Source organism: Lolium perenne, chromosome 1 (assembly GCF_019359855.2).
Source record: "Lolium perenne isolate Kyuss_39 chromosome 1, Kyuss_2.0, whole genome shotgun sequence".
In the NCBI taxonomy this organism is placed as follows: Eukaryota; Viridiplantae; Streptophyta; class Magnoliopsida; order Poales; family Poaceae; genus Lolium; species Lolium perenne.
In genome coordinates this window covers 37,478,087-37,550,175 of record NC_067244.2, presented here as the reverse complement: position 1 = coordinate 37,550,175, position 72,089 = coordinate 37,478,087, and the positions used below count along the sequence as shown (strand labels likewise).

The 72,089-nt window shown below is 45.9% G+C and overlaps 2 protein-coding genes across 2 annotated transcripts; both read left to right on the top strand.

Moving 5' to 3' along the window:
• The first annotated feature begins 19,319 nt into the window (after positions 1–19,319).
• LOC127346990 (glucose and ribitol dehydrogenase homolog) lies at positions 19,320–20,779 on the top strand. Its single transcript, XM_051373228.2, has 3 exons — positions 19,320–19,599; positions 19,685–20,441; positions 20,548–20,779. The coding sequence occupies exons 1-3, from the start codon at positions 19,342–19,344 to the stop codon at positions 20,568–20,570; spliced, it is 1,038 nt and encodes a 345-aa protein (XP_051229188.1). The 5' UTR covers positions 19,320–19,341; the 3' UTR covers positions 20,571–20,779.
• A 12,548-nt stretch (positions 20,780–33,327) lies between these two features.
• Positions 33,328–55,293, top strand: LOC139831958 (uncharacterized). The gene is made up of 3 exons (XM_071821362.1): positions 33,328–33,367; positions 54,436–54,699; positions 54,781–55,293. Exons 1-3 carry the CDS (start codon positions 33,328–33,330, stop codon positions 55,224–55,226), a joined length of 750 nt encoding a protein of 249 aa, XP_071677463.1. The 3' UTR covers positions 55,227–55,293.
• The last annotated feature ends 16,796 nt before the right edge of the window (positions 55,294–72,089 follow it).

The following is a 72,089-nucleotide window of genomic DNA, read 5'->3' as shown; positions in this document are numbered from 1 at the left end:
GGTGTTAATGTTGTTGACTGCAGATGGATATACAAGATCAAGCAGAAGGCTGATGGTTCTGTTGATAGGTATAAAGCTCGACTCGTTGCCAAAGGGTTCAAGCAAAGGTTTGGTATTGACTATGAGGACACTTTCAGTCCAGTTGTTAAAATTGCAACTGTCAGGTTAGTTCTCGCTGTTTCTGTTTCACGGGGATGGAGTTTGTGACAGTTGGATGTGAAGAACGTGTTTCTTCATGGTGTTCTCGAAGAAGAGGTCTACATGAGACAACCTCCTGGTTATGAAGATAGGGGAAAATAGAACTACATTTGCAAACTTGAAAAGGCGCTATATGGGCTTAAACAGGCGCCTAGGGCTTGGTATGCTCGGTTGAGTTCTCAGCTTGTTAAACTCGGTTTTGTTGCTTCCAAATCTGATACCTCATTGTTTATATATCGCAAGCGTCATATCACCATCTATATGCTCATATATGTTGATGACATCATTGTGGCTAGTTCTTCAGAGCAAGCAACTCAGACATTGTTGAAGGATCTCAGCAAAGAATTTGCATTGAAGGATCTTGGTAGTCTTCATTATTTCTTGGGCATAGAAGTTCATCAAGTTGCTGATGGGTTGCTCCTTAACCAGTCAAAGTATGCTCAAGATGTGCTGAAATGTGAAGGTATGAAACAATGTACAGGTGTGCCTACACCATTGTCATCTTCTGAAAAAATCACTGCATATGAGGGAGATTTGCTAGGCCCTGAGGATGCTACTAGTTATAGGAGTATGGTTGGTGCTCTCCAATACCTTACTCTTACTCGGCCTGATATAGCATATGCAGTAAATAAGATTTGTCAATACCTGCATGCACCCACTACAGTTCATTAGACGGCTGCAAAAAGGATACTGAGATATATCAGTGATACAGTGGATATAGGACTGACATTCATGCGGTCTGGCTCTACATTGTTGAGTGCCTTTTCTGATGCAGACTGGGCTGGTTGTGTTGATGATCGCCGCTCAACTGGTGGTTTTGCGGTGTTTTATGGACCAAACTTGATTTCTTGGAGAGTGCTAAGAAGCAAGCGACTATTTCTAGGTCCAGTACTGAAGCCGAATATAAAGCTGTGGCTGATACCACAACAGAGATGATGTGGATGCAATCTTTACTTGCAGAACTTGGTATTAAGCTGACTCAAGCACCTTGTCTTTGGTGTGATAATTTGGGAGCAACATATCTTTGTGCTAATCCAGTGTTTCATGCACGAGCCAAGCATATTGAGATAGATTTTCATTTTGTCAGAGAGAAGGTTAGAAGAAAGCAATTGGAGATTCGGTTCATTCCTTCCAAAGATCAAGTAGCAGATGGTTTCACTAAACCACTTCCTGTAAAAACCTTTCTAGAATTTAGACATAATCTCAACTTAGCTAATTTGTGATTAAGGGAGGGTATTAGAGATACAGATAGATTCGGTTTATATGCTATGTAGTAGCTGATACAAACTCCTCATGTAACCTTATATATATACCGGATATGAGGGGCTCGGATAATCAACTGAGTAGACCCGTTGCAATCTACCTGTACTCTACATTTACAGGATGGCGCAAACGCGCGGGCGCGGCAATTTTTTTACCGCGCGTGCCCTTTTCCCGCGTCTGCTGGAGCTTCGCGCGGCCGCCCGCGCGCGCCAAACATACGGTTTTTTTGCCGCGCGCCTTTTACAGCGTCTGTTGGAGATGCTCTTAGCGCGCGGCAAAAAAAACCGCCAGTTTGGCGATGTGGAGGAAAGAGAATGAGGAGAGAGAGGGAGGCTGTCTGCAAAGTTACAGACAGTCTGTAGGCTTCTTACAAACGGCTTACAGACAGCATTTTTGTTGTTGTAGGAAGGGTGTCTATAACTTAGGGCATGTACAATGGTCTAGACGGGTGGTGTCTGTAATAGCACTCCGTATCATATATAGACAGTAGTATAGACAGTGTCTGCAGTGGTCTGTCTGTAAGCTATCTATTTTTAGTCATAATCATGTGTGAGTATAAGTTATAGACATCCTTCATACAGTAATAAAAATATTGTCTGTAAGCCGTCTGTAAGAAGCCTACAGACTGTTTGTAACTTTACAGACAGCCTCACTCTCTCTCCTTAGGGCATGTACATTAGTACAGACACCATGTGTCTGTAGCAGATCTCCACGTTGGCTAGAGACGTCTTACAGACGATATGTACAATGGTTAATCTATTTAGCTGTCTGCAGTGCACCAACGACTTGCTAGTTTCGCGGGAAGGAAAAAGTTTGTTTCGTGAGATCCGATCACCCACGATTAGCGACACTCTCCGTACAACGGTCATAGTGCAGGCGGTAAGCAGCGATTTGTGCGCGATTAGACCGTCTGTATTTTAACAGACAGACTCTTCCGTTTTGCACTCTCTCTCTCTCTCCCACGTCAGAATTTTTCATACGTGGTTCTTGTTACCAACTGCTGACTAGATATCATTGTACATGCCCTAATTCTCTTTCCTCCACATCACCAAAATCACCTCTAATTGCCCCTTACAGATAGCTGAGTCATCACCATTGTACATGCCCTTATACTCATACATGGTTATGGCTAAAAATAGATAGCTTACAGACAGACCACTGTAGACACTGTCTATACTACTGTCTATATATGATATGGAGTGCTAGTACAGACACCACCTGTCTAGACCATTGTACATGCTCTTGCGGGCTGACATGGCTGTAGGGGATTTGTTGAAAATCAGTTTGTTGTGGTGACCCTGCATACCACTGCATGTTGTAGTATGCCAGTCGTTGATATAACATTCACGAAGTACCATTCCGCAAATATTACATCACTCAGAGTAGTACAACAGAACATAGTAGGTCCATAACTCATTCATTTATTATTACAAGCATAATATACATATCGTCTCGGAGCTCCTCTTGGGTCCTAAGAGGGATACTCCTGGGTTCGAGGCGAACCCATCTTAACTTACAATATAGAAGTTTCACTAGGTTATACATTTATTTCAACGAGCAGTTAAGTACTAGAAGTTCGTACTGCTCGGTTACTACTACTCTCGATCGGTCTAAGCTTGTTCTCCACCGGAACCCTCCCCGGTTCCGTAGACTATAAGGTAGTCTACACCTTTGACACCTCCAGAGAGGTCTGGTTCTTCATAGCCGATGATCTCGGCTCCTTCAGGGTTGTCGTTGTCCTCCTCCAGACGGTTCAGACAATCTAAGCAGGGGATTTAAGATTGGGATGAGTACGAGCGTACTCAACAAGTTCATTATAGATAAGAGTTGTTTAATGCACTAGCTACGATATTAGACCAGAAAGTCTAATACCAATGCAGGTTTTGATAAACATTTCTTCAAGAGGTTGCTTTTATTTCAAAGAGCTATGTCCGTCAGCCTTCACCGGTTTACTAGAACTTCATGGAGCTCCTTTCCGGCCGCGTTCGCAGTTCCATATCCCGGAACAGGGAGTGGCAGGTCACGGTTCTTTACACTCTGCAGAGGTGTGTTGCTTTACCCATAAGAGATCTTAACCTTGGTGCCAACCGGGCAGCTTTCCCGTCCACACTTCCTTCGGTGTGAGGCCCGGTATAAGGTCATAGCCAATCATATTCCTCCGCTACCTCGCACACCCACCCTTTGTTGCATGCCCCGACCCTGGGTCCTCGCCGGTCCCATTCTTCCCGTAATTTCAGGGTGGACCCTGACCACGATGACAGTCTGGGACTCGTTAACCAAACTCCTTCGCCGGTAGCTGCAACCCATCATAGACCACATTACCGTGGGGAATTAGAAGGGGATCCCCACCCACCAATTGTTCTGCAAGCAGCAACCGCTACGGTAAGCAACAGCTATACCGTGGGGAATTAGAAGGGGCTCCCCACCCACCAATTGCTCCGCAAGATACAACCGCTACGGTAAGCGCATCCGTTGATGTACAAGAGGTGGAAATACGATTGACTATTCCGTCCCACTCCAGATCTTATGGTTAACACGGGTATTACGGCACAAGAATCACTGGCGACATTTGTTGTTTAATCCTAGATGGATATAAACCCTTGCAATGGAACCTCCACCATATCAACACAATCCATGGTTCCATTGCCCACCACATAGTCATATTCATAGTTATGAAAATAGTGGTTTTGGTTTTTATGCAATAGTGATAAACATAGTACTTTACAAGTAATTTGATAAAAATACTCAAATGGTATGAGCAAGTGATGAACTTGCCTGAACACTGCAAAGTTTTGCAGTTGGATGGTGTGGACTGACCCTTGTCCTCTATTTCTGAAAAATAGCATCATTGTCCGATAAGGGCAATGGTTAAAGAAGCATTGATGCATGATTCCATTTTTAGGGTTTGTTCCCCCCTTCCGATGTCGTTATTATTTCATGTGAGAGGTGTAATACTAAGAATAATTTGAGGATACTCTGTTTAGGGAAAAATACAACCTTGAAATGTTGTCAAGGTGTTTTTAAAGTCCAAAGGCATTAATGGACTTATTTTCATTATTGAAAATAATATGTGTGATTTAAATGATTATTTAAATCATCTAATTAAGACTTATTCTTAGTTGTCTTCAAAAATTCCTTTTGATATTTTATTCAGGTAGAGAATTTTATGCTGATCAATTTTCATATTTTTAATTATTTTTTAGAGCTATTAAACATTTTCTATTTAATTTCAAAGTTTTTGTATTTAAAAGTATTTGTGAAATGACCTATTTACCCCTGGGCCCACCTGTCAGGGTGGCCCAGCGGTTAATCCTAACCCGAGCCACACTTGGGCTCGGTCGGTCGCACCGACCCCTTTCTCTTCTTCCTCGCGAAACCCTATCTGTCCTTTCTCTCTCGCGACGCTGTGGTCGCCTCGCCATCGCCGAATTAATCCGGCCGTCTCCGGCCAGCTCCGGCGGCGCGGTTGGTCGCAAAAGAACCGCCGCTCGACGGTGAACCGTCTGGTCCGCGTCGATCTAGCTTTCGCAGCCGCTCCTGCTCGCCCCCAACCCTGTTGCGACATGGCTGTGGTGATCCACTGCGATCTCGTCGCTGCCGTTGTTCCTGGTGACGTGGTGCGGCCGTGTGCCTCGCCATGGTGATGCTGGAGCTCATGCGCCTGGCGATGCCAGGCCTGGCTGCAGCCTGGCGCTCTGCTCCAGGTATGCTCGCCTCCTTCTCTCCTGTCTTCTCTACCTCCTCCCCTTACTCTGGATGCCTGGGCATCCAGCTTGTAGTGCTGCTGCTGCTACGCCTCTGTTCCTTGCGCCATGCTTTCTCTGGTGCTGTGCTAGCTGCTGCTGCCTACATGCGCCATGACTCATAGCTGTTGTGCTTACTCTCTTTGCTATGCGTATCTTGCTTCTTTGTCTTGCTACTGCCATGCTTGCCCTAGTCTATGCGCGTGTGCAAATCTTACTGTGGCGTGTGCCTCCTTTGTTTCCTGTCTCTGCTCACCCTTGTGGCTATACATGCTATTATCTGTCTAGATGCTCATCTGAGCATCATTAGCTATTGCTGTTGCTTGCTTGCTTGTGCTGTGCTATGCTCTGGCTCCCCTGGTTCATTACTGTGAGTGATTCTTGCTGTTTAGCAAGAGACAGTGTTGTTTGTGTGATGATTATTGAGTTCTGGCTCATGGTAGGCTTGGACTTGCTTGTGTAACATAATCCAGTGGTTCATCAATCATTTGACGTGCTACTGGATACAATCATAAATATGGTTTATGTAATTGTCTGTGATTCAATTGTTGCTTAACTGTGGCTGTTTAATTTATATGATTCTTGTGTGATGCCAGTGATGCCCTAGCATGCCCTGGCATGCTCTAGCAAGCTTCTGATGATCCTGTGATCATCAGTTGCTTGTAAAAGCTGGGGTGCTCCATCTTGTGCCTTACCAGTGCTCAATTTGAGCTGTGTGTGGTTACAGATTAGTGCTAGTGTGTGCTGTGGTTGGCTCAAGCAATTGCTGTTGCTTGCAGTGATCCATTGGATCCACTGCAAGGCTCTGGTGTATTGATTACTTATATACATCATTTATCTGTGTAGCTTGGCAAGATTTATTTGATAAATGAGATGAACTGTTTCTACAGTTATGATTCTTTAACTTGATTGACTTGAGCTAGAGGGATGCAACACTTGTTGGGGACCCTAGCTCCTTTTTGAACCCATCTGGGTGATGATATCTGTGCATGGCTTCTTTGTTGGGTTTGGTGAAGTGGTTGAGGTGGCCTTGACAGCAATTCTTTGCTGTTAGGGTAGCTCCCACCTTTGTTGGCTTGCTGTGATTTGGTGAATGCAATACTGGTTAATCCCTTTGTGGATTCCCAGTGGTCTTTGATGTTGACAAACATGGATAGACACATATTGTCTATCAGTCTAATGGTGTACTAGGTTTTAGGTGCTAGGTGACTTTGGTTGACTAAGTAGGTTCATTTCATTGCTGGATTGACTTGGTTATGCCACTGACTTGGTCTAACCAGTGTTCCCTTGGTGATTTCCTATTGGCTCACCCATGTTTGCTTGCACCACTGACTTGGTAGCCAGATGATGACACAAACAGGGTACTCACACCCTATGGCTTGTGTGTGTTTGATGCACATGCTTATTTATGAGCAAGACAGATGCTTGCTCATGATTCTTTGTGTATACCTCACTCTAGCTCCTAGAAATGGGTGTTGGTGTAGAGGATTTCTTCAGTGTTGAGCTTATGCTTGCCCTGCTCCTCCTTGCAATCCTATGGTGCTTGATTCGGTACTGTGGTGGTTTTAGACAAGTTGAACAGCAGTGCTGTTCTTCTTGTTCTTGAGTTCTTGGTTTCTGGTGGACTTACCCAGTGAATTCTGTCGATGAACTGTTGGTTCTGGCGGTGGAAAAGGTTTTATCTTTGCTTTGCTCTCTTGGTCGACAGCTGAGCCTGGCACACATGGGTGACTCACTAGTTGTGTGTGTGTGCTGCATGCACACAGCCTTGTGAGCAGGCTGTGTGTGTGTATACCAGATACTTTGCACTTGGGCTTTGGGACTTGGTTGTGAGCTGATCAGCTCGGCAGCTTTGGTCATATCCTCTCCCATCTCATTTGATTTCTAACCTGCCAAGTGGCATTGCCACTTGGCATAATGCTATGTTTGTTTTGCTTGTGTGCAGGGATCAAGAAATTGATCAAGATGGACATGAAGATCATCAGGTCCAAGATCAATGAAGTTTACCTTGTAGTTTTTAGGATAGAATCTTACCTTGTACTTTTCCTTTTCTTATTTCATTTATTCATTTCATGTAATATGTTGTAAAGTCATAATTATATTCTGAATATTGTAATTGACAATGTATGATGTGTGATTGTCAATAAAGCTCCCATTTTCCTTAATGAGCTTTATATAATTGTTGTACTATTTATATTCTTGATTACTTATAATTTTTTATTGAATTATCTCAAGTTTGAATTGTGAGATATCCATTTAATGTTTGAATTTGAAATTCAAATTCAACTTTGGTTTGAATTCAATCATACAACTTAAATTTGAATTCAATCATGCAACTTAAGATTGTGATGCAAGATCTCTTCTCTCTTCTCAAAACCCTAATGTAGTTGAGTAGGAACAAGTTTGTCGCACTCTCGAAACCTTAACCCTGTAAGATGTCGAGAGAGAAACTTGTCCCCCTTCGATGCAGTTTTGTTTTAAAAGCGCGAAATTTCCCCAGAATTTACGATGCAATGCACATCCCTTTCTAAAATCTACCCCTCGATTGTCTCTAAACCTGGGACATTACAGCCTTTCCCCCTTAAAGAAAACTTCGTCCCAAAGTTGTGGTTGTAATACCTGAAGAGTTCGGGGTATGTTTTCTTCAGGTCTTCCTCTTTTTCCCAGGTGGCTTCCCTCTCGGGATGATTCTTCCACTCTATCTTGCAGTACTTAATAGCTCGATTCCTGAGTTGTTTCCAGTTCTCCTCGAGAATCTTCGCTGGCTTCTCGATGTAGGTCAAATCTGGTTGTAACTCGAGCTCATCATGTGATACTGGCTCATCTGGGGTCTTCAAACACTTTTCTGAGTTGCGACACACGGAATACGTTGTGAACTTGGGATAACCTTCTCGGTAGTTCCAATTCAAAGGCTAACCCTCGGTTTTGACTCAGAATCTTGAAAGGTCCGATGTATCTAGGGCTTAACTTTCCCTTTACTCCAAATCTCTGAAGTCCTTTCATCGGGCTCACCTTGAGATATACCATGTCTCCAACTTGTGGCTCCCATGTCCTTCTTTTCTGATCGTCATAACTCTTCTGTCGGCTTTGGGCTATCTTGAGCCTATCTCTTATAATGTCAATTATTTGTTGCTTTTCCTTGACATAATCAGGATTGAATTCTTTGCTTGCTCCAGCTTCATACCAGCATATGGGTGATCTACACTTCCTTCCATACAGAGCTTCAAACGGTGCCATCTTGATGCTGCTTTGATAGCTATTATTGTATGAAAATTCTGCAAGTGGCAAATGCTCCTCCCATGATCCTCCAAAGTCTAGGGCACAAGACCTAAGCATATCCTCTAGGATCTGATTAGTTCTCTCGGTTTGTCCACCTGTCTGAGGATGATAGGCGGTACTATAGTCCAACTTGGATCCTAAAGCTTCGTGTAGTTGCTTCCAAAATGCTGACGTGAAAACGGATCCTCGATCCGACACGATCTTCTTGGGCACTCCATGTTTACTCACGATCTCTTTGATGTAAAGATCGATGAGTTTCTCTCCTTTATCCTGCTGATTTACCGCTAAGAAGTGTGCACTTTTCGTCAACCGGTCCACGATTACCCATATCATGTCCTTCTTTTTATTGGTCATGGGTAGTCCGGTGATGAAATCCATTCCTATCTCCTCCCATTTCCATTCTGGGATTGGTAGAGGTTGTAACTTTCCTGCCGGACTCTGATGTTCAGCCTTCACTCTTTGGCAGGTATGGCATTCCGCCACGTATTGTGCTATTTCTCTCTTCATATTATTCCACCAGAATAACTCCTTGAGATCCATGTACATCTTGGTACTTCCCGGATGTATGGAGTATGGTGTTTGATGGGCTTCCCGGAGTATTACTTCCTTGATCTCAGCAATATCCGGAACGCAAATCCTCTTCTGAAACCATAGTGATCCTGATTCTCCTCGGTGAAATTCTGATGGTCTACCTTCATCTATCCTTCTCATCTCCTCTATGATGAATGGATCGTCCAATTGACCCATCATTATCTCATTCTTTAAGTTAACATTTAGCTCATCGGCTACTTGTAAAGCCGATAGTCCTTCATGAGCTTCTTTCTCCCAGAGTTGTATTTGGGCTTGGCTTATTTCCTTCCTCAGTTCCGGTGATAACTCTTGTTCCACTCCTCCAGTGCTCTTCCTACTCAAAACATCTGCTACGACATTAGCCTTTCCTGGAGTATAATTGATGGTCAAATCATAATCCTTGATTAGTTCAAGCCATCTTTTCTGCCTCATATTGAGTTCCTTCTGAGTGAAGAAGTACTTGAGACTCTTATGATCCGTATAGAGCTCACACTTGGCTCCATAGAGAAAATGTCTCCATGTTTTGAGTGCAAATACAACTGCTGCTAATTCTAAGTCATGTGTTGGATAATTCACTTCATGAGGTCTGAGTTGCCTCGATCCATAAGATATTACCTTCCGATCTTGCATGAGTACGCAACCCAATCCATGTTTGGATGCGTCACAGTACACGGTGTAATCCTTGCCAACTTCAGGAACTGCTAACACCGGTGCTGTGGTGAGTTTCTCTTTCAGAGTTTGAAAACTCTTCTCACACTCCTCCGACCACACGAATGGTGTGTTCTTTCTTAACAGCTTCGTCATTGGTCCTGCTATTTTGGAGAATCCTTCAATGAATCTCCGATAGTATCCTGCCATTCCTAGGAATCCTCGGATTTCCTTGACAGTCTTGGGTGCTTCCCATTCTAAAACTGCTGCTACCTTGCTCGGGTTAACAGCTATTCCATCTTTGCTAATGACATGACCAAGAAATTCCACTTGATCTAGCCAAAATTCACACTTGCTGAACTTGGCATAGAGTTGATGTTCTCTTAGTGTTTGCCACACTAACCTCAGATGTTCAGCATGTTCTGTTTTATCTTTGGAGTATATCAAGATATCATCGATGAATACGATGACAAACTTGTCTAAATATGGCATGAAGATCTTATTCATAAGATTCATGAAGATTGCTGGGGCATTGGTTAATCCAAATGGTACTACGAGGTATTCATGATGTCCATACCTTGAGACAAAGGCGGTTTTCGGAACGTCTTCCTTCTTGATCTTAATTTGATGATAACCGGACCTTAGATCAATTTTGGAAAAGACTCCCGCACCTCTAACTTGATCAAATAGATCTTGTATTCTAGGAAGTGGGTACTTGTTTTTTATTGTGACATTGTTCAAATTCCTGTAATCTCCGCACATCCTTCTACCTCCATCTCTTTTATCTACGAAGATCACAGGTGATCCCCATGGTGAAACACTCTCTTGTATGAATCATTCCTGTTCCAAGTCATCCAATTGCTCCTTAAGTTCTTTCAACTCCTTAGGCCCCATCTTATATGGTGCTTTAGCAAACGGAGCTGTTCCTGGAATTAGGTCGATAGTGAATTCTATCTCCCTATCTGGTGGCATTCCAGGTAATTCCTTAGGAAACACATCCTGGAATTCATTTACTACAGGTATATCTTCCAACTTCACCTCTTTCATGTTGTTAAGCTGTAGCTCTACTTCGATCTGTGTATGCTTGTCTCCTTGGTAGATCATTCTACTTCCATCGGGGCTTTTCAAAGACACAGTCTTATTCACACAGTCGATCAATGCTCCGTTAGCTTCTAACCAGTTCATACCAAGAATGACATCAATGTCCTTCATCGGTAAAATGAACAGGTCTGCGTCAAACGCGCATTTAGTGATCATGATGACTTGTTTTTGTTTGGTATGGGTTACTACTATCGTTCCCCCCGCGGAAAGTATGGTTATGGGTGTATCTAACTTAGTGCAACGAATCCCATGTTTGGTGATGAATTGCTGAGAAATGAATGATGTAGTTGCACCAGTATCAAAAAGTACTTTGCCAGGATGAGTGAGTATCTGGAGCGTACCTATCACTGCCTGATCGGAGTTAACCACCTCCTCCAAGCTGGTCCAGTTCAATTTGCCGAAGGGTTTCTTGTTCTTCCAGTTCCCTCCGGTGTTTCCTCCTCGGCTTCCTCCTCCTCCTGACTGTCCTCCTCCATTCTTTTTGTTGGGGCAATCTTTCATCATGTGCCCCTCCTGACGACACCCAAAACATATTATTTTGGGTTTCTTGCAATCCTGTGAGAGATGCCCTCTAAATCCACAAATGCGGCAAACAATCTGGTTTGCGGCTTGGTTTCCTTGATTCCTCCTATTATTGTTGTTGTTGTTGTTGCTGTACCTTGGTTTAAAACTCAAGCCTGTATTAGGCTTGTTGCTGACATATCTCTTAGGCTCGAATTTAGCCTTCTTCCTTTTCTCCTCTTGCAACTGCTTGAAGTCATCTTCAAGAGTGATGGCTGCATCCACCAAGTCTTGGAATTCAGTTGCTCTCATCATCCGGAGCTGTACCTTGAACTGGGGACTTAACCCCCGCAAGAACCTCTTCTTCTTCTTGTCCTCGGTGTTGATCTCCTCAACAGCGTACCGGGAAAGCTTTGAAAACTCCCTGACATAAGTCAGGATGGTCTTGTCCTTCTGCTCGAGACTCTCAAATTCTCGACGCTTCAGCTCCACAATGCTTTCAGGGACATTGGATTCCCTGAACTTCCGCTTAAACTCCTCCCAGGTGAATACCTTTCCAGCCGGATACACGGCTACTATATTGTCCCACCATGATGCGGCAGGTCCACACAACAAGTGTGTTGCATAACGAACCTTCTCCAGGTCGTTACATCCAAAGGTGTTGAGCTTTCGCTCGGTGTCCATCAGCCAATCCTCCGCGTCCATAGGCTCGGGCGCGCATGCGAAGGATATAGGCTTTGTGTTCTGGAAGTCTGACAAGGTGACTCCCTGATTCTTGGGTCTCTCCACCCTGTTCTGTTGCAACAGCTCTTGGAAGAACTTATTCTGCTGCTCCAACGTTATACGTTACCTCTCTTCCATCATCTGCATGTACTGGACAAAGTTCTGCTGCGTCATGGGTGGTGGTGGTGGTGGAAACTGATTTCTGGCTGCTTCATCAGCCTCTTCCTTTTGCTTCGCCTCGCGCTCCATGCGCTACGCTTCACTCTCCTCACCTACCGGTCCCGACATATCCCCATAGTTCTGCAACACAAGGTGATACTCATAATTACTCCATGCGCAAGTTTTCTGAGCTCAACTTTGTGCACAGAACTAGTCATGCAATGGAAATCAAGAAGCAAATCCAAATCATACAAAACATATACCATGTATATACATACTTAAGTGGTCTTATTACAATACTCAGGTCGATGTGAGTATGCAAACTCACTTATTGAAGTATATGTACAAATTTCTACAAATATTACACACTACAATACACATGGTACTAGTGTATTGTAGTCTCGCCTCCCTTGGTGGTCTCTAGTCGATCTTCACTCCCGGTACATCCCAGGCTTCCATCCGGTCGAACGTGTCGTCCTCCTGACAAAACCTGGAACGTAGGGTCTTCCCGTTGGCTGGTAGTCGGAATCAGAGGATGATCCGAGGGAGAAATCTGTGTTCATGAATTGATTATTCAAAACATCATAATCCACCCATCGGGTATATTCCCCTGTGACTCCGCCATAGGTATTACCTCCATCAGTATCTGACTCAATCAGTATAGGGTACTCCTCATAGTCACCCCTATTATACTGATTACCCTGGAACTTGTTTGTGGCGTCCTCATTCATCTCCGCATTATTTCTGACAGAATTGCCATAGTTTCCTGTGTCTGACCCCCAACGCCAACCTGTTGAGTTCTCTATAGGAGTCTCGGAACGCTGATTGTTTCCGGATTCCTCTCCACCCTCATATCCTCTATAGGAACTACTAAGATAGTTCCCTTGTGTAATAGGTGTAGTTTCTAGTTCAGGGTGGTCAATACTAATGTAGTCACCAGCTGAGTAAACTGGTGTGTGCACCTCATTCTCCATGGGTTCCTTCCCCTTTGTCTCCTCCTTGGGTTCAGTAAACTCCTCTAGCATTGTATCAATTGCTCCCGACAAGTGTCGGTTCAACTGAAAGAACAATGACAGCAAGTTGCGGCTATTGTCCATGTACTTTGCGGCTTCTGCTGGTTTGCGTTTAGCAAATTTGAAGTGGTTAAGCATGGGATCATCTCCCTCCTCCATATGAGGAATGTGTGAGAATTCGGAACCCATAAGCTCTTTCGTCTTATGTTCCCGGATATCAGTGATGGCTCTCATAATGGCGATATGGTAGGCTGTTTGGATAGTTCTGGCCTCACCTGCAGGCATCACTATGCTCATTCCTAGGGATTCTGGGAGTCTTAGTCCTACCCTACACTTTGCTAATACAGTACTGTCGTAGTACATGTATTTCTTTACTTGGATCTGGGGATCACACCCAAATTCAAGTAACATGGCACGAAGAATATCTGCGAGTCCTCCATCATATTCACTCAGTGTTGAATCCATCACTTTCACGTTTCGTCCCGGACGTGAACTTGCCATAGTTGGCTGTAGAAATAGAAAGAATATAAGATTAGTAATAATGCATCATAATAGAGATAATAAAGAATTATCGCACTAAAAGATATGATTGTTGTATTATCAATTGAATATACACCATATTTTTAGAGAATTCTTTACTAGTCCTATTTGACTCCTAACGTTCGGTCCCATTTACTAGGTTCCAACCTAAGGTCAAAGCTTTTGCTCTGATACCAACTGTGGTGACCCTGCATACCACTGCATGTTGTAGTATGCCAGTCGTTGATATAACATTCACGAAGTACCATTCCGCAAATATTGCATCCCTCAGAGTAGTACAACAGAACATAGCAGGTCCATAACTCATTCATTTATTATTACAAGCATAATATACATATCGTCTCGGAACTCCTCTTGGGTCCTAAGAGGGATACTTCTGGGTTCGAGGCGAACCCATCTTAACTTACAATATAGAAGTTTCACTAGGTTATACATTTATTTCAACGAGCAGTTAAGTACTAGAAGTTCGTACTGCTCGGTTACTACTACTCTCGATCGGTCTAAGCTTGTTCTCCACCGGAACCCTCCCCGGTTCCGTAGACTATAAGGTAGTCTACACCTTCGACACCTCCAGAGAGGTCTGGTTCTTCATAGCCGATGATCTCGGCTCCTTCAGGGTTGTCGTTGTCCTCCTCCAGACGGTTCAGACAATCTAAGCAGGGGATTTAAGATTGGGATGAGTACGAGCGTACTCAACAAGTTCATTATAGATAAGAGGTGTTTAATGCACTAGCTACGATATTAGACCAGAAAGTCTAATCCCAATGCAGGTTTTGATAAACATTTCTTCAAGAGGTTGCTTTTATTTCAAAGAGCTATGTCCGTCAGCCTTCACCGGTTTACTAGAACTTCATGGAGCTCCTTTCCGGCCGCGTTCACAGTTCCATATCCCGAAACAGGGAGTGACAGGTCACAGTTCTTTACACTCTGCAGAGGTGTGCTGCTTTACCCATAAGAGATCTTAACCTTGGTGCCAACCGGGCAGCTTTCCCGTCCACACTTCCTTCGGTGTGAGGCCCGGTATAAGGTCATAGCCAATCATATTCCTCCGCTACCTCGCACACCCACCCTTTGTTGCATGCCCCGACCCTGGGTCCTCGCTGGTCCCATTATTCCCGTAATTTCAGGGTGGACCCCGACCACGACGACAGTCTGGGACTCGTTAACCAAACTCCTTCGCCGGTAGCTGCAACCCATCATAGACCACATTACCGTGGGGAATTAGAAGGGGATCCCCACCCACCAATTGTTCCGCAAGCAGCAACCGCTACGGTAAGCAACAACTATACCGTGGGGAATTAGAAGGGGCTCCCCACCAACCAATTGCTCCGCAAGATACAACCGCTACGGTAAGCGCATCCGTTGATGTACAAGAGGTGGAAATACGATTGACTATTCCGTCCCACTCAAGATCTTATGGTTAACACGGGTATTACGGCACAAGAATCACTGGCGAAATTTGTTGTTTAATCCTAGATGGATATAAACCCTTGCAATGGAACCTCCACCATATCAACACAATCCATGGTTCCATTGCCCACCACATAGTCATATTCATAGTTATGAAAATAGTGGTTTTGGTTTTTATGCAATAGTGATAAACATAGTACTTTACAAGTAATTTGATAAAAATACTCAAATGGTATGAGCAAGTGATGAACTTGCCTGAACACTGCAAAGTTTTGCAGTTGGATGGTGTGGACTGACCCTTGTCCTCTGTTTCTGAAAAATAGCATCATTGTCCGATAAGGGCAATGGTTAAAGAAGCATTGATGCATGATTCCATTTTTAGGGTTTGTTCCCCCCTTCCGATGTCGTTATTATTTCATGTGAGAGGTGTAATACTAAGAATAATTTGAGGATACTCTGTTTAGGGCAAAATACAACCTTGAAATGTTGTCAAGGTGTTTTTAAAGTCCAAAGGCATTAATGGACTTATTTTCATTATTGAAAATAATATGTGTGATTTAAATGATTATTTAAATCATCTAATTAAGACTTATTCTTAGTTGTCTTCAAAAATTCCTTTTGATATTTTATTCAGGTAGAGAATTTTATACTGATCAATTTTCACATTTTTAATTATTTTTTTAGAGCTATTAAACATTTTCTATTTAATTTCAAAGTTTTTGTATTTAAAAGTATTTGTGAAATGACCTATTTACCCCTGGGCCCACCTGTCAGGGTGGCCCAGCGGTTAATCCTAACCCGAGCCACACTTGGGCTCGGTCGGTCGCACCGACCCCTTTCTCTTCTTCCTCGTGAAACCCTATCTCTCCTTTCTCTCTCGCGACGCCGTGGTCGCCTCGCCGTCGCCGAATTAATCCGGCCGTCTCCGGCCAGCTCCGGCGGCACGATTGGTCACAAAAGAACCACCGCTCGACGGTGAACCGTCTGGTCCGCGTCGATCTGGCTTTCGCCACCGCTCCTGCTCGCCCCCAACCCTGCTGCGACATGGCCGTGGTGATCCACGGCGATCTCGTCGCCGCCGTTGTTCCTGGTGACGTGGCGCGGCCGTGTGCCTCGCCGTGGTGATGCTGGGGCTCATGCGCCTGGCGACGCCTGGCCTGGCTGCGGCCTGGCGCTGCCGTGGTCGGCTCGTGCCGCCGTGCCGCCATGGGCACGTCGCGGTGCTCTGCTCCAGGTATGCTCGCCTCCTTCTCTCCTGTCTTCTCTACCTCCTCCCCTTACTCTGGATGCCTGGGCATCCAGCTTGTAGTGTTGCTGCTGCTACGCCTCTGTTCCTTGCGCCATGCTTGCTCTGGTGCTGTGCTAGCTGCTGCTGCCTACATGCGCCATGACTCATAGCTGTTGTGCTTACTCTACTGCTATGCGTATGCTGCTTCTTTGTCTTTGCCTACTGCCATGCTTGCCCTAGTCTATGCGCGTGTGCAAATCTTACTGTGGCGTGTGCCTCCTTTGTTTCCTGTCTCTGCTCACCCTTGTGGTTATACATGCTATTATCTGTCTAGATGCTCATCTGAGCATCATTAGCTATTGCTGTTGCTTGCTTGCTTGTGATGTGCTATGCTCTGGCTCCCATGGTTCATTACTGTGAGTGATTCTTGCTGTTTAGCAAGAGACAGTGTTGTTTGTGTGATGATTATTGAGTTCTGGCTCATGGTAGGCTTGGCCTTGCTTGTGTAACATAATCCAGTGGTTCATCAATCATTTGATGTGCTACTGGATACAATCATAAATATGGTTTATGTAATTGTCTGTGATTCAATTGTTGCTTAACTGTGGCTTTTTAATTTATATGATTCCTGTGTGATGCCAGTGATGCCCTAGCATGCCCTGGCATGCTCTAGCAAGCTTCTGATGATCCTGTGATCATCAATTGCTTGTAAAAGCTGGGGTGCTCCATCTTGTGCCTTACCAGTGCTCAATTTGAGCTGTGTGTGGTTACAGATTAGTGCTGGTGTGTGCTGTGGTTGGCTCAAGCAATTGCTGTTGCTTGCAGTGATCCATTGGATCCACTGCAAGGCTCTGGTGTATTGATTACTTGTATACATCATTTATCTGTGTAGCTTGGCAAGATTTATTTGATAAATGAGATGAACTGTTTCTGTAGTTATGATTCTTTAACTTGATTGACTTGAGATAGAGGGATGCCAACACTTGTTGGGGACCCTAGCTCCTTTTTGAACCCATCTGGGTGATGATATTTGTGCGTGGCTTCTCTGTTGGGTTTGGTGAAGTGGTTGAGGTGGCCTTGACAGCAATTCTTTGTTGTTAGGGTAGCTCCCACCTTTGCTGGCTTGCTGTGATTTGGTGAATGCAATACTGGTTAATCCCTTTGTGGATACCCAGTGGTCTTTGATGTTGACAAACATGGATAGTCACATATTGTCTATCAGTCTGATGGTGTACTAGGTTTTAGGTGCTAGGTGACTTTGGTTGACTAAGTAGGTTCATTTTCTTTGCTGGATTGCCTTGGTTATGCCACTGACTTGGTCTAACCAGTGTTCCCTTGGTGATTTCCTATTGGCTCACCCATGTTTGCTTGCACCACTGACTTGGTAGCCAGATGATGACACAAATAGGGTACTCACACCCTATGGCTTGTGTGTGTTTGATGAACATGCTTATTTATGAGCAAGACAGATGCTTGCTCATGATTCTTTGTGTATACCTCACTCCAGCTCCTAGAAATGGGTGTTGGTGTAGATGATTTCTTCAGTGTTGAGCTTATGCTTGCCCTGCTCCTCCTTGCAATCCTATGGTGCTTGATTCAGTACTGTGGTGGTTTTGGACAAGTTGAACAGCAGTGTTGTTCTTCCTGTTCTTGAGTTCTTGGTTTCTGGTGGACTTACCCAGTGAATTCTGTCGATGAACTGTTGGTTCTGGCGGTGGAAAAGGTTTTATACCATCTTTGCTTTGCTCTCTTCGTCGATAGCTGAGCCTGTCACACTTGGGTGACTCACTAGCTGTGTGTGTGCTGCATGCACACAGCCTTTTGAGCAGGCTGCGTGTGTGTGTATACCAGATACTTTGCACTTGGGCTTTGGGACTTGGCTGTGAGTTGATCAGCTCGGCAGCTTTGGTCATATCCTCTCCCATCTCATTTGATTTCTAACCTGCCAAGTGGCATTGCCACTTGGCATAATGCTATGTTTGATTTGCTTGTGTGCAGGGATCAAGAAATTGATCAAGATGGACATGAAGATCATCAGGTCCAAGATCAATGAAGTTTACCTTGTACTTTTTAGGATAGAATCTTACCTTGTACTTTTCCTTTTTCTTATTTCATTTATTCATTTCATGTAATATGTTGTAAAGTCATAATTCAATTCTGAATATTGTAATTAACAATGTATGATGTGTGATTGTCAATAAAGCTCCCATTTTTCTTAATGAGCTTTATATAATTGTTGTACTATTTATTTTTTTATTACTTATAATTGTTTATTGAATTATCTCAAGTTTGAATTGTGAGATATCCATTTAATGTTTGAATTTGAAATTCAAATTCAACTTTGGTTTGAATTCAATCATACAACTTAAATTTGAATTCAATCATGCAACTTAAGATTGTGATGCAAGATATTTTCTCTCTTCTCAAAACCCTAATGTAGTTGAGTAGGAACAAGTTTGTCGCACTCTCGAAACCTTAACCCTGTAAGATGTCGAGAGAGAAACTTGTCCCTCTTCGATGCAGTTTTGTTTTAAAAGCGCGAAATTTTCCTAGAATTTACGATGCAATGCACATCCCTTTCTAAAATCTACCCTTCGATTGTCTCTAAACCTGGGACATTACATTTGTCCCCGTGAGTTTAGGGCGGTGATGGCTCCGCATGCTCTCCAACTCATCCCGTAACAAATTTGCGTAGTAAGTTTGCTTGTAAGTGTAGCTTATTGTTTTTTTTGGATTTCTACAGAAGCTTTACGCCGACGAGAAACACGTAGCAGCTTGGTCCAACTCTAAGCGGCGTGCGGTGCAGCTGACAGTTCACTGGGTGACTCGAGACACGGCCAGTTCGGCCGCGTGGCGGCCACAGCTGCGAGACCCCCGCCACGTCCGCCGCCACGCGCCACACGCGTCCACCTCCGGCGCTCCTTTATATCTGCCTCTCGCCACCTCTGGCCTCCTCCACCGTGCCATGCGCGCACTCCGCCTCTTCCAGCAGTTTCATCTACTCCCACGTCAAGGCTACGCGCGCGCTCTCCCGGCCTGCAGGGCGCTAGCTTCCTTCGCCGCACCGTCGCCAAGACCGAAACAGAGTCCCAGCGGTAGCAGAGCAATGGCGTCGCAGCAGTTCCCGCCGCAGAAGCAGGACTCGCAGCCCGGCAAGGAGCACCTCATGGAACCCCGTCCAGAGGCCATCATCAAGAACTACAAAGCGGCCAACAAGCTCCAGGTGAGTAAAGTGTTCGACAGTACATGCAGGCGGGCGCCGGCGACATCTGTTTTTGTGATTCGGCTGATTTGTGTGCGCGTGGCAGGGCAAGGTGGCGCTGGTGACCGGCGGCGATTCGGGCATCGGGCGCGCGGTGTGCCTGTGCTTCGCGATGGAGGGCGCCACGGTGGCCTTCACGTACCTCAAGGGGCACGAGGACAAGGACTCGGAGGAGACCCTGCACGCGCTCCGCGACATCAAGTCCCGCGTCGGCGGCGGCGGCGGCGACCCCATGGCGCTCCCCGCCGACCTGGGCTACGAGGAGAACTGCCGCAAGGTGGTCGAGGAGGTCGCCAACGCGCACGGCGGCCGCATCGACATCCTGGTGAACAACGCGGCGGAGCAGTACGTGCGGCCGTGCATCACGGACATCACGGAGCAGGACCTGGACCGGGTGTTCCGCACCAACATCTACTCCTTCTTCTTCATGGCCAAGTACGCCGTGAAGCGCATGAAGGAGCGCGGCGGCGGCGGGAGCATCATCAACACCACCTCCGTCAACGCGTACAAGGGCAACACCACGCTGCTGGACTACACGGCCACCAAGGGCGCCATCGTGGCCTTCACGCGCGCGCTGTCGATGCAGCTGGCAGAGCAGGGCATCCGGGTCAACGGCGTGGCGCCGGGGCCGATCTGGACGCCGCTGATCCCGGCGTCGTTCCCGGAGGAGAAGGTGAAGCAGTTCGGGTCGGAGGTGCCGATGAAGCGCGCGGGCCAGCCCAGCGAGGTCGCGCCATGCTTCGTCTTCCTCGCCAGCGAGCAGGACTCCTCCAACATGTCCGGACAGGTCCTCCACCCCAACGGTAAGTTACCAACAAGTGTCGTTCGTTAACCTGCTGTATTATCTTCGCTTTGAAGTTGGTAATACGGATGCTAATTGATCGCGCGTGCTGTGTGCTTGGATTGCAGGTGGCGTCGTCGTCAATGGCTAACGGTGGTCGGAGAAGCACACCAGGAGAAGGGCCAAGTGTGGCGTCTTAAGAGTTAAGATGGGTAGCAAGTGTGCTGTGTGACTGTCTAGGCTGTGTAGCGAAGTGTCGGTAGTATGTGTCAGTTGTCAGTGTTGTGTACTGTTTAAGTTGAGGCTCCTGAACCGTGATGGGAGCGTGAATAAATAATGTGCAGGGAACTAGTATGATCCTGACTACCTCTTCCACCCGAGCACGATCATCTTTTTCCTTCTCTTTCGATGATGACAGAGTGGATATGAAGTGGAGATGTGTAATGTCCCAGGTTTCGAGGCGATCGAGGGGTAGATTTTGGAAAGGGATGTGCATTGTATTGTAAATTACGGGAAAATTTCGCGCTTTTAAAACAAAACTGCATCAAAGGGGGACAGGTTTCTCTCTCGATACCTTACAGGATTAGGGTTTCGAGAGTACGATGAACTTGTTCCTACTTATCTAAATTAGGGTTTTGAGAAGAGAGAAGTGATATTGCATTGAAATCTTAAGTTGCATGATTGAATCACAAGTTAAGTTGTATGATTGAATTCAAACCAAATTTGAATTTGAATTTCAAATTCAAACATCAAATGATTATCACATAATTCAAACTTGAGATGATTTATTAAACAATTATGAATAATAAAACACTTAGACAAAACTCATTAGAGAGAAACTTGAGCTTTATTGATAATCACACACATAATACATTGTCTTTACAATATTCAGAATTAAATTATGGAATTACAACACATTACAAGAATTGAATAAATAGAAACAGAAAAAGGAAAATTACAAGTCATTTAAATATCCTAAACTACATTGTTGATTATCAAGTAATACTTGCTCAAGAAGATCTTGATCTTCATAATGATCAGCACATTATTCCCTGCACACAAACACAAAGAAAAGAAAACAAGTGTTATGCCAAGTGGCATAGAAAGAAAGGAAATTGAGCAGATATGATCAACACTGCCGAAGCTGATCTGTCCACAGCACAAGTCCCAAGCTGAAGTTGCATACACACACAAGCAGGCAGCACACAATATTGGTGTGCATGCTCAACAGCACACCAGAGTTGCTGCATGCTCTCTGCACACACAGTGACCAGGGGAGTAGTACAGCAAGGCTGTCGACCATGAAGGAAAGGGAGAGGGCAAGTATAAAGGGTTTCCTGAAGCAAACCCTAACCATTGCATCGACAGCAGCCTCACAGGGCAAGTCACAAAAACACAAGAACACAAGAACAGCTTGAACAGCCACTGCTGTTCAACACATCTTCACCACCACAGCAAATAACCAAGAAGCATCAAGCCACAGGGAGGAGCAGGGCAAGCCAAACAAACCACCAGAAGCAAAACCTCTACACCAACATCAAATTCTAGGAGCTGGAGTGAGGTATACAAATCATCATGAACAAACCAGATGGTTTTGTTCATATATAAGCATAACAATAACCAGAGCCATTAAGCAAGTAATTGATTTAATTGTAGCATGACCAGTAGCAACTAAGCAAGCCATGAGCATTACAAGATGCTCATGTGCAAGCATATATGAACACACTTGAGCATCTGTCGAGCTTAGTAACTAAAACAGAGCCACAGAGAGGAATTAAGCAAGAAAGGAAAGCCTAGCAACCAATTAGATCAGAAATTCTTGCACAGAGATACAGCTGGGCTTCACAGCAGCATCACAGGCATAGCACAGCAGTTTAGCACAGCAGGAGCAGGCACCATGGCGCTGCAGAAGAGCACAAGAGCTCTTGTGCAGGCAAGCAAGGCACAGCAGTAGAGCTAGCAGAGGAAGAAGAACAGGCACGGAAGAGGAGCAGAAGAGGTGGCGAACGTACCGGGGTCGAGCAGGCAGACAACCATGGCGGCCACGGCGGCACACGCCAGGGCGCGGCGGCGCCAGGCCAAGCCAAGCCATGGCGGCGCCACAGCACCACCCCACCATGGCAGCACAGCCACGGCGGCGCCATCACGCCAGGAACCCTGGGAACCGCGGGATCACGCGGATCCCGTAACCCTAGCCATGGCGAAGAGGGTCGAGGACGAGCGGGAGCGGCGTCTGCTCCAGATCGACGCGGATGGAATGGATCGCCGTCACACGGCGGTTCGATTGCGCCCCATGGCGAGGGCCATGGCGGCCGGAGACCGCCGGAATCGGTCGATGACGGTGAGGGCGACGCAGGTCGCCAGAGAGAAAGGGGATTAGGGTTAGGTCGAGGCGGCGCGGGGTGGTGAGCGAATGAGCGACTGCTCGGGTCGGTTGGTCCCGAGCTGGTCTAACCAAACCCGCTGGGCTCCACTGACAGGTGGGCCCAGGGGCAATTGTGACTTTTCACAATTCAAATAAAAACCAGAAACTTTGAAATTCAATAGAAAATTGATAAGAGCTCTAAAAAAATAATTAAAAATATAAAAATCAATCAGCATAAAATTCTCTATCCAAATAAAATACCAAAGGGAATTTTTGAAGATAATTAAGAAAAAGGCTTAATTTGATGATTTAAATAATGATTTAAATCACACATATTATTTTCAATAAAGAAAATAAGTCCATTAATGTAATTGGACTACAAAAACACCTTGACAATATTTCAAGGTTGTATTTACCCTAAATAGAGAACCTCCAAATTGTTCTTAGTATTAACCTCTCACATAAAATAACAACGACTTCGGAAGGGGGGAACAAACCCTAAAATTGGAATCATGCATAATTGCTTCTTTAACCATTGCCCTTATCGGACAATGATGCTATTTTTCAGAGACAGAGGACAAGGGTCAGTCCAGACCTTCCAACTGCAAAACTTTGCAGTGTTCAGGCAAGTTCATCACTTGCTCATGTCATTTGAGTATTTCTATCAAATTACTTGCAAAGTACTATGGTTATCACTATTGCATAAAAACCAAAACCACTACTTTCATAACTATGAATATGACTATGTGGTGGGCAATGGAACCATGGATTGAGTTGATATGGTGGAGGTTCCATTGCAAGGGTTTATATCCATCTAGGGTTAAACAACAAATGTCGCCAGTGATTCTTGTGCCGTAATACCCGTGTTAACCATAAGATCCGGAGTGGGACGGAGTAGTCAAAAGTGTTTCCACCTCTCGTTCATCAACGGATGCGCTTTACCGTAGTACACTTGTAATCCAAGGGGGCAAGCTGGTGAGGCTGGGGAGTCCTAAGTCCCCACGGCATTGTCCGTAGTACACTTGTCGCCCGAAGGAGCAAGATGGTGAGGCTGGGGAGTCCTAAGTCCCCACGGTATTGCGGTCTATGATGGGTTGCAGCTACCGGCGAAGGAGTTTGGTTCGATCCCAGACTGTCGTCGTGGTCGGGGTCCACCCTGAAATATATGGGAATAATGGGACCGGCGAGGACCCAGGGTCAGGGCATGCAACAAAGGGTGGGTGTTCGAGGTAGCGGAGGAACATGATTGGCTAGACCTTATACCGGGCCTCACACCGAAGGAAGTGTGGACGGGAAAGCTGCCCGGTTGGCACCAAGGTTAAGATCTCTTATGGGTAAAGCAACACACCTCTGCAGAGTGTAAAGAACTGTGACCTGTCACTCCCTGTTCCAGGATAAGGAACTGCGAACGCGGCCGAAAAGGAGCTCCATGAAGTTCTAGTAAACCGGTGAAGGCTGACGGACATAGCTCTTGAAAATAAAAGCAATCCCTTGAAGAAATGTTTATCAAAACTTGCATTGGTATTAGACTTTCTGGTCTAATATCGTAGCTAGTGCATTAAACACCTCTTCTCTATAATGAACTTGTTGAGTACGCTCGTACTCATCCCAATCTTAAATCCCTTGCTTAGATTGTCTGAATCGTCTGGAGGAGGACTACGACCACACTGAAGGAGCCGAGATCATCGGCTATGAAGAACCAGACCTCTCTGGAGGTGTTGAAGGCGTAGACTATCTCATAGTCTACGGAACCGGGGAGGCTTCCGGAGGAGATTAGGCCTAGAACATCAAGAAGTAGTAGTAGCCGAGCAGCCCGAACTCTTAGTATTTAGCTGCTCGAGAGTATAAATGTACAACTTAATGAGACATCTATATTGTAAGCTAAGTTGGGTTCGCCTCGAACCCAGGAGTATTCCTCTTAGGACCCAAGAGGAGCTCCGAGACGATATGTGTATGATATTTGTAATAATAAATGAATGAGTTATGGACCTGCTATGTTCTGTTGTACTACTCTGAGGGATGTAATATTTGCGGAATGGTACTTCGTAAATGTTATATCAACGACTGGCATACTACAACATGCAGTGGTATGCAGGGTCACCACAGTTGGTATCAGAGCAAAAGCTTTGACCTTAGGTTGGAACCTAGTAAATGGGACCAAACGTTAGGAGTCAAATAGGACTAGTAAAGAATTCTCTAAAAATATGATGTATATTCAATTGAGAATACAACAATCATATCTTTTAGTGCGATAATTCTTTATTATCTCTATTATGATGCATTATTACTAATCTTATAATCTTTCAATTTCTACAGCCAGCATGGCAAGTTCACGTCCGGGACGAAACGTGAAAGTGATGGATTCCACACTGAGTGAATATGAAGGAGGACTTGCAGATATTCTACGTGCCATGTTACTTGAATTTGGGTGTGATCCCCAGATCCAAGTAAAGAAATACATGTACTACGATGGTACTGTATTGGTAAAGTGTAGGGTAGGACTGTGACTTCCCGAATCTTTGGGAATGAGCGTAGTAATGCCAGCAGGTGAAGCCAGAACTATCAACACAGCCTACCATATAGCCGTTATGAGAGCTATCACCGATATTCGGGAGCATAAGACGAAAGAGCTTATGGGTTCCGAATTCACCCACATTCCTCATATGCAGGAGGAAGAGGATCCCATGCTTAACCACTTCAAATATGCAAAACGCAAACCAATAGCAGCTGCAAAATATATGGATAATAGCCGCAACTTAATATCATTGCTCTTTCAGTTGAACCATCATCTGACGGGAGCAATTGATACGATGCTAGAGGAGTTTACTGAACCCAAGGAGGAGACTAGGGGGAAAGAACCTATGGAGAATGTGGTGCACACACCAGTTTACTCAGCTGGTGACTACATTAGTATTGATCCTCTTGAGCGTGAAACTACACCTGTTACACCTGGGAACTATCTGGGTAGTTCCTATGGGGGATATGAGGGTGGAGAGGAATCCAGAAACAATCAGCGTTCCGAGACTCCTATAGAAAACTCCACGGGTTGGCGTTGGGGATCTGATACTGGAACTCATAGTACTTCAGTATATTATGACGGGGAGATGAATGAAGACGCCACGACCCAGAACCAGAATTATCCTAGTAATGGAGGAGTTGATGGAGGGTATCCGACACAGGTTGAGTCGGATACAAATGTTGGAAATACTTATGGTGGAGCTACAGGGGAGTACACCCGATGGGTGGACTATGATGCACTTAACGACCAGTTTGTGAACACTGATTTCTCCCTAGGATCATCGTCCGATTCTGATTACCAGCCGACGGGGAGACCTTATGTTCCAGGGTCTATCAGGAGGACGACACGTTCGACCGGATGGAAGCCTGGGATGTACCGGGAGTGAAGATCGACTAGAGTCCACCAAGGAAGGCGGGACTACAATACACAAGTACCACATGTATTGTAGTGTGTAATATTTGTAGAAATTTGTACATACACTTTAATAAGTGAGTTTGCATACTCACATCGACTTGAGTATTGTAATAAGACCACTTAAGTATGTATATACATGGTATATGTTTTGTATGATTTGGATTTGCTTCTTGATTTCCATTGCGTGACTAGTTCTGTGCACAAAGTTGAGCTCAGAAAACTTGCGCATGGAGTAATTATGAGTATCATCTTGTGTTGCAGAACTAGGGGGTTATGTCGGGAGCGTTAGGAGAGGAGACCGAAGCGCAGCGCATGGAGCGCGAAGCGAAGCAAAAGGAAGAGGCTGATGAAGCAGCCAGAAATCAGTTTCCACCACCACCACCACCCATGACGCAGCAGAATTTCGTCCAGTACATGCAGCTGGTAGAGGAGAGACAACGTGTAACGTTGGAGCAGCAGAATAAATTCTTCCAGGAGCTGCTGCAACAGAATCGGGTAGAAAGACCCGAGAATCAGGGAGTCACCCTAGCAGACTTCCAGAATACCAAGCCTATATCTTTCGCATAGCGCCCGAGCCAATGGACGCGGAAGATTGGCTTACGGACACCGAGCGAAAGCTCAATACCGTTGGTTGTAACGACCAGGAGAAGGTCCGTTATGCTACACACCTGCTGTGTGGACCCGCCGCATCATGGTGGGACAATATCGTAGCCGTTTATCCGGCTGGAAAAGTGTTTACCTGGGAGGAGTTTGCAAGGAAGTTCAGGGAATCCAATGTCCCTGAAAGTATTGTGGAATTGAAGCGTCGAGAATTCGAAAGTCTCGAGCAGAAGGACAAGGCCATCCTGACTTATGTCAGGGAATTCTCAAAGCTGTCCCGGTATGCTGTTGAAGAAGTCAACACCGAGGACAAGAAAAAGAAGAGGTTTTTGAGGGGGTTAAGTCCCCAGTTCAAGGTACAGCTCCGGATGATGAGAGCGACGGAGTTTCAAGAGTTGGTGGATGCCGCCATCACTCTGGAAGATGATTTCAAACAACTGCAGGAGGAAAAGAGGAAGAAGGCCAAGTTTGAGCCTAAGAGGTTTTCCAATAACAAGCCTAATACCAGCTTGAATTTCAAGCCAAGATACAACAACAACAACAGCAACTACTACGGTAGTAGGGAGAATCAAGCATTTCAGACTGCAAATCAAATAGTTTGCCGTATTTGTGGAATTAAAGGACATACTTCGAAGGACTATCGCAAACCCAGAATCATTTGCTTCGGGCGTCGTCAGGAGGGGCACATGATGAAGGATTGCCCCAATAAGAAGAATGGAGGAGGTCAGTCTGGAGGAGGTGGAAGCCGAGGAGGAAACACCGGAGGGAACTGGAAGAATAAGAAGCCCTTCGGCAAGCTGAACTGCACTAATCTGGAGGAGGTGGTCAACTCCGATCAGGCGGTGATAGTAGTAACCCATACCAAACAAAAACAAGTCATCATGATCAATAAGTGTGCGTTTAACGCAGACCTGTTCATTTTACCGATGAAGGACATTGATGTCATTCTTGGTATGAACTGGTTAGAAGCTAATGGAGCATTGATCGACTGTGTGAACAAGATGGTATCTTTGAAAAGCCCCGATGGAAATAGAATGATCTACCAAGGCGACAAACATACACAGATAGAAGTTGAGCTACAGCTGAACAGCATGAAGGAGGTGAAATTAGAGGATATACCTGTAGTGAATGAATTCCAGGATGTGTTTCCTACGGAATTACCAGGTATGCCACCAGATAGGGAGATAGAATTCACTATCGACCTAATTCTAGGAACAGCTCCGATTGCAAAAGCACCATATAAGATGGGCCCTAAGGAGTTGAAAGAACTTAAGGAGCAACTGGACGACTTGGAACAGAAAGGATTCATACAAGAAAGTGTTTCACCATGGGGATCACCTGTGATCTTCGTGGATAAAAGAGATGGAGGAAGAAGGATGTGTGGAGACTACAGGAATCTGAACAACGTCACAATCAAGAACAAGTATCCACTTCCAAGAATACAAGATCTATTCGATCAAGTTAGAGGCGCAGGAGTCTTTTCCAAAATTGATCTAAGATCCGGTTATCACCAGATAAAGATCAAGAAGGAAGATGTTCCGAAAACTGCCTTCGTTTCAAGGTATGGACATCATGAATACCTTGTAGTGCCTTTTGGATTAACCAATGCCCCAGCAATTTTCATGAATCTCATGAATAAGATTTTCATGCCATATCTAGACAAGTTTGTCATCGTATTCATTGATGATATCTTGATCTATTCCAAAGACAAAGCCGAACATGCTGAACATCTGAGGTTAGTGTTGCAAACACTAAGAGAACATCAACTCTATGCCAAGTTTAGCAAGTGTGAATTTTGGCTTGATCAAGTGGAATTTCTTGGTCATGTCATCAGTAAAGATGGAATAGCTGTTAACCCGAGCAAAGTAGCAGCAGTTCTAGAATGGGAAGCACCCAAGACTGTCAAGGAAATCCGAGGATTCCTAGGAATGGCAGGATATTATCAGAGATTCATTGAAGGATTCTCCAAGATAGCAGGACCAATGACAAAGCTGTTAAGAAAGAACACACCATTCGTGTGGTCGGAGGAGTGTGAGAAGAGTTTTCAAACTCTGAAGGAGAAACTCACCACGACACCGGTGTTAGCAGTTCCGGAAGTTGGTAAGGATTACACCGTGTACTGTGACGCATCCAAGCATGGATTGGGCTGCGTGCTCATGCAAGATCGGAAAGTGATATCTTATGGATCGAGGCAACTCAGACCTCATGAAGTAAACTATCCAACACATGACTTGGAATTAGCAGCAGTTGTATTTGCACTCAAAACCTGGAGACATTTTCTCTATGGAGCCAAGTGTGAGCTCTATACAGATCATAAGAGTCTCAAATACTTCTTTACTCAGAAGGAACTCAACATGAGGCAGAAAAGATGGCTAGAATTAATCAAGGATTATGATTTGACCATCAATTACACTCCAGGAAAGGCCAATGTGGTAGCAGATGCCTTGAGTAGGAAGAGCACCGGAGGAGTGGAACACGAGATATCACCGGAGTTGAGGAAGGAAATAAGTCAAGCCCAAATACAACTTTGGGAGAAGGAAGCTCATGAAGGACTATCGGCTTTGCAAGTAGCCGATGAGCTAAATGTCAACCTGAAGAATGAGATAATGATGGGTCAGTTGGACGATCCATTCATCGTGGAGGAGATGAGAAGGATAGATGAAGGAAGACCATCAGAATTTCATTGAGGAGAATCGGGATCATTATGGTTCCAGAAAAGGATTTGTGTTCCGGATATTGCTGAAATCAAGGAAGTAATACTCCGGGAAGCCCATCAAACACCATATTCCATACATCCGGGAAGTACAAAGATGTACATGGATCTAAAGGAGCTATTTTGGTGGAACAACATGAAGAGAGAGATAGCACAATATGTGGCGGAATGCCATACCTGTCAAAGAGTGAAGGCTGAACATCAGAGTCCAGCAGGGAAGTTACAACCTCTACCCATTCCAGAATGGAAATGGGAGGAGATAGGAATGGATTTCATCACCGGACTACCCATGACCAATAAAAAGAAGGACATGATATGGGTAATCGTGGACCGGTTGACGAAAAGTGCACACTTCTTAGCGGTAAACCAGCAGGATAAAGGAGAGAAACTCATCGATCTTTACATCAAAGAGATCGTGAGTAAACATGGAGTACCCAAGAAGATCGTGTCGGATCGAGGATCCGTGTTCACGTCAGCATTTTGGAAGCAACTACACGAAGCTTTAGGATCCAAGTTGGACTATAGTACCACCTATCATCCCCAGACAGGTGGACAAACAGAGAGAACTAACCAGATCCTAGAGGATATGCTCAGGGCTTGTGCCCTAGACTTCGGGGGATCATGGGAGGAGCACTTACCACTAGCAGAGTTTTCATACAATAACAGCTATCAAAGCAGCATCAAGATGGCACCGTTTGAAGCTCTGTATGGAAGAAAGTGTAGATCACCGATATGTTGGTATGAAGCCGGAGCAAGCAAAGAGTTCAACCCTGATTATGTCAAGGAAAAGCAACAAATCATTGACATTATCAGGGATAGGCTCAAGATAGCCCAGAGCCGACAGAAGAGTTATGCCGATCAAAAGAGGAGAACATGGGAGCCACGAGTTGGAGACATGGTATATCTTAAGGTGAGCCCGATGAAAGGACTTCAGAGGTTTGGAGTAAAAGGAAAGCTAAGCCCTAGGTACACCGGACCTTTCAAGATTCTGAGTCAAAACCGAGGGTTAGCCTTCGAATTGGAACTACCGGGAAGGTTATCTCAGGTTCACAACGTATTCCATGTGTCGCAACTCAGAAAATGTTTGAAGACCCCAGATGAACCAGTATCACATGAAGAGCTCGAGTTACAACCAGATTTGACATACATCGAGAAGCCAGCGAAGATTCTCGAGGAGAACTGGAAACAACTCAGGAATCGAGCGATAAAGTATTGCAAGATACAATGGAAGCATCATCCCGAGAGGGAAGCCACCTGGGAAAAGGAGTAAGACCTGAGGAAAACATACCCCGAACTTTTCAGGTATTACAACCACAACTTCGGGACGAAGTTTTCTTTAAGGGGGAAAGGCTGTAATGTCCCAGGTTTAGAGGCGATCGAGGGGTAGATTTTAGAAAGGGATGTGCATTGCATTGTAAATTACGGGGAAATTTCGCGCTTTTAAAATAAAACTGCATCAAAGGGGGACAGGTTTCTCTCTCGACACCTTACAGGGTTAGGGTTTCGAGAGTGCGATGAACTTGTTCCTACTTATCTAAATTAGGGTTTTGAGAAGAGAGAAGTTATATTGCATTGAAATCTTAAGTTGCATGATTGAATCACAAGTTAAGTTGTATGATTGAATTCAAACCAAATTTGAATTTGAATTTCAAATTCAAACATCAAATGATTATCACATAATTCAAACTTGAGATGATTTATTAAACAATTATCATTAATCAAGAATATGAATAATAAAACACTTAGACAAAGCTCATTAGAGAGAAACTTGAGCTTTATTGATAATCACACACATAATACATTGTCTTTACAATATTCAGAATTGAATTATGGAATTACAACACATTACAAGAATTGAATAAATAGAAACAAAAAAAGGAAAATTACAAGTCATTTAAATATCCTAAACTACATTGTTGATTATCAAGTAATACTTGCTCAAGAAGATCTTGATCTTCATCATGATCAGCACATTGTTCCCTGCACACAAACACAAAGAAAAGAAAACAAGTGTTATGCCAAGTGGCATAGGTTAGAAAGAAAGGAAATTGAGCAGATATGATCAACACTGCCGAAGCTGATCTCTCCACAGCACAAGTCCCAAGCTGGAGTTGCATACACACACAAGCAGGCAGCACACAATGCTGGTGTGCATGCTCAACAGCACACCAGAGTTGCTGCATGCTCTCCACACACACAGTGACCAGGGGAGTAGTACAAAGAAGGTCATCGACCATGAAGGAAAGGGAGAGGGCAAGTATAAAGGGTTTCCTGAAGCAAACCCTAACCATTGCATCGACAACAGCCTCACAGGGTAAGTCACAAGAACACAAGAACACAAGAACAGCTTGAACAGCCACTGATGTTCAACACATCTTCACCACCACAGCAAATAACCAAGAAGCATCAAGCCACAGGGAGGAGCAGGGCAAGCCAAACAAACCACCAGAAGCAAAACATCTACACCATCATCAAATTCTAGGAGCTGGAGTGAGGTATACAAATCATCATGAACAAACCAGATGGTTTTGTTCATATATAAGCATATGCAACAATCACATACAAGCAAAAGGGTGTGATACCCAATTTGTGTCATCATCTGGCTACTAAGCCATATGGTACAAGCAAGGGTAGTAAGGCCACTAGTAAATCATCTAACGGGAACAACAGCTATGAAAATCAATGCATAACTGAAGAAATCCAGCAAGAGATGAAAGCACAAGCTAGCCTAGCTACACACTTAGCACCTACAGCTAGTCAGGCCATCAGACATAGACAAATCCTTGTCTATTTGATTTCAACATCAAGGGCTACTGGCAATCTAATAAATGGATCACCCAGAAAGCATTTAGTGAGCCACAGCAAGCCAACAAGAGGGGAGCTACCCTAGGGCAGCATATGATTACTGCCAGGGTCACCTCAACCACTAAAACAGCCAAACCACCAAGCCAAGCACAAATATCATCACCCAGATTGGGTTCAAAGAAGAGCTAGGGTCCCCAACCACTGTTGGCATCCCTCTAGCTCAATCAAGCTAATTACAAGACTCATCACTGCAAGCAGTTCATCTCATTTATCTAATAAACAAGGACAAGCTATACAGATAAATGAAGTTCCCAAATCACCAATAACTTGAACATTTACACATGATCCAAGGGATCACTGCAAGCAACAGCAATTGCTTGAGCCAACCACTACACACACCAGCACTAGTTGGTAATCACACACAGCTCAAATTGAGCATTGGTAAGGTACCAGATGGAGCATCACACCTTTTATAAGCAGCTGATGATCATATGATCATCAGAGTCTGCTATAGCATGCCAGTGCATGTTAGAGCATCACTGAGCAACAGAGCATGGACCAGATAATTAAATGGCCACAGTTAATCAACTATTGCTTCACAGATAAATAAATGGATGAACTGTAATTGTACCCAGAAGCACATCAAATACATGATGTACCACTGGATCAAGCTAGACAGGGATGGCACACACTCATAATCCAGCCATAACAATAACCAGAGCCATTAAGCAAGTAATTGATTTAATTGTAGCATGACCAGTAGCAACTAAGAAAGCCATGAGCATTACAAGATGCTCATGTGCAAGCATATATGAACACACTTGAGCATCTGTCGAGCTTAGTAACTAAAACAGAGCCACAGAGAGGAATTAAGCAAGAAAGGAAAGCCTAGCAACCAATTAGATCAGAAATTCTTGCACAGAGATACAGCTGGGCTTCACAACAGCAGCACAGGCATAGCACAGCAGCTTAGCACAGCAGGAGCAGGCACCATGGCGCTGCAGAAGAGCACAAGAGCTCTTGTGCAGGCAAGCAAGGCACAGCAGTAGAGCTAGCAGAGGAAGAAGAACAGGCACGGAAGAGGAGCAGAAGAGGTGGCGAACGTACCGGGGTCGAGCAGGCAGACAACCATGGCGGCCACGGCGGCACACGCCAGGGCACGGCGGCGCCAGGCCAAGCCAAGCCATGGCGGCGCCACAGCACCACCCCACCATGGCAGCACAGCCACGGCGGCGCCATCACGCCAGGAACCCTGGGAACCGCGGGATCACGCGGATCCCGTAACCCTAGCCATGGCGAAGAGGGTCGAGGACGAGCGGGAGCGGCGTCTGCTCCAGATCGACGCGGATGGAATGGATCGCCGTCACACGGCGGTTCGATTGCGCCCCATGGCGAGGGCCATGGCGGCCGGAGACCGCCGGAATCGGTCGGTGACGGTGAGGGCGACGTAGGTCGCCAGAGAGAAAGGGGATTAGGGTTAGGTCGAGGCGGCGCGGGGTGGTGAGTGAGTGAGCGACCGCTCGGGTCGGTTGGACCCGAGCTGGTCTAACCCAACCCGCTGGGCTCCACTGACAGGTGGGCCGAGGGGCAATTGTGACTTTTCACAATTCAAATAAAAACCAGAAACTTTGAAATTCAATAGAAAATTGATAAGAGCTCTAAAAAAATAATTAAAAATATAAAAATCAATCAGCATAAAATTCTCTATCCAAATAAAATACCAAAGAGAATTTTTGAAGATAATTAAGAAAAAGTCTTAATTTGATGATTTAAATAATGATTTAAATCACACATATTATTTTCAACTAGCACAAAACCCGTGCGTTGCTACGGTGCCATGTTAAATCACAACTTGATGGCGTAGTACATCACCAGCAGCTCATGTTTTTACAAATTTTGAATTGTTTATTTTTTTCAGCGGATGCTTACTCAGTAAGTGTGGTCATGTAGCTTGCCTTCCTAATATGCATCGGCTCAACATGCATAAAACTGACGAACTCAACGGCAAACGATCTTAATCCTGCTCACTCGCCATTCTGCAGTTTAAATTTTGCTGTAGGTTTGTGAACATCGATCCCCATTTTCTATATAATAAGCTGCCGCCCAACTCACCTTTTATCCATGTTCCATTTTTTTGGAGGCATCACTTTTGGATGAATTGCCCGAACCATAGTTGTACCTTCGTTGGAGATACAGGATCTTAGTACAAAAAAATATGATGCTGCAATAGTAGTTTTTTCCACTACAATTGTTCCGAAGTTATGCTAATATAGCGTAAATTGTTCGCTACAATCTTTTTGGCGGTATCTTCGGCGAAATCTATTTTGCTACATTTGTTCTATGGTTTTGCTACAGCTGGATTGGTTTTGTTACACATGTGCTTTTATAGAAGCAAATATGGGATTTTAGATGAAAACAGATTTTGCTGCAAAAGTGGGAGAGTGAGGTGGGTGATTTTCCGAAAAGATTCCAAATCGCTTGATCGAATGGCTGGGATCCAGGCATTAGTGATTTGATCCCCCGAGAGAAGCCAACACTCCCCAAATATGAATCGTACCAGCCTTCAAACATCAAGTGAAAAAACTACCGATAGAGAATCCATCATGAAAAGAATAGGGCAATCTCGATCCGTGAACCCACCACTATTCCCATCCAGTTAACGAAAATCATAGAAAAAGAAATCCATGGAGAATATCCATCCAGGACGTTGCCTCAATTCCCGCTTCCATCCGCCGCCTCTCTTCCTGGGCCAATCGAGAACTCTCCCATGCCAGCGAAATTCAAGTCACTGGATGTGATGCGCATCGAGGCTGCTATGAGCCTGTGACGGACACCAGGGAGCCAGCGGCAGCGGAATCATGGGAGCCAAGTGCAGTGGAGCTCGGTCCCGCTTTCCTCTCTTGTGCGACCCTCCTTCGTCAGGTTGGGAACGACGGCGCTTGAGTATTGGGAAGAACAGGATCAGGGAAATCGGGCCAGGAATTCGAGCGCGTCAACCTTGCCCCGCCTTGAGCCGCTTGCCGTACTATTTCTTTGGCGGATTTGGATCCATGCACCCCTCGCGAGGAGAGGATGAGCGCTAGCTAACGAATCAGGGGATCTCGCTCTCGTGGTTAGCGCCCGGCAGCAGGTCAGCTAGTCGATCTGTCAGGGCGGCGGCGCTGGCAGTAGCTGCGAGGGATTTGGAGAGTTCCCTGTGCGTGGGTGCTAGGAACGGCACCGAGCGTGTGAAGCGGGAGGCCGGGCCGGGGGTTGACTCCCTAATTCCTGCGTGGAAAAAACAAAAAGCTGGGCGTGAGAAGCGCCACGCCGTGCGTGTGCGGGTTTGGACGTAATAGTAATAAAGATTGGGCCAAGGGCTGCCGGAAGAGGTTGGGTCTAAAAAAATTATTTGGCCCGTTTGTGACACCAGGCAGTCACCTATTGCAATTTAATAGTAAAGATAAAGAAAATAAGTCCATTAATGTAATTGGACTACAAAAACACCTTGACAATATTTCAAGGTTGTATTTACCCTAAATAGAGAACCTCCAAATTGTTCTTAGTATTAACCTCTCACATAAAATAACAACGACTTCGGAAGGGGGGAACAAACCCTAAAATTGGAATCATGCATAATTGCTTCTTTAACCATTGCCCTTATCGGACAATGATGCTATTTTTCAGAGACATAGGACAAGGGTTAGTCCAGACCTTCCAACTGCAAAACTTTGCAGTGTTCAGGCAAGTTCATCACTTGCTCATGTCATTTGAGTATTTCTATCAAATTACTTGCAAAGTACTATGGTTATCACTACTGCATAAAAACCAAAACCACTACTTTCATAACTATGAATATGACTATGTGGTGGGCAATGGAACCATGGATTGAGTTGATATGGTGGAGGTTCCATTGCAAGGGTTTATATCCATCTAGGGTTAAACAACAAATGTCACCAGTGATTCTTGTGCCGTAATACCCGTGTTAACCATAAGATCCGGAGTGGGACGGAGTAGTCAAAAGTGTTTCCACCTCTCGTTCATCAACGGATGCGCTTTACCGTAGTACACTTGTAATCCAAGGGGGCAAGCTGGTGAGGCTGGGGAGTCCTAAGTCCCCACGGCATTGTCCGTAGTACACTTGTCGCCCGAAGGAGCAAGATGGTGAGGCTGGGGAGTCCTAAGTCCCCACGGTATTGCGGTCTATGATGGGTTGCAGCTACCGGCGAAGGAGTTTGGTTCGATCCCAGACTGTCGTCGTGGTCGGGGTCCACCCTGAAATATATGGGAATAATGGGACCGGCGAGGATCCAGGGTCGGGGCATGCAACAAAGGGTGGGTGTTCGAGGTAGCGGAGGAACATGATTGGCTAGACCTTATACCGGGCCTCACACCGAAGGAAGTGTGGACGGGAAAGCTGCCTGGTTGGCACCAAGGTTAAGATCTCTTATGGGTAAAGCAACACACCTCTGCAGAGTGTAAAGAACTGTGACCTGTCACTCCCTGTTCCGGGATAAGGAACTGCGAACGCGGCCGGAAAGGAGCTCCATGAAGTTTTAGTAAACCGGTGAAGGCTGACGGACATAGCTCTTGAAAATAAAAGCAATCCCTTGAAGAAATGTTTATCAAAACTTGCATTGCTATTAGACTTTCTGGTCTAAGATCGTAGCTAGTGCATGATACGTCTCCAACGTATCTATAATTTCCGATGTTCCATGCTTGTTTTATGACAATACCAACATGTTTTGTTCACACTTTATATCATTTTCATGCATTTTCCGGAACTAACCTATTAACAAGATGCCACAGTGCCAGTTCCTGTTTTCTGCTGTTTTTGGTTCCAGAAAGGCTGTTCGGGCAATATTCTCGGAATTGGACGAAATCAACGCCAAACCTCCTATTTTTCCCGGAAGCGTCCAGAACACCGAAGAAGAGTCGGAGAGGGGCCAGGGGGCCACCACACCACATGGCGGCGCGGGCCAGGCCTAGGCCGCGCCGGCCTAGGGTGTGGCGCCCCCAGGTGCCCCCCTGCGCCGCCTCTTCGCCTATAAAAGCCCTTTCGACCTAAAAACGCAGTACCAATTGACGAAACTCCAGAAAGACTCCAGGGGCGCCGCCGCCATCGCGAAACTCCAATTCGGGGGACAGAACTCTCTGTTCCGGCACCCTGCCGGACGGGGAATTGCCCCCGGAGCCATCTCCACCGCCGTCTTCACCGCCATCTTCACCGCCATCGCTGCCCCCATGATGAGGAGGGAGTAATTCACCCCTGAGGCTGAGGGCTTCGCTGTAGCTATGTGGTTCATCTCTCTCCCATGTACCTCAATACAATGATCTCATGAGCTGCTTTACATGATTGAGATTCATATGAGTTTTGTATCACTATTATCTATGTGCTACTCTAGCAAAGTTATTAAAGTAGTTCTATTCCTCCTGCACGTGTGTAAAGGTGACAGTGTGTGCACCGTGTTAGTACTTGGTTTATGCTATGATCATGATCTCTTGTAGATTGCGAAGTTAACTATTGCTATGATAATATTGATGTGATCTATTCCTCCTACATATGCATGAAGGTGACAGTGTGCATGCTATGTTAGTACTTGGTTTAGTCTGTTGATCTATCTTACACTATAAGGTTACTAAAATATGAGCATTATTGTGGAGCTTGTTAACTCCGGCATTGAGGGTTCGTGTAATCCTACGCAATGTGTTCATCATCCAACAAAAGTGTAGAGTATGCATTTATCTATTCTGTCCACTAGTGAAAGTGTAATCCCTAGGCCTTGTTCTTAAATACTGCTATCGCTACTTGTTTACTACTGCTGCGTTACTACTGCTTGTTTACTGTTTTACTGTGTTACTACTGCTGCAATACTACCACCATCAACTACACGCCAGCAAGCTATTTTCTGGCACTGTTGCTACTGCTCATACTTATTCATACCACCTGTATTTCACTATCTCTTCGCCGAACTAGTGCACCTATTTGGTGTGTTGGGGACACAAGAGACTTCTTGTTTTGTGGTTGCAGGGTTGCATGAGAGGGATATCTTTGACCTCTTCCTCCCTGAGTTCGATAAACCTTGGGTGATCCACTTAAGGGAAAACTTGCTGCTGTTCTACAAACCTCTGCTCTTGGAGGCCCAACACTGTCTACAGGAAAGGAGGGGGAACGTAGACATCAGTGCATTAAACACCTCTTCTCTATAATGAACTTGTTGAGTACGCTCGTACTCATCCCAATCTTAAATCCCTTGCTTAGATTGTCTGAATCGTCTGGAGGAGGACTACGACCACACTGAAGGAGCCGAGATCATCGGCTATGAAGAACCAGACCTCTCTGGAGGTGTTGAAGGCGTAGACTATCTCATAGTCTACGGAACCGGGGAGGCTTCCGGAGGAGATCAGGCCTAGAACATCAAGAAGTAGTAGTAGCCGAGCAGCCCGAACTCTTAGTATTTAGCTGCTCGAGAGTATAAATGTACAACTTAATGAGACATCTATATTGTAAGCTAAGTTGGGTTCGCCTCGAACCCAGGAGTATTCCTCTTAGGACCCAAGAGGAGCTCCGAGACGATATGTGTATGATATTTGTAATAATAAATGAATGAGTTATGGACCTGCTATGTTCTGTTGTACTACTCTGAGGGATGTAATATTTGCGGAATGGTACTTCGTGAATGTTATATCAACGACTGGCATACTACAACATGCAGTGGTATGGAGGGTCACCACAAGATGTTACAGCACATTGCTAGATTTAGAGAATGGCTGGACGAGCCCGTCACTGCGAGTTTGGCGAGGGAGACGAGCAGGAGGTCGGCGGCCTCTCCCGTGAGGATTCCGTCGGTTGCAATGAAAATATTATAACTCAGCCATCCCATCAGCCTCTCGGAAACTGCTTTATAGTTCATCCGCTTCTGGATCCAGAAGCGTTGTTGCCCGGAGGAAATTTAGAAGCATAAATACAAAGGTTAATGGTATATATCTATGGCAAACTATGTTTTTTTTTTGCACAGAAGAGGTGGTATTCCATTAGAGTGACACGTGACGGGTACAAATTACAAACAGACCCTTTACAACACTCGCCCTCAAGAACCTAGAATTTGAAGATAAGGCCTGTAAATTTACAAAACACACCCCAGAATAAAATCTAAAAAAGCAATTAGGTCCTGGAGCGTCACCGTCACCGCTCGCCGGCATCCTCGAAGAGTCGCCGCCAAGGAATGGAGAGAAGCTGCTCTAACTCTTCCTTCCGGCGAGAACCCACCCCCGTTGGCTACCTCCACACCACTGGGAACGAATCTCTTGGTTGCGCGGAGGCGTCGAGCTCTAACAGGGACAGGAAGAGACCTCCGTCTTGGAGGTAGAGTAACAGCCGTCTCGTCGGTTGAAGATCGCATCGGCCATGGTGCCGAGTGCGTGATAGCGCTTGCAGAAGAACCACCAGAGAAAAAGCTGGCTCCGCCTGGCCAGAAGCACCGCAACACCTCTTCTTCTCCCCTCGCCTCCATGGCCGGACAGAGAAAGAGAGAGGGCAGCGCAGCCCTTGAGCTGATAGCACTAGCAAGCTAACCTCCACATCTTCGATGCCGAAGACGAAGCCCAGCAGAGCTTCTCCCCCTCGCCTCCACGGCCGTCCAGGAGAAGCTTCACCGAGCTGCAGTCCTTGACCAGTCGCCCCTCTTCCTCGCCGCCACAGCCGGTGACGTGGGCATTACCCTTCGAGTAACCAGCGCTGCCCTATCCGGTATTGACTAATTGGAGGCCCATGAAGATACCTGAAGGCGTGATGGGCCGCTAGGTCGGCGTACCAGAAGATTCCTTGACGGGCAAGATAAGGAAGTGAACAAACAAGGAAATATTGGATCTAAACTACTGTAAATCTAGTTGTATTCGGTTAGACCTCTTGAGACCTGGCCTCCTATATAAAGGCCAGGAGAGGGGCTGCCGAGGGACACGATCAATCTTAGCAATCTTAGCCAGGAAAAGCTTAGAGCTAGGTAACCCTAGCAATAGCAATCTCGACTAGATCTTAGCCGAACTATTCGGCACCCCATTGTAACCCATTGTCTTCATAATCAAAGAACAGACAGGCAGGACGTAAGGGTTTTACCTCATCGAGGGCCCCGAACCTGGGTAAATCGCTCTCCCCGCTTGTCTGTGAACCGATGTCTCGTGTCAGCCTACAGGATTCCATCAACCCTAAGCCCCTATCGGAGGGCATTGGCGAGGAGTACCCTCGACAATTGGCGCCGTTTGTGGGAAATCTGTTGGCACAAGGCAGGTCATCGGCAGCACCAGTTACGTCCGCGGCATTCTTACTCGAGTCGCCGACACCAGCAAAGTCAAGAGATCCGATCCGCTGCGGATCCTTCGAGTTCGTGCCGCGCCGCGAAGAACTTCACCCGAATTCTTTGGCACCGTCTCACAACACGGAAGCTGTTTTCAGTGGCGTTCACTTCGTCATCGACTCCGGAGGTTTTCTTCGCCTCCCCGGGGCCGGCGTGTCCGACTCAAAGGCCGTGCCTCAGAAGGGTGTCCCTTCGGCAACAGCCCTAAAATTTTTGCCCAGAAGCATACAAGAGAGCAACCGAGAAAATCTCGACGCCGCAGCTGGACAAAGAAAGAGACGAAGGAGCTCACACCGTGAAGAGGAAGGCAGAACAGCAGTCCACTCTCGATGCTATGACATGTCGTCAATCAGGGGCCGCACCCGTTCTCCACACCTCTCAGCTACAGAGCAACTTGAGGCGCCATGTTATCTCCACTCTTACTTCGATCCTAAAGATGGTCGGGAAAAGTCCAGCCATCTGTTAAGGAACTGTCGACACTTCCTAGAGATTCGACAGTTCTGCGACGACCTTAGAGCTGAAGCCACATCAAGAGTTCGCATGATGGAAGAGAAAGCAAGGTCCTATGACCATCAGCCAGAACCATATGTACCAGAACCGTACGAGCCAATGGAAAAAGATGAATATGTACCAGTCGAAGCATTCCCAGCGCTGCGTGGACAAATCAACATGATCCACAAAACCAGCTTTTCGAAAAGAGAAATCAAAAAGTTCTCCCGAGAAGTAAAATACACGGAAGTTGCCATGGTTGATACGCCGGATTTCATCGACTGGTCAGATCAGAGCATCACCTTCAGCAGGGCGGACCACCCGAAAGCCGTCCAAGGGCCCGGTCGCGCGGCCCTTGTCCTGGAAGCACAGATTGGAGGGTACAATATGGGCAAAGTATTCATGGACGGAGGAAGCGGCTTGAACCTGTTATTCGCCAGCACAATGAGGGCAATGGGTTTAACAGTCGACATGCTAAAAGAATCCGACACAGGGTTCCACGGCATTATACCGACTCGACCCGCCTACTCGCTAGGCAAAACATCGTTGGACGTAGTCTTCGGCACGCCCAGTAATTTCAGGAAAGAAAAGATCGAGTTCGAGGTAGTCGACTGGGAATCTCAGTACCACGCCATCCTTGGCAGGCCTGCGTTTGCCAAATTCATGGCCGTGCCTCATTATGCATACCTGAAACTAAAGATGCCAGGCAACAACGGGACCCCAATAACCGTTTACGGCAGCTTCGCTCGGTCAGACAACTGCGACAGGGAATTCCAGAGGATCGCCTCGAAGTTTGGAGCCAAAGAAGAACTCAACGCAATCGACGCCATTACAGACCACACACAGCCGCCAGCCGACAATCGAAACGTAAGATCCGATGAGTTCGATACTGCAAAGGAGACCAAGAAGCTGCAAGTGCACCCTACTGATCCGAAGAAGACGGTCAACACCTCGGCTGACCTCGCTGTCGCATAGGAAAGCGCGCTCATCGAGTTCCTCCGTGAGCGCTGGGAGATATTTGCATGGGAGCCATCCGACATGCCAGGTATCCCCAGGGAACTCGGTGAGCACGCCCTAAATGTTGACCCGATGGCCAAACCAGTACAGCAGTCGATGCAGCGATTTTCCGAACCTAAAAGAAGAGCAATCGGTGAAGAAGTTAATCGACTTCGCAAGGCGGGATTTATCCGAGAGCTTAAGGAATCTGAATGTGTGGCCAATCCAGTCATGGTGCCGAAGAAGGACACAACCGCCCTCCGCATGTGCATCGATTACACTAGCCTTAACAAGCACTGCCCGAAAGATCATTTCCCGCTGCCTCGAATAGATCAAATAGTCGATTCTACAGCCGGGTGCGATCGTCTCTCTTTCCTCGATGCATACTCCGGGTACAACCAGATCAAACTGAAGAAGGAGGACCAGGAGCTAACCGCGTTCATCACTCCACACGGCGTTTTCTGTTACAACGTCATGACATTCGGGTTGAAAAATGCAGGAGCTACCTACCAACGCTGCATGCAAGCCTGCCTCGCGGAGCAGATTGGAAGGAACATTGAAGTCTACATCGACGATATCGTGGTGAAAACAAAGCATGCAGACACACTCATCGATGACTTGCGGGAAACCTTCGACAATCTGGACGGATACAAAATCAAGATAAATACCAAGAAATGTTTCTTCGGAGTGCCAGGAGGACAAGTACTCGGGTACTTCATATCAGCCAGAGGAATCGAGGCTAACCCCTTGAAGATCAAAGCTATTCTCGACATGGAGCCGCCAAAGAATCTGCACCAAGTGCAGCAGTTGGCAGGCCGATTAGCGGCGCTCAGCAGGTTCATCGCAAAGCTAGGGGAGAAAGCTCTGCCATTCTACAACTTGATGAAAAAGTCAGAAAAGTTCGAGTGGACAAAGGAGGCACAAGACTCCTTCGACAACTTGAAGAAAATCCTATCGACCTCCCCGGTGCTCGTGACCCCGCGCGAAAAGGAGACACTGCTGATGTACATAGCCGCTACAGCTCAAGTCTTCAGCAGTGTTTTGGTTGTTGAACGAGAAGAAGCAGGGAGGGTTCATGGTGTGCAGAGGCCCGTTTACTACCTCAGTGAAGTACTTACCCCCGCAAGGCAGAGGTATCCCCATCACCAGAAGTTGGCATATGCAGTGTGGAGATCGGCTCGCAAGCTACGGCACTATTTTACGGAGCACCCGATCAAAGTTGTGAGCGAAGCACCCCTAAAGAGCATAATGACCAATCCGGAAGCCACAGGTCGAGTGTCTCAATGGGCCATCGAGTTAGCGCCGCACGACATAACTTACGTCAACCGAACGGCGGTAAAATCCCAAATCCTCCCAGATTTTGTGGCAGATTGGATCCAATCACAGACACCAGCAACACCCGACATGTTGGGGTCATGGGTAATGTACTTTGATGGGTCAAAACGGAGTACAGGCGCAGGGGCAGGAGTGGTGCTAATATCACCACAGGGAGATAAGATGAAGTATATACTACGAATGAATTTCTCCCTGCCGACAAACAACGAAGCAGAATACGAAGCACTGCTACACGGAATGAAAATGGCGAAGGCGTGTGGTGCTACGCGCCTAGAAATCTACGGAGACTCAAACCTGGTGGTCCAGCAGTCGATGAACCTGTGCGATGCAGTCAGTGACAACATGGTTGCTTATCGACAACTGTATCAGAATATGGAGGCTAAATTCGAAGGATGCGAGCTTAAGCACATTGGCAGAGCCAGTAACGAGGAAGCCGACACTTTGGCAAACATCGGGTCCACATGCTCCCCTATCCCAGACGGAGTTTTTTACGAAGTGATCGCTCAAAGATCAATTAAAGAAAAGACGTCTGCATCTCCAAAACCATCGGCTGGAGATTTGGAGAAAAGTTCACTACAAAAACCTTCGACTGAAGAATCTTCAGTCCTTCCTGCCGAACAAGTTCTCCTCCTCGAGCCACTATGGACCGAACCATTCCTAGCGTACCTGTCGAAACAAGAGCTGCCAGAAGACCCTGTGGAAGATAAGCGAATCGTCAGACGATCAAAGGCCTTCACAGTGATAAATGGTGAGCTTTACAAGCGTAGCATCTCAGGGATCTTCCAAAGGTGCATCGCCATTAACGATGGAAAAGCACTGTTGCGCGAGATACATGAAGGAACCTGTGGGCATCATGCAGGGAGAAGAGCCCTTGTGGCGAAAGCCTTCAGGGCAGGATTTTATTGGCCAACGGCAGCGTCGGATGCTAGGGATCTAGTCATGAAGTGCGATGCGTGCCAACGTTTCTCGTCGAAACCACACGCTCCTGCAACGGATTTAATGACAATACCCTTGGCATGGCCGTTCGCTCAATGGGGACTCGATCAAGTTGGACCATTGCCAAGATCGTCACCCGGAGGACACACGTACTTACTGGTTGCAGTCGACAAATTCACTAAGTGGATCGAGGCAGTACCAGTGCGAAACCAAAAGGCTGAAACAGCGGTTCAATTCTTCAAAGGAATAACCTGTCGATTCGGTATGCCCCACAGCATCGTCACAGACAACGGCTCCAACTTCGATTCCGAGGAGTTCAGGAAATTTTGTGATGATGGAGGGATCAAATTGAAATTCGCATCAGTCTCTCACCCCCAGACCAATGGCCAGGTGGAAAGGATCAATGGTTTAATAGGGGATGGTTTAAAGAAACGCCTTAAAGGCGCAGCCGGAGCCTGGGTAGAAGAGTTACCATCTGTGCTATGGAGTTTGCGTACCACCCCCAACAGGTCGACTCAATACACTCCATTCTTCTTGGTGTACGGAGCCGAAGCAGTCCTACCAGCCGACGTCCGATTTCAAGCGCCTCGAGTAACAGCGTACACAGAGTCCTCCTCCAATATCGCGCTACAAGATGTTGTCGACCTCCTTGACGAAGCACGAGATATCGCCTTAGCAAGAACAACGGTCTACCAACAAGCGCTGAGAAATTATCACAGCCGATGAATACGCAGTCGAAATTTCAGTGTTGGAGATATGGTACTACGGTTGAAGCAAAAAAGACCCTTAAAGCTAGAATCCCCATGGGAGGGACCATACATCATCACCGAAGTGATACCAGGAGGAGCTTATCGGCTCAAAAATCCAGTCTCGGGAAAAGATGTCGAGAATCCGTGGAACATCGCGCAATTGCGACGGTTTTATACATAGGATACGATTGTTTTTTTCATTCAACGGCCTACAAGGTTGCTTTACATTATGAATAAAGATCTAATCAGATTTTTGTTACCCTTTTTTCTTGCTTCAGGCTTTGGTACCCGAACGTAACGTTTGGAGCCTTTCCCATCGGCTCTAACTCCCATCGGGAGCATTGGCCCAGAAGAAACGTGTTTACACGATGTCATTAATTAAATACTCTCAGCGAGAGCTAAGATTAATGACACACAAAAACAACCAATCCAAGCCTCGAAAAATACGCGAGTGCTGCAGTCGATGGTTACATTGTCATAAGATAAGGCTCAAACCGGTGCACCGTGTGATGAAGCCGAGCTTTCGCATAAATTACATATCGACTTCGCAATAACATTGCATAAAATACAACGAAGTCGTCGAGTAAGCATGTTGAACTGATCACTCAGCCGCACTCGACAACAAAATATCAATCAAATTAACATAAGCGTGCAGCGTACGCAGTAAACAATCTTATGCGAATACAAGGTTATTACATTCATAATCGGGATCCCCGGTCGCAGTGGGCCTTCAGTTCCTTTTCAAGGCATGATTCCATCCGAGAAACAATGGTGTGAGCAGGACCTCTAGCAACATCATAGTACTGGCCTAAATCCCTTTCAGTGTTCGCCACGGCTCTTAAATCTAAAGATGGATGACATGCCAATATTGAAGCAAAGGCAAGCTCAGCACCAGCTAGAAGCTCTTTCCGCACTAGCAGCCGAATCCTCTCGGGAGACTTGAATCGGGTGAACAAGCCAGACAAAGTTTCGGGTGCCTGATCCAGAGGAAATAAGGTGTGCCAAACCATCGTAAGAAGGGCATAGTATTTATCAAAATAGTAATGTGCCTTCATCACCCGGTACTTAAACTTCGCCATGATGATGGCCTTCGGACGATGCAGCCATAAACCATGCGTTGGGTGCGCAACATCGGTCATCGCCTCAACCTCTTCATGAATCTTCCTGTCCTCTTCAGCTGCATCCGAAGCTACGACTGGAAAGGGAACGAATGTTAGGACATTCAAGCTATACCAGGAATCATAAGACAGGCTAATACTCACAGCCCAAACTTTCGGTAGCAACATGAAGACCATCGAGAGCATATTGTTCGACGGCAGTCGCTATTTCTCCCTTATTCTTCACCAAGGCAGCCATCGCACGAAGGGAAGTAATGTCTTTATTTAGACTAGACAACTGGTCACGTAACTGACGAACAAGGCCTGACTCGTCATTACCCGAAGAATTCGGAAAGAGCTCGGCACGGGAAGAAGATGAAGGAATCTGCAGTACGTCCTCAGTTCAGACCAAGCATTAATATAAAAACTCCCATCAGGAGCATTGAGTGCGCATCATACAGGCAAAAGGATGCTTTGGCAACAAAGCCGAATTTAAAAGAGTTACGGATAATCTTATGTACAACACATCGAATAACAGTTTAAGGATTCACCGAAGTTGAACCAGGGACTGACTCAAGAACAGGCTCGGCTTGTGCTTCGTCCACCAACTTTAGAAGCCGGTTGGCGCAAGTTATTGCCGATCTCTTGAAAGGCTCAAGGTCGACTAGATGGTTTTCATCATCAACAGGCAGTGCCTTAGAGAAATCTTCCAATTCCGACCCCATCCCGTGGCCCATAAGCAACTGGAAAGTAAGAACCGCACCAATCAAGCGGCTGCGACGTTTCAATACCTCTATAGGCTCGGAAGGATCGACAAGGAAAGCTTCCGCCATCTCGTCGAGAGTCTTGTCCAGCTTCGCCTTTGGGAAGATCATCGAGTATAACTTCGACAGTGCCCCCTTGGACTTCTGCAGTAATCTGAGGATCTGGACATTAGACTCAGCAGCAAGTGACAAAGCATCGGCTGTGGAATCCTCCCGAAGCTGATGACGTCGGCTGACAGTTATATTAGCGGCCTCTGAAAGAGAGACGTATCAGCAATTAATGGAGAAAACATCAAGAAAGGAGCGGAGTGTCATGAGGATTTTTACCCAATAAATTCTTGATGGATTCACGGAGGACACCTTCCTTCTCATCAATTGCAGCCGCCGCTGCACGCCTAGCATCTTGATCATCCTTCATCTGACGCTTCAGCCTCTTTACTTCTTCCTTCAACAAGGCGTTCTCACTCTTGGCATCGGCAGCGAGCCTGCTGGCTTCAACCACCTGATCAGCCGAAGATTTGACGGCCTTCCGAAGTTGGGAGTTTTCGGCCTCAAGGCGAGTAAATTGTTCAGCAAAGTCCGCCACAGCATCGACTGTAGCATAAATTGGCTGCAGCCAGGAAAAATCAAGAGGAGTCAGGTGATGGAAATTAAGCAAAGCCAGACAGATTAAGTACTTACGTGATCGCGGCCAGCCGGCGGGGTGGGAGCATCATCAGGAGGAATAACTCTCGATACTGGGACCTTCTCTACACCCGATCGGGATGGAGGTGTTGACTTGGCAGGAGAAGGGTTCGATTCCTTAGCCGGTGCTGCTCTCTCAGAAGCTAGTTTAGCCCTCTTTGCGAGAGGAACATCGTCATCGTCAGAGCTATTTAAGTACAGTGCGCAGTTAGCATACAAGGTGACAAGAAATAAAAATAAAAAGAGTATAAATGCTCACAGGTCCAGATCATCTTCGTCCACGAAGAAACTTGATGAACCCTTCTTAGCAGGAGGAGGCGAAGCAACTTCGTCGGCATCATTATCTCCTCCTCTAGGACTTGATTCAGCCGACGTGATAAGATCATCATGTACCTACTTACGACGTCTGCTCTTGAGAAAGGCGTCATCTTCGGCAGCTTCCTCTTCTTGGACATCGCTGTCCTCAAGGACGTGCTGAGCATCCTCGGTTCCCTCAGAATCATCATCGTCATCCTCTAATACCACGCTGCTCTCGGGTGAGGGAGGATAACATTGGGTGACAGCGGGAGCCTGTGGAAGGATAGAAAACATGTAAAGCACAAGCAGAAAAAAAAGTAATAACAGTAAACGAAGAATGGTAAGGTTACCTCGGACGGAAGATGCTTGAGATCATAAGGAGGGCGCGCTGATGTCAAGACAATGGTGTCCTTGGTGCTGAGGCATGTTAGGCGATGAACTTCGTTCTGGAGCTCATCTGCCGATAGGTCGGCAGAGTTGACCCTCGACTTGTCGTTTTTGCCAGTGTAAAGCCACAACTGGTGAGGGCGAGACATCAGCGGCTGTACTCGACATTGTAGGAACACTGAAACTACTTCAGTGCCGCACATCGTCAGGCCTCCTGTATTCTTCAAAGTGACTATTTGCTCGAATAGCTCATCGGTTGTCGCCTTTTCTTCGGGAGAAAGGGCATTGTTCCAAGACTTCTTCTTATGAGCTACCAAGACATCGTCAAAAAGAGGGAGATTTGAACGCCGCCCAGGAACAGCGGGGTCCCGAAGATAGAACCACTTGTTGCGCCAGCCCTGGACGGATTCCTTCATCGGATAGTCGAAGTAGTCGACCTCCTTCCTGACAACGAAGCCAACGCCACCGACAACGGGGGGGCCATTGCTATCGTTATGACGCTTCACATAGAAGATCTTCCTCCAAAGGCCCCAGTGAGGCTCAATGCCGAGGAAGGCCTCGCAGACGGTGATAAAAATGGAAAGGTGGAGGATGGAATTCGGGGTCAGCTGCCAGAGCTGAATCCCATAGAAGAAAAGGAGGGAGCGAAGGAACTCGTGTGCCGGAAGAGAGAGGCCACGGAACAAAAAAGCGGCAAACATGACGGTGAAGCCCTTCGGGGGATTTGGGCGAGAAACCGAACCTGGGAGACGAATGTCATCCTCAGATGCGGAGATGAAGCCGAGGGCGCGAAGTTTGTTGATGTCGCGGTTGGAAATGGCGGAGGCGCTCCAGTCACGGCTAACTTTGGCCGTCTCCGATGTGCTGCCACTCTTCTTTTTGCCCATGGTGAACGAAGCTTCTGATGGAGAGACAGAGGAACAGGAGGCTTGAAGGAGAAGATGAGCAGTGAACGGGGTAAAAGATAAAAAAGAAAGGAGGCTCCCTATTTATCCTGTAAGAATTTGAGCCCAGTCGTGGCCATAACTCCACAAAGCATCGTGGGGGGTGGAGCAGATCTGACTATACACGTGGCGCTTGAAGAAGGAGTGGAACCGGAGGCCCATTATTCCCACGTCGTGCGAAAATTGAGGAGACGCCTCGATCGCCGTGCGTGCACTGGTCAAGACCTAAAAACTGCCTGCACAGAACTAGAGTGGGCCCGTCAGGTCAAGTCCTATCAATTGGCCCACAATAGTTACACGTCAAGTCAAATCCCGTCAATCGGCCCACAACAATGACGTCATAAAAAAACTAGAGGCACTCGAAGGAAACATGAAAAGTCATCGGATGAAGGACTTGAGTCTACGCACGGATTACAAGCATCCGAACCTAGACTCGGGGGCTACTCCCATCGGGAGCGCTGACGCGCACCCGATAAAATAAAGACTCAACAGAATAAGCAGTCGAAGGAAGAAAGTTTGAGTCTGCACCCAGACTCGACAATCACTCCCATCGGGAGGACGCGGTGCACACCCGATAAAAGTTTTTTGCACTCCAGGATCATGCCCGGGGACTTGATTCTGTGTAGGGTAACGTTGTTTTGCCATCGGCAGTTAACCGACAAAAGTTGGGCACGTTACTCATTATCCTTTGCGTAAAGAAAGTACATCGAATGAACCTATGAAGACCTGCGAAAAACTCGGCAGAGGAGAATATTCGAGTAGTACAACTTGAGTCTACGCACGGATTGCAAGCATCCGTACCTAGACTCGGGGGCTACTCCCATCGGGAGTGCTGACGCGCACCCGATAAAAGAAGATGAAGTAGATTCAAGATGAACAAGGACAATGAAGGAGAAGAATATCAGGAGAAGACATGCATTAAGTCTCTACCCGAATTATCTTCGGCTAGACACTCGGGGGCTACTGACGTGGGCATTACCCTTCGAGTAACCAGCGCTGCCCTATCCGGTATTGACTAATTGGAGGCCCATGAAGATACCTGAAGGCGTGATGGGCCGCTAGGTCGGCGTACCAGAAGATTCCTTGACGGGCAAGATAAGGAAGTGAACAAACAAGGAAAGATTGGATCTAAACTACTGTAAATCTAGTCGTATTCGGTTAGACCTCTTGAGACCTGGCCTCCTATATACAGGCCAGGAGAGGGGCTGCCGAGGGACACGATCAATCTTAGCAATCTTAGCCAGGAAAAGCTTAGAGCTAGGTAACCCTAGCAATAGCAATCTCGACTAGATCTTAGCCGAACTATTCGGCACCCCATTGTAACCCATTGTCTTCATAATCAAAGAACAGACAGGCAGGACGTAAGGGTTTTACCTCATCGAGTGACAAGGTATTAACTTGTCAATGCCTACGGGTTGTAGACTAGGGTTTAGTTGGAAGTAGAGGGCAAGTAGATCTCGAAGGTTTTAGCCGAAAAGTACTCGACGATTATGAAAACTAGGGTTTGAGAGACAATGATTCGATGATTTCTTCGTCCCTCGACTCCCCCTTATATAGGAGGCGGAGCCGAGGGATTCGTGTTGTACAAGTTACAGAGTCTGGGACGGTTTCTAATTCATCCCGCAAGATTACAAATAATGCTTCCTATTACAACTCTAGCTTTCCTTAATAATATCTTGGGCTTCCGAATCTTCTTATTCTTCGGGTAGTGGGCCTTCAGTAAACCCCAGGTACCATCTTCGGCAGGCCCATTTGGGATGCCTATGTCAGTAGCCCCCGAGATTTTGCTTGAATCGTAGAGTCAGGGAAAATCTCCAATGTTTATTTTTACTCGACAACTTTAACTTTTCTATATTTCTTCACATAAATTTCTATATTTTACAGGGATAATGGTAGTTGGGGCTAGTTCATCTGACGGATCAGGTACTAGTTAACTGCTCTAGTGGCAATCCGCAAAAACCTACTTCAAGATCACGTCCCTGGACATGATCTCGGGATACTGGTGTAAACTTCGACAGGTGCCGCTTAAGGTCTTACCATTCTGTCGAGTCCCAGTCAAATTTATCGGGTACCTAACGCGTCCGTTAGGATTTTTCTTCGCATCTGTTGATACGGATAAAAGTAGCAAACCGACGTCAGAGACGGCGCCACGCCTCACAGAACGGATCTGGGGTCTTACCTTCGCAAAGTTTTGCGGCATTCAGAAATTGATCGCAACTTTGGCGTTCTGAGAATATATTGTCGAGTGCTTATTCGGCTGTTGGAATGGCACATTTTATTGAGTCAAAGATGACTTATATTGCTCTCCCGATGGGAGTATATACAGAGTTATTTATAACTCGAAATATACTCTTTTGCTCTGCTATCTTTCTTTTTTCTTTTTCTTTCTTTCTTTTTTATAATTTCATCGGGCACGCGAACAGCGTTCCCGATGGGAGTAGCCCCTGAGGCTACAGCCAAGGATTTGTGCTTGGGTGTAGGCTCCACGTCTTATGCCGCTATATTTTCTTTCTCTCCCGAAGTTTTACAATTTTCTCGGGTGCGCGAACAGCGCTCCCGATGGGAGTAGCCCGCGAGGCTATGAACAAATATTGGTATTTGATCATAGGCTCACACCATTTCTATTTTGTCTTTCTTGATCTTTTCATTTTTTCAAAGTAGCCCCCGAGCATTTGATCAAAAACTTGTGTTTGATCAAAGGCTCACAAATATTTTCCATGTCGCCTTTTATGAAGCTGTTGAGGCGAATTTTTTCTTCCGCCAAGGTGACGCTATTGCTGACGATAGCCACGATTGCAAATCTGAAAATCACGACAAATCTTCTCCCGCTGCTTTGCGGGTCCAATTTATCCACTATATTGACACATCGTGCAAGTGGGGGACACACGTCCTCCGCTTTTTCTGGCGCACGTACCGTAACTTCTCCAATGTTAAAATACTTTTTACCCTTGTTTCCACGTGGCTATCATCTGCCGCACACTTTTCCAATCCAACGGTCCGCTGCTTCGCCGCATCTCTATATAAGATCTCCTTCTTCTTCCTCGAGCACTTCCGCTCGCGCCGTTCTCCTGCTCTCCTCTGCAAAATCTCCTCCTGCGCTCCACAATTCCCTAAGCTCATCTTCTCCAAGCTGCATTCCCGCGCCATTATTGATGCCACCGCGTCGGTTGATCAGGCACAGCACGCCGGAATCATCAATGGCTGCCGTGGATCTGGGAGCCACGGAGTGGGAAAGGTCCAAGATTTCCACCCAGGACATCAATCTCCTGAAGAAGCTGGGGATCAGCAAGAAGCCCAAGGCGCTGTGCTTCCCTAGTGAAGAAAGCTACCCAACCCCTCCAATGGGGTATCGGGTAAGTTTTGTCGACCACCTCATCCGCGGTCTCTCCGCCCCCATTCATCCTTTCCTCCGCGGACTGCTTTTCGTTTATGGTCTGCAACTTCACCACCTCACGCCAAATTCTATCCTCCACATCTCCATTTTCATCACCCTCTGCGAAGCCTTTCTTGGCGTCCAGCCTAACTGGGCGCTATGGAAGCGCATTTTCTTCTGTCGCCGTAATGGCTCTCCCAATGTCGCCTATAATATAGGCGGCATTGTAATTTCCGTTCGCCCCACCGTCGATTACTTCGACGTGAAACTCCCTGACTCAGTTCAAGGGTGGCGCAAGAAGTGGTTGTACATTCAGGAGGAGAACCATGGATGTGCTGAAGACAACATCCCTCCTTTCGATGGCGCCGAAAAAATCCTTCGCCGCCGCTCCTGGGACGCAGAAGCTACCGAAGAAGAAAAGATATCGACAGAGGCCCTGATGACTCGCATCCATGAGTTGCAAAATACTCGCGGCAAGGAGCTATCAGGTATTCAGATCACAGCGTATTTTCTTAGAACTAGGGTGCAGCCTCTTCAAGCTCGCAAATACCCTCTCTGGAAGTATGCTGGCGACAAGGACGTAGATCGGTTGTCGACGGATTTAGAGGTCAAGGACTTAGAGAAGCTTGTCCGAAAAATCTCGTCTCTCAGCAAAAAAGATCCTGTCCCATCTTCTTGCCGTGTAAAACCATTCAGCGCCACCAATCCACTTCCCAAGGTAAACTTTTCCGCTTGATTTGTTATTGCTTTGCTATCTCCTTGTTTTTTGTAATTCCTTTATTGACATCTTCCCCTGTTTTTTTTTTTACAGAACCACCCAAATCTTATCTCGCTTCCTCCCCTTCCTGAAGGTGGAGAAGTCGAGGAAAGGGCCGTTGTCACTGACGACAACCAAGATGCTCCCTCTTTTGTGAATGAACCCGTGGATTCTTTAAAATCTGCGGGATCTTCTGAAAAGGAGGCTGCCTCTGAAGGCACTGCATCGGCACATTCTCCTCCTCCTGCTGTTTCTCCAAGGAACAAGAGGAAGAGGAATGATGCCGAAGATTCCGGCACCTCCAAAGCCGAAGAAGTTGGTCCTTCACGTCAGAAGGCAACTTATGATCCATATCTTGAATCCCTCATCAGCTCGTAAGTCACTTTTATTTCCCCTTATTTTTGTACTCGAAGATTTTTGTCTATCTTGCTTTTTATGCTGTCGACTTTTAATCGCAGTGATGATGAGGAAGAAGTACCAACTCTTGATGTGGCTGCTCGAACGAGTACGTCACATACTTTAATTGTTTCGGAGACGCCCGTTGAAGGAGAGGAATCCTCGCCTCCTCAACAAAACGTTGGCGCTCCCACTCCTCCTTCAAGCCCTCTTGTCCCTTCACCAAAAAGGACAAGGGTGGAAACGATCATGGAGCCTACCCTCCAAGTGGGTAGCTCCTCCAATCCTCTCTTGGATGATGTAAGTTCTTAATTTGCTTGTCACTATCTTTATGTCCTCTGTTTGCTTCTTTATGCCTTCATATTTTTCCCATACCGACGTTTTCTTTCTTTGTTCTTCTTTGACAGCCTATGATCAAAGAGCTTGTTCGTATCGGTGCCCAATTCATTGGGTACCGTGAATATGCCAGCAAAACTGAAGGTAATAACTTTTTGATGACCCTTGTTCACAACTTCTTGCTCTTGTTTTGTCGCAATTTTGACGATTCTTTACTATTTTGGCAGAGAAACTTGCAGAAGCCAACAAGCTTGTCGACACTCTTGCTCAAAAACTGGAGCGAAGTGAAACGGCTCGCAAGAAAGCTGAACTTGACGCTAGCCAAGCTAGAGCAGAGGCTGATAAGGCCAAGGCAAAAGCTGCTGGTGTCGAAGATCTGCAAAAAAGACTTGATGACGCCGAAACTGCTTTGAACGAGCACAAGGCCGCACAGGCTACTCGTGAACAGGCTATCATCAAGCGCTTGAACACGCAGAATCGGCGCTTCCTTGGTAATTTTGTCGATCCCTTCTATCTTTCTTAGACTTGCTTTTCCTTGCCTGCTGTCGACCAACATATATTTTCTGCGGCAGGTAAAACAAACCAAGAATTTGAACTTGAAGATCCCGACAATGATCCTCTCCTTGACGCACTATCTTTCCTGGAGTTTCATGGAACCGAAGTTCGCGAAGGCATGGAGCATGCTGACACAGGATTATCAAGGTTGTTCCCCTACTTCTTCCCGAAGAAAGAGGAGCCCAAGACTTTCCTTGCTCTTGCCAAGGACTTCAATCCACCAGAAGATCTTGGACTGAAGATGCGCCAAGAGAACATGAAGATTGCTATCGAAAGCACTGTTGCCTTGGTTGCTGATAGCCAACAAACTATCGACTGGGCGAAAGTAGGCAACACAGACCAGATAGAGCAAACAAAATGGCGATCTTTGATCAAGGCAGCCAAGCCCAACACGAAGAAAATCTTGGCCTATCTCGGGATCAAGCCATCTGCAACTCCTAGCTCATCAAGGCCGGAGGTCTAGTTGAATGCCTCTTCTTTTTTATTTTTCTGTTTCTTTAGCTATTGTCGCCATATTAGCTTTGGCGACAATTACCTTAGTAGTCCTTTTGAAGAATTTCTTCTGTAATATCTATGTAAATTTCCTGAAGATCAATGGAATTCTGTCTTGCGCGATCATTTGATATTGAAATTTTCTTTTCCAGTTGATTTTTGATAACTACTCTGCCAGTCCTCGTGTTGCCGATACTTCTCCTGCTTCCTCCTTCTCGAAGAAAACACTAGTCGATGATAATCTCATCGAAGGTTCTTCAAGCAGACATTTGTCGCAAGATTTGCAAGAACTTCGACAGCAACTTCAATCCATGAAAAAACAAACTCTGGCAATGATGGAACAATCTCAAAAAGCATCCGAGAAAGAGAAAATCGCTCTTCAACAAGCCAAAGAGGCCATAGCTGCCAAGGATGCTGCTGTGTCGGAAGCTGAGAAAGCCACTACTCGAGAAAATAGCATGCTCGAGCTAATGATTGAAGCTAGCGCAGATATGCTAGGTATGTTTTTCCAACCTCACACTGCTTCTTTCTTTTTGTTACTGTGCCTCCCCTTAGATTTCTTGCTTTGTCGCTTAATAGGCTCGGTTCTCGATGCTGCTGCTGAAGACGAAAGAGTGAATGTCAGGACGAATCTCCTCGTCAATCTTTCTCTTAACCATGGCTGTCTTTTCTGGGCCACTCCTGAGCGAACCCAGCAAATTGTCAGGTTCCAAGATCGCGCTTGTCAGGTGCGCGAATTTCTCAATTTTTGCACGAGAACCTTAACCCTTGTTTACAAGACTTTATTTCCTCGAGATGAGGCTCCCGAAACTCTTCTTGGACTGATGGAGAAATTTAGAGATGCTCCTCATATTCATAACTTTGTGCGATCTCAATTGACTGCTGGCGCAAGGTTTGCCATGATTATGATACACATTTGCCATCCCAAGTTGGACCTGACGAAGATTGTTGCTGATTGCTTGGCCAAGAAATCGCGGCGGAAAAATAACATCGACTCAATCAATGAGATGGTTACTCCTGTGGCTGAGGCGATGATGGATGAACTTCTTCGGATGGATTCAGAATTCTTCATCAAAGGAACCTACGCTGAGCACAAAACAGCCAGAGGTTTATCCATAGATAGTATATTAGGACTGAACTGAACTGTACTATATTGCGAGAAATTATGCCTATATCTTGTCGATCTCTTTGATTCCGAAGAATTTGTTTATATTGTAAAGCAACTTATATTGTTGGAGCCCCCGAGCCTCTGGCTAGAGTTTATACTGTTTTGCTATCGCAAAGATTCTTCTTCTTGTTGCAAGAAGATATATTTATTTTTTCATCGATGGGTTACGAGCCCCCGAGTGTCTTGCTGGCGAAGTTCTATATTTTTGTTGCGAGGTTTTCAGACCAAAGCAATAAGATTTTGACGAGTATAATGTATTTATGGTTGTTAGCTTCCGATGTTTTATTTGGCGAGGTATTATTGTACCAAGGCGAAATATTTCGGTAAGTCTAGTTTATCTATATTGTATATATTTTGTAACTTGAAGGCGTTGAGCCCCCGAGCGTGTCGAAGAATAAGAAGTATATCTCCACTATCTTTATTATATTGCAGCACCGCGAGCCCGCCTCATTAAAAACCTTTCCGGCCCCACTCGGTGCCCCGAAAAGGAAAAGAGTGCATCTGAAAACTCGCGGGCGTTTCAGTACATTGTATTTTTACAAAGGAGGACTATATTTCGACTCTAGGCGTAAAAACGCCTGAGCTGCGCCACGTTCCAGGGATTTTTCTCGTGAGCCCCCGTCTTCTTGTCCTTGATCCTGTATGCTCCTCCGTCGATGACTTCCGTGACGACGTAAGGGCCTAGCCATGGTGATTCGAGCTTTTCAATACTTTTTTGATTTAACCGTAAGACCAAATCTCCGACCTGGAAAGATCTTGGCCTTAACCGTCGACTGTGGTAGTTTTTGAGGTCCTGCTGGTATTTGGTGACTCGTGAAAGTACTTCATCTCGAGCTTCATCGAGTGCGTCCATATCATCCTCCCGAGCTTTTCGTGATGTTTCCTCGTCATACTCTGTTACTCTTGGAGAATCATGCTCTATCTCAATTGGTAGTACTGCCTCAGCTCCGTGGACGAGGAAGAACGGAGTTTCTTGTGTCGCCGTATTTGGTGTTGTTCGGATACTCCATAAAACACTTGGCAACTCTTCTGGCCAGGTATGTCGAGCCTTTTCAAGCGGTCCTAGCAAGCGCTTTTTGATACCATTGCAGATGATGCCATTGGCTTTCTCGACTTGGCCATTGGTTTGCGGGTGCCCAACTGACGCAAAGTGCAATTTAATGCCTACTTCTGCGTAGTACTCCTTGAATTCCTTGGATGTAAAATTTGTACCGTTGTCTGTGACAATGCTATGAGGCACTCCGAACCGAAAAACGAGGCCCTTCACAAACTTTATTGCCGGCGCTGCGTCTGGCGAATTTATTGGCTTCGCTTCTACCCACTTGGTGAATTTGTCGACAGCAACCAACAAATACTCATAACCTCCTGGTGAGGCTTTGTGTAATTTGCCCACCATATCGAGTCCCCATTGGGCAAAGGGCCATGACAATGGTATTGGCATCAGTTCTGCCGCCGGAGAGTGAGGTTTTGCGGCAAATCTCTGGCACACGTCGCAGGTTCTTACTATCTCTTTCGCATCCTCGATTGCTGTCAACCAGTAAAATCCTGCCCGAAAAACCTTGGCTGCAATAGCTCGACTACTCGCATGGTGACCACATATTCCTTCATGCACATCCTTTAAGATTATCCTTCCTTCTTCGGGCGTGACGCACCTTTGCAAGACGCCTGAAATACTTCGCTTGTATAACTCCCCTTTGATCACTGTGAAAGCTTTGGACCGTCGAATAACTCGCCTTGCCTCAACTGGATCGTTGGGTATTTCTTTTCGAAGGATATACGATATGTACGCTTGCATCCAAGGAACTTCTACCATCATCACAAGCTCTTGGTCCTCTTCGTCTTCCGTGGCTTCTTTAAGTGGCGCCGAAGTTTTTTCTTCTTTTGCCTTTTTCTGCGCCTTCTTCGGCTTTGTGGATCTCTCCGCTATTTCTTCCCAAAATACACCTGGTGAGATTGGGAGGCACTGCGACCCGATCTTTGCGAGAACGTCGGCTTCATCATTGCTCAACCTACTGATGTGATTTACCTCGCATCCATCAAACAGCTTCTCAAGCTCATTGTACACCTCCTTGTATGCTATCATGCTATCATTGATTGCATCACATTGGTTCATAACTTGCTGAGTCACCAACTGTGAGTCGCCAAAGATTTTTAGTCGAGTTGCGCCGCAAGCTTTCGCTATCTTCATCCCGTGTATGAGGGCTTCGTATTCTGCTTCATTGTTGGATGCGTTTGGGAACGTCATCCGTAGGACATACTTTAATTTGTCGCCTTCAGGTGATATAAGTATCACTCCTGTACCAGCTCCTTCTACTCTCTTGGATCCATCAAAGTTCATAGTCCAAGTTCTCGACAAATCTGGAGGTCCCGTGTTTTGCAGCTCCATCCACTCTGCAATGAAATCTGGCAAAACTTGCGACTTGATTGCCTTTCTTTTTTCATACGTGATGTCCCGAGGGGAAAGTTCTATTCCCCAAAGGGAGACACGCCCTGTGGCTTCTGGATTGTTCAGTATATTTGAGAGAGGTGCTTCATTGACTACTATTATCGGGTGTGCCAAAAAATAGTGGCGCAACTTTCTTGCCGTTGTAATTACTCCATATGCTAGCTTCTGGTACTGCGGGTACCGCTGTTTGGAAGATGATAAAACTTCACTGATGAAATATACCGACCTTTGCACTCCATGGAGTTTCCCTTCTTCTTCTCTTTCGACAACTAGCACCGTGCTAACCACCTGAGGTGTGGCTGCAATGTACAGCAGGAGAGGCTCTTTTTTTCCTTCGGCGCCACCAAGATTGGTGGTGTCGAGATTGTGCGTTTCAGATCCTCGAAAGCTCTATCGGCTTCTTCGTTCCACTGGAATTTCTCCCCTTGCTTTATCAAAGCGTAGAACGGTAACGCTTTTTCTCCCAGCCTGGCGACGAATCTGCTTAAAGCTGCGACTCTCCCAGTTAATTGATGTATTTCTTTTAACTTTGTTGGCTTCCTCATTGTTATGATAGCTTGTATTTTGTCGGGATTTGTTTCAATCCCTCTTGCTGAAACTAGGAACCCAAGAAGTTCTCCTGCTGGGACGCCGAAGGAGCACTTCGTCGGGTTCAGCTTGAGGCAGAATTTGTCGAGGCTGTCAAAGGTTTCCTTGAGATCCTCGATTAGCGTCGTCCCTTTTTTTTGATGTTATGACGACATCGTCGATGTATACTTGCACATTTTTTCTAATCTGTGTCGCCAGACACTTCTGCATCATCCTCTGATATGTTGCTCCCGCATTTTTCAGACCAAAGGGCATTGTTCGGTAGCAAAACATGCCATAAGGTGTGATGAACGCTGTTTTTACTTCATCTTCTTCTTTTAACCTGATCTGGTTATAACCAGAATACGCGTCCAAAAAGGAAAGACGTTCACATCCGGTCGTGGAGTCGATAATTTGATCGATCCTCGGGAGGGGAAAGTGATCCTTTGGACAATGTTTATTGAGACACGTAAAGTCGACGCACATGCGAAGGATCTTAGTGTTTTTCTTCGGCACCAACACAGGATTTGCTACCCATGTGACCTCTGTGTGCAACTCTTTGATAAAACCAGCTTCTCTTAGGCGATCAATTTCTGACAGCATAGTCTTGCGGTTTGGTTCCAAAAAACGCCGCAAAGGTTGTTTGATTGGTCTTGCTAATGGATCCAAGTTTAGGTGGTGCTCGATAAGTTCCCTGGGTACTCCTGGCATATCAGATGGACACCATGCGAAGATTTTCCAGTTCTCACGGAGGAACTCGACGAGCGCGCTTTCCTATGCAAGGTCCATGTCGTTTGCGATGGACGTCGTCTTTTTCGGGTCTATCGGGTGAATCTGCACCTCCTTAGAATTTTTCTCAGTGTTGAAAGTTGATTCTTTATTTGGCCTTCCAACGTCTGGCAGCACGTCGTAGTCAGTCATGAACCTTGACGCCAAATACTCAGCTTGCATCCCGAAAGTTTCTGATATTCGATGAAAATCCTTATCACATTTATCTGCTAGGGCGAAGCTTCCTTTGACTGTGATTGGTCCCTTAGGTCCAGGCATCCTCCATAACAGGTACGTGTAATGTGGTACCGCCATAAATCTAGCATATGCTGGTCGACCCAACAGAGCGTGGTACTGTGACGGGAAATCGACGACTTCAAACTCCAACTTCTCGATTCTATAATTTTCTCGGGTCCCGAACTGAACGTCGAGATTGATCTTCCCCAGCGGGTAACTTGGCTTCTCCGGTGTGATACCATGGAACCTCGTGTCCGTTGGTTTCAGGTTTGCTAAGGATATATTCATCTTTCTTAGTGTATCTGCATACATAAGGTTTAAGCTGCTGCCGCCATCTATGAACACGCGAGAGACATCGAACCCTGCGATAACTGCTGGTAGGATAAGTGCTGACTGCCCTGGTCGAGGAACTTGCTGTGGATGATCTGCTATGGTGAAGCCAATGTCTTGTCCTGACCAATTGAGGTACTCAACTGTTGGTGGAGGCATTTTTTCTGCCATGAACACATGTCGCGAGATTACTTTCTGAGTTCTATTGGATGGCCTTCCCTTCTGAATCATCGAGACCGCTCCGTTAGAGTTAGGATCAACGTAGGGCGGTGGTGGAGGTGCTGCCGCTATTCTGAGCTGATGTCGATTGTCGTCTGTAATCGCGGGAGGAGGCGGCAAGTGAATCTCACTCCTAGGTTCTCGAGGATTTCTCTGTGCTGCCTGAGCATTAGCATGCCCTGCCCACCTTAGCATTGCCTGGAAATTGCGACAATCCTTCTGCAGATGTCCTGACTGTCTTTTTCCGTTGCTGTCGAGAAAAAAGTGCATCTGACATGGCCCGTTCATCATCTCTTCGGGAGACACAAAAGGCCTCTGGAACCTTGGCCCGCTATTTTGCCTATTGTTTCGAGAGTCATCTCTATTGTCGCCTCGTTGCTCGTTGCTTCTCTGGTACTCATCTCTGTTGTTTCCTCCTGCGCTTGCTCGGAAACCAGCCGAGATTTGTCCTGGAGCATCATAGCTTGAGTACTGCCGAGGAAATCGTCGCCTTTGTTGATAATTTCGACTGCGGTCTTCCTCTGGCGACCTATGCCGTTTGTTGTGAACAGCATCTTCTCCATCTGCCCATCTATTTGCTATTTCCATTAAAGCAGATACTGTCTTTGGATTGGTCCTCCCCAAATCCTCGACAAAATCTCCACGCCTGATTCCTGCGACAAACGCATCTATTGCTCTCTCGTCAGATATATTTTCTGCCGAGTTTTTGATGATATTCCACCTTTGGATATATTTTCTCATAGGCTCGTCTGGCTTCTGTCGGCATGCTCTTAGCTCCTCTAATGACGCAGGTTTTTTACATGTGGACCGGAAATTCTTGACGAACACGTCCTCGAAAGTTTCCCAGCTATCGATAGACCCTGGAGGGAGTTTCTTTATCCAAGATCGTGCGGCTCCACTCAAATGCACCTGGATGCTTTGCATAGCTGTTGCTCTGGTTCCTCCTGTGAGCTTCACCGTCTCGAGATAATCAACTAGCCAATCCTCTGGATCTTGAAGGCCGTCGAATTTTTTGAAATTATCAGGTAACTTGAATCCCGAAGGGACTCGAGTTTTTCTCACTCTCCTCGTGAAGCACGGCAAGCCACACATATCCTCGTCGTTTAATTCTGGGGAATGCCGATGTTCCCTCCTGCTTTGTCGCGCTCTGTCGACCCTTGCTTGTGCTGCCGTGTCCCTTGCTCCACTTGGTCCTTCGGGAGCTGCTGCTGTTGCTGCCGCAGGTCGTGGACTATTTTGCCTTGATGTTCCTTCGGGAGGTGTTGTTACAAACGCCGTCCCCATGGCTCCAACTCCTGCCATTGCCATGTTGTACAATGCCACCCTTGGATCTCCTGGGGGTGGTTTGGATGCAAGGATGAAAGCTTGTGTCGCCATATACCCAGCTTCTGGTGTCTTGGGTATGATGTTCCCTCTCGTGTCTATCGACATAAAAGGCATGTCGAGGTTTTGCACCAAGTGCTCTCTTTCTCCTTCAGGTACGTTTTGTAACCTTGATCTTGCTCTGTTCCGAGCTTCTCTGTGGCTATCACCCGAAGTTCTAGATTGTCGACTCAGCTCTGCCCTTCGCCTACTTGATGCAGAGGCTGCCTCCTTTCTTCTGTTTAGCTCAGCTGTCTGTTTTTCCAATTCCCTTGCAGCTCGCGCGAGCCTATATTGATATGCTTGTAATTCTTCCGGCGTGGCTGTGGTAGCCATTGGTTCTGAGCCATCCATAGCTCTTGCGGCTCTATCCCATGCTGCTTGCGGGAGTCGGACTCTGTCTCGCGGCTGTGGCCCGATATATTTATTGCCTAGGCCTCGCCGCAAATCAGAGGGATCGACGTATGGATTTCCCAAATCGTCGAAAGCCTCAGATGTTTCCTCCTGATCATGACTTGGTTCTCCGATGACATAAATCTGATGATACTTTGCATTCAGATCTATGTTGGGTTTGGTGACACCATCATGAAGATTGGCGAAGACCTTGCCCACTGTAGTAGATTTGTCGATGAAGTCATAGCTGTCGACACTGCTTGAGCCATCGCTTATATAGGAGTCCGCAGATGACTCAAACGACATGTCGCTGAAGATCTTGGCAAGTTTTTCTCTTGCCCTGGTGCTGATGAAGCGTGACGACGAAGTTTCTTCTTTTTCTGATTCGGTTGACGATATATAGCTTGAAAAATCGGAATCGACCGCCGACGATCCCGACGAAATCGGAATTTCGACACGATACGATCCCTCTTTCTCGACGCGAAAGTGAAATCTTCCGAACGTCATCTCCATAGGCTCCTCCAGATACGCATATGCATCCAAACGGGAGGGCGGGTGAGGAACAAAATCGACAAGACCAGTTGCGATCTGTTTACCTCGATCCATCGCGTTGCTTGCGGTTGATGAAGTCGACGATCTTGCGGTTGATGAAGTCGACGATCTTGAACGTGCCATCGAGATCAGATCCTTGACGCCTCTAATCCCCACAGACGGCGCCAATTGACAAGGTATTAACTTTTCAATGCCTACGGGTTGTAGACTAGGGTTTAGTTGGAAGTAGAGGGCAAGTAGATCTCGAAGGTTTCAGCCGAAAAGTACTCGACGATTATGAAAACTAGGGTTTGAGAGACAATGATTCGATGATTTCTTCGTCCCTCGACTCCCCCTTATATAGGAGGCGGAGCCGAGGGATTCGTGTTGTACAAGTTACAGAGTCCGGGACGGTTTCTAATTCATCCCGCAAGATTACAAATAATGCTTCCTATTACAACTCTAGCTTTCCTTAATAATATCTTGGGCTTCCGAATCTTCTTATTCTTCGGGTAGTGGGCCTTCAGTAAACCCCGGGTACCTTCTTCGGCAGGCCCATTTGGGATGCCTATGTCATCGAGGGCCCCGAATCTGGGTAAATCGCTCTCCCCGCTTGTCTGTGAACCGATGTCTCGTGTCAGCCTACGGGATTCCATCAACCCTAAGCCCCTATCGGAGGGCATTGGCGAGGAGTACCCTCGACAGCCGGCCAGGAGGAGCTCTGCGCCAAGGATCTCATGCAAGTGGATGTGGTAGACGACCACTACTTTATTGAAGGAGACCGTGCTCCCCTCCGCCACCGCCAGCTCCGACCAGAGGAGAAATAGCAGCAAAGAGAGGAACCCTAAGCAGCTCTGGATCTGGCCATCTAGACCCCGAGCTCTCCTCCTACTACCGGGTAAAGAGCCCAAAACTAAACTACCACTAGTCCTAACTACTCCGGCACCTCTCCTAGCCCAACTCCGGCCGGCTATTCCGGTGGAGAGGGCATCAGAGAGGCCCGGTCGGCGGTGAGAACCACGCAAGGTACTGTTCACGCGTGGGAGCTAGGAGTGGGGAGAATCCTCCTGGCAAACTATGTTAGAAGTATAAAACATGAAAAAAATTACGAGAGCTGAAAAATAATTCACCTTGCTTGGATGATAATGGGTGAAATGTGTTTTTGGCTCCCGAGCTCTAGTGCTCTCGTTACTTCAAAGAAATGAAAGATTTTTCAATATGTTGTCCAAAAAATTTAAAAAATAATTCCGAAGATGGTAAAATTTACAACCAATTTTTTTATTTTATGCTAGTTAAAAATAAGAAAATTTGATATGTTTCGAAGATTTGAAAAATATATAACTTAGATCTACACTTTGTTATTTTTTGTTGCTCGGAATATAAAGTGTTTGAAATTAATACTATACATGTTTGTAGGATACCTCATTAACTATAGGCGGTGAAATTATTTTTAGAATTTTTCAAAACTTAAAATATAATTTTTTTTTTAAACGAGATCACTAGTGCCCATGAAATCTCTATTGGATGATGGCTATTTTAGTGAGATTTTTTACTCTTATGAAAAATGAGGGTGGCAATCCTCACCCCTAAAATTGTATGCAAAGTTTTCGAGATACGCTAGTTAATTATGTTAATTGTGGCTTCTCAAGAGAATCATTCACATGGAAACGAGAAAAATCCGTGAGCGACTAGATCAATTAGCAAATGGTGCATGGGTCATGACCCATCTAGGAGCGATCGTGCAACACCTTGGATACATCCATCTGATCACATGAGGAAACGTCGGTGGCCTTCCATGAGGAAACGTTGTTGCTCGGAGGCGATGTTTCTCAGAGACATACCTGAAGTACTATCCGACTGAGTGTTTAAAAAGAAAATTAAATGTAAATTTTAAAATATGAAATCCAAGTGATGGAAGGAGTGCCGGTGTTATTCTATTCAGTAAAAAGAAGTGCATTGATGTGCGAGTGGTAGAGTTCTCGGGCCCAGACAAAATTTAGAGGCTAGCCAGTGGCGGACACAGTAACAAATTGGAGGGGGGGGGCACGCCTCCAAAAAAAAATTGCGTCGTTCAAATTGTGAAAAACGTTTACCAAATGAAAAAATATACAATGCTTCGTTTGGATTTTTTTATTGGGAGGCTTTGGCATTGTATTGATTTGAATGTCAATAACCTGGGATATTGGAAGGCTTAGCGTACAACATTCTGCTACATGCATGCAATTGAGTGATCAAAACATATTCAGTATTTATCATTTCTGTGACAGACAACAAGCATCCATTATCTGAACATTGGTTCATTATTGTATGCATTAATAAAATTAAACATTCCAATCTTAGGAGAATAACTGAATAGGAGAAATTTAAAGTTTTAAACACTTAACAGTAACACACAGTATATAGCACATAGAAATAGAAACAGAGAATGGGGAGGAGGGAACGGAGGCGGGACACGGACCTGCTGGAGCGCAGCGTTGTGGCGGCCTGCGGGAAGAGCCGGGAAGGTGGACACTGGCGGCCAGCGCCGCGGCAACCGAGCCTAAGCCTGCTTCTTCTTGAGCGCCGAGCGGCGACCATCCCAAGCCATTAGAAGTGCAGAGGGAGTCCAGGAAAGGGGGCAGCATCGGGCGGATAGGCTGACAGGTGGACAGCACCCGCCGGACATCAGAGATCATCGAGGGCCGAGCGCTGATCGAGAGAGTGGCGGCGGCAGAAACAGCGGCAGCAGGGAATCGCCTTGCATGGTCGTTCTGATGGTCTCTCTGGTCAATGCTTAGAACGAGAGAGCCTTATTAGGCCTTTTTTTTCCAGCACTTAAATTAGGGGTATAAAAAGTTTTTCAGTAATTCTGGGTGGGCCCCCCCGCTGGGTACGCCCATGGCTAGCCGTATCCATATCCATGGTGAATCACGTTGGGAGGACAAAAGTAAAATAATTCACCTTTCCCTTAGGTGATAATGGGTCACTTCAATGAGATTATGTACCGTGATTGCTCCCGTGTCCCTCCTTCAGCTCCATGGTTCTAAAAAATTGGAGCCGCTCCAGATTTTTTGTTTTGATCCGTGGAGTTGCTCTAACTTTTGATACAAATACGTGTAGTTGCTTCAGTTTTTGGTATAAATACGTGGAGTTGGTTCCGCATAATACAAAAACATGGATTTGTTGTTTATTTACGTCCCACTGCCACCGATAAGTGACCAAAATATTACGCACGTTTTATCTTTCTCCCCCTCATCTATCGGGCATGTTTCCCAATGCCCCAGACTATCCCCGGTTTAACTTCACCGCAGCGTGATTCACGCCTGCCGCCACCGAATCGAGGCCGCCGGCAAACTAATGAACTTACCTTCAGCCGGAGTCAAACTTGTCTGAATCATTCTTGCTTCCGCGCAAATCGAGTTGTAGCTTGTTGCCGCCGCCACCAGAAACTTGTTGTGACCGCCTCAACCAACTTCGTCGTGGGTGACGTGGCGCGCGACGTAGTGGCGGCGACCACAAGCTCCTGGTGGTGGCGGCAGCGAGCTACAACTCGATTTGCGCGGCGGCGAGAACGAATCGAACAAGTTTAACTCTAGCTGAAGGTACGTAGCAGTCGGATGTAAATTATGGCGCTCCGTGTTTTTTATGTTTGAGTACCAAAAGCTAGAGAAGCTTGCAGTTAACTTTTCAAATCCGTCTCCTCTCTTGAGTGTGTTTCAAGATTTCTAATTACCCGGTGTTTGGGAATGTCACGGCAGTTCTGTGTGATTCAGCGCCGCCGCCATAGCCATCCTCACCGTCGTGGCCAGGCCAACTCCACCGCCAGGAAATACTTTGCCACGGGCCAGATGGACTTCCAGCCAAAGATTTAAAGGATCACGCGGTGCGTCCCAGTGTGCTCTACATTTTTATATTTCACGAATTCAACTTCACGTAATTATACCAAAAGTTGGAGCAGCTCCAACTTCTCAGAACCGTGGAGCTAAGGGGGGACACCGGAGCACACCCCATTATGTACTCTTATGCACTGGTCAGTTGTGAGTTGGAGAATTTCAGCTTCTCAAGAGAGTCAGTCACATGGAAAAGAGGAAGAATCCGTAAACTACTAGATCATGCGGTGGAAAATGGAGCATGGGTAACAATGCATCCAGGAGCGATCATGCAACACCTTGTATATGATCACAACCCGCTTTTGTTAGATACTGCCTATCAAGAGAATCTTGTGCCAACCATGTCAGATCCGAGGAGATACGAAGCTAAATGGATAAAAGAGAGTGAGTCCCCGGCAGGAGGTTCAAAAAGCCTGGGTCGCAACTGATAGTGTCGCGGACGAGGAAGCGTTGGGTCATTTGGGACGCTGCATGCGTCCATGCATGAGAGAACCAAGTTCTATGGAAGCCAAAACGATGCTTACGAAAAGCGCATCGAGAATTAGAAAAGGCAGTGAATGGTCCTATTTCAGATGAAAATTAAGCTAAAGCAAAGAAACAAAATGGGCAATTTGTTTGAATTATTATTGGGCGCCACGATTAAGGGTGAATTGGTTGCAATATGGGAATAGGAACACTTCATTTTTCCATAATTTTGAGTTGGCTCGACATAAAAGAATATCATTAAAAAACTAAATAATGAAGATGATGATTGGGTAGATGGTACTGAGCTGTTGACGCCTCTTATTCTCAATTATTTTACTAACTTATTTAGTACTTCAGAGGCAGTGGCGGAGCTTGCCAGGAATTATGGGGGGGCAAAACATAAAATATCTATATCTGGGGGGCAAAGTGCTAAAAAAATTCTCTTCTAAGCCTTGTAAAAAAATTCCTTCAATAATTCTCAAAAAGTTGGGGGGGCGGTGGCCCCCCCTGACTTGTACATAGCTCCGCTACTGTTCAGAGGTTCGGGTATTGACCCGAATGTTATGGAAAAAAATTCATGCGGAGTGGATGTGAATGGTATGATCTTGGGTCCTTTTGATGAGGATGAGAAGAAGGCAGTGTAGCATTGAGGGCCTAAAATCTCTTGAGCTAGATGGTCTCCAAGCGGTATTCTATAAAGAAAAAATATGTGACGGTTGTGGATAGGATATTATTCGGGAGGTGTTACAAGCTCATCACACCAGAAGGGTGGTACCATTGTGGTTCTCATCCCAAAGGTAGATGATCCAAAAATTTACCCAGCATCGTACAATAGATCTGTGCAATGTGATATGTAAGATCATCTCGAAGATGGTTGCTCATAGGCTCAAAGGAATTTTAGCTGAAGTTATTTCTCCGATGCAATGTGCCTTTGTGCCTGGGAGTCTAACTAGTGATAATGTTCTTGTGACCTATTAATGTGTTCACTCTATAAAGAACAAAATATGAGGGGCTATGTGGTCATGTGTTGTGAAGTTTGATATGCATAAAGCGTATGACAGGGTGGTGAATATTTTTCTGGAGAATATGATATGTAAGCTGGGTTTTGCGGGGAGATGGATTGAGCTTATGATGACTTGTGTAAGATCTGCAAGGTACCAGGTTCGGTTTAATTCTAAAGATACCGATATGTTTGTTCCTACTAGAGGTTTGCTAGGGATCCGCACTCTCCTTATTTGTTTCTTTTACGTGTGGAAGGTCTATCTAGTATTTTGTTAAATGAAGAAGTTGGTGGCATCGATGGGGTAAGAGTGTGCAGAAATGCACCATCTCACATCTACTTTTCTAGCTGATGATTTGATGATTCTAGTGAAAGCTGATATGGCTAATGCAACTTTCTTGCAACAAATTCTTGATACTTAGTGTGCTAAATCTAGAAAATTGGTGAGTGCAGCGATGTCAAGCATTCTCTTCTCTCCCAATACTAACGTGTTTACGAGAGCGGAGATTTGTGAGACTTTACATATTAATACGGAGGCCATCTCGGATAAATATCTTGGGCTAGCAACACTTGTAGGAACAGACAAAAGTGAATGCTTCCTAAACTTTGTAAAAAGGATTATCCAAAGAACTAATGTGGGAAAAATAAGCTTTTGTCCATTGATAGGAAATAAATACGTTGAAAGCGGTTGCCCAAGAAATCCCAATCTATGCTATGTTGGTATTTCAAATACCAAAAGAAGTATGGGTACATTTGGTTCTTTGCCAGCGCGAGCCTTGCCAAAATATTGGATCTCCCTTGAACGTATGGTGCTACTTTGGTGCGGAACCAAATAATTGGCAAGCCCCACTAGCCCATGCATGCAAGTGCCTTATTTCGCTAACACGTGGGCGAACCGGTAACGGCCGGATCGTTTGCCAAAATATTAGTTTCCAAATTTTGGTAGGACGCGTCATGGCAGCATCCAAAACATACCCTATGTAAACGTATGATGAATATTATCTCTCAGTTCTGCTGGAGAGATGATGAGAATAATAAACATATGCATTCGCTTGCATGGTGGAAGCTTTGCTACCCAAAGAAATAAGGTGGTATGGGATTTAGAGATTTCTAATCTTTTAATCTTGCAATGCTAACAAAGTAAGTTTGGAGACTGATTTTGGATCTAGGTTCACTATGTGCCCTAGTTATTACGGCAAAGTATTACCCTAACTCCTAAACCCTAGACAGAAATTTGGCTCAACGCTCACTTGGCGGAGTATATTAGCCAGACTAACTACTTTCAAAAGAGGTTATATTCGGAGGATTGGTACGAGAGAAGCAATTAATATTTGGACGGACCCTTGGATTTCGTCAAGTCATGATAGAGGAGTGGCGTCGCCAAGAAGTGGAGTAGTATATACGAAATACAAGAGCTGATTAGCCCGGTGACGTGTAATTGGGATGCACGACTCTATAGTGAAATGTTTAACGATGCTGATATTGGTTGTAAATTCCATATTCCGCTACATAATCAATGCTTCAGGACTTTATTTCTTAGGGTACGAATCATCATGGAAGATACGCAGTTCGATCATGTTATTATGGGAACACCAGTCTGGAGCCACGGCGCAATAATTGGGCTTACCGGGAACATCTGCTCAAAATCTATTTTGGAAAAATGATTAGGAAATTAATGTTAACAAGAAAAATTAAAATTTCATATGAAGAGCTCTCCATAGAAACACCCCTTTAAAAAGTATCTTGGCTAACCGTCAGGGGTTGGTCAGGATGGAGAATGTCCAATATGTAATCATGGAGCCGAGGACGTGTGTCATCTTCTGTTTCGGAAGAAATGATCGAAAGAAGCTATACTAGTTGAAAGATCAGGATCTATTCTGGAGCATATCCTACGGTTGAATGATAATGCTCTCCAAGGTTTTGACACGATAAATTTGAAGGAGGTGGCGTTGACAACTTGTTGGTAGTTATGGTGGATGCGACGCTGAGGCACCCATGATGAATATGTGCCGCCTTTGAATAAGTTTACGTTTTCTATACTAGCTCTAGTTGCTAATGCTACTAGGATTTGTGGACCACCCTTTGATTTCTCTCTGGTATCGCAGCCCTCTCGCAACATCGGCTTGACTGCTTCTACACGGTCTTGCTTCGGTGGCTGGCGGCCTTCCTAGTGCCTATGGGAACTTTGCAAGGTCGGTGCCAGGCCTTAGTCGTTGACATTCTTTCTATTCCAAGCATAGTTTAAAATAGCCGGCTATCTCATTTAACCGCGATTTTTTCGGAGGCTATAAAAGGCTATAGCTGGGTTATAGCGGGCTATTCCATTTAGCCTTTTTTTAAAATGGAATATTTCAGTCATATCTTACCAAAAGAAGAGGAAAACTATAACTCAAATACGATTCGTGATACAACTTATTCAACTATTCAAGGAAAAAAGTATTCAATTATTCAGCTCACAAGTTTTATCTAATTATATTGAATGCAAATTCGAAAAACAAGAAATAAAAAAGAGAAGAGAAATTCAAAATGCAGGAGGTTTAGAGGCTAAATTAGAGGCTAAATAAGGGCTAAATAGGGATATAGCCGGCTATTAGTGTTTTTTTTCTCATTTAGCCTATACCGTAAATGGCATGATTCCAAGCGCCACTAGGAGATGACGTGTGTTTTGGTTATGACCTAGCCCGAGCTCTAGGGGGTTGGTTTGGGGTCTAGGTGAAAGCTTTGTAGGATCTGTTATCACCAGAATTTGACCGAGTCAGAGGTGGGCCGCGATCAAGATGGGCTTGAAGAATATATATGGAAGAATATACGTGAATCGGCCTTATATGCAAAAGTTTGGGCTAGTTGGCCCGTGTATCTGTAATATAGTAGGATACGTGTCGGATTAGTTAGAGTTTGGCTCGTGCACGGTTGGGATTGTTCCCACGTTAGAAAGTCTACGGACTATAAATATGTATCTAGGGTTTATGAAATAAACAATAATCACGTTCACCACAAACCAATCTAGGCGCATCGCCAACTCCCTTGTCTCGAGGGTTTCTTCTGGGTAAGCATCATGCTGCCTAGATCGCATCTTGCGATCTAGGCAGTACAAGTTTATTCGTTGTTCATGCGTTGCTCGTACTGAAGCCTTTTTGATGGCGAGCAACGTAGTTATCTTAGACGTATTAGGGTTAGCATTGTTCTTCGTATCATATGCTGTCGTAGTGCAACCCTGAGACGTCTAGCCGCCCTTACACCTATCTTAGGTGTAGGGGCGGCACCCTGCTTGATCATTATTTAGTAGATCCGATCCGTTATGGTTGCTCCTTGTTCTTCAAGGATTAGTTTAATATCTACATAGTTAGGCCTTACAAAGGGTTGAAGGATCCAGCGGCGCGTAGGGTGTAGTTTGCTAGCCCTAGACAGGATGTTCCGGGGATCAACTTCGTGTTGGTTTTTAGGCCTTGTCTAGGATTGGCTTACTATTACCGTGCGTG

Coding starts and splice junctions, on each gene's coding strand:
- LOC127346990 (XM_051373228.2), top strand. CDS start 19,342: ATGCGCGCACTCCGCCTCTTCCAGCAGTTTCATCTACTCCCACGTCAA. Junction 19,600..19,684: donor AAGCGGCCAACAAGCTCCAG/GTGAGTAAAGTG, acceptor TGCGCGTGGCAG/GGCAAGGTGGCGCTGGTGAC. Junction 20,442..20,547: donor ACAGGTCCTCCACCCCAACG/GTAAGTTACCAA, acceptor CTTGGATTGCAG/GTGGCGTCGTCGTCAATGGC.
- LOC139831958 (XM_071821362.1), top strand. CDS start 33,328: ATGGCGCTGCAGAAGAGCACAAGAGCTCTTGTGCAGGCAA. Junction 33,368..54,435: donor AAGAGCTCTTGTGCAGGCAA/GCAAGGCACAGC, acceptor CTATTTTGGCAG/AGAAACTTGCAGAAGCCAAC. Junction 54,700..54,780: donor GCAGAATCGGCGCTTCCTTG/GTAATTTTGTCG, acceptor TTTCTGCGGCAG/GTAAAACAAACCAAGAATTT.